Raw genomic sequence first — 67507 nt, 5'->3', positions numbered from 1 at the left:
ACAAAACGTAGTCTCATTATTAGGTCATTTAGCGTGACGACCCCTAAGTGTCATTCGCTCTAGGAACTGACAGATCACGTTATATACCGACCGTGACTCGCGACCTAGGAAGTACGCAGGGCGACCGATGTCCACAGTGGTGAGCGTGACCAGCCCATCACCACACCATGACACCTCGCGATTACTGCAGCTCACTTCAGCTCATACAACTGAAAGACCGGTAAAATAACCATCAACGTATTTCGCTGACTTACTCCCGCGCCGTTGATTGGTCCTGTAGCTTTGCGACTCCTGTTGCAAAGCTCAGAAATCGGTCAGTGAATAACTTCACGAAATTCCTCGCTTTTCCGCCACAGCGACCATTTGCGGCCGCCACCGCCTTGCGACCAACTTGGTCACGCGACGGTGTGAATGCCAATTTATAACGACGGCCAAAACGACGAAAACATCTTACCAAAATTCGCGGTATTCCACATTTGCACCTACCTACCCTAAACGCAATATTTCAATGAAGCTCTTGTATTTCACGTGACGCAGAGCATATGAGGTTCTAGCAATATTTTTTTCCTGTTCCTAAGTGCCATTAAAGAAGTACTACTACACAGCGAAGCAGTTCACAGAATGCTTACCGACGGCTGCTTGGCGAGGCCTGGAAGAAAGCAAAAAAAAAAAAAAAAAAAAAAATCTGGATCAGGATATCGCCCCAATGGGATTTGCTTCCCGACGCTCTCAAACTAATAAATTACTAGTAACGTAATGTGATCCAAAACACGCATTCAAAATTTTGGCACGTACTTTTTATCATTGATTACCAAGGCATCTGCGTTACAAGCATTTCGTAAAAAAATCTGCTGCTTCCGTATAACATGTAATCAGAAATTCAACAGTGCACATGTTCGATAAAAAAAACAAAAAAAAAACAATAGTGCTGTCCTAACCGCTAATTAGGTTGGTAAGTGAGAGAACAATCGTAACAGCAAATTACAATGAAGCTGCGCTCACACTCGATTTTGTCCATCGATGGGTATTTGTCCTCTGAAAGTAAAAAAGAAATGCTGTTATGAATTACGCACTTCGCACGTCAAAAGACCTCACATAATAAGTAGCAGGAGAGAGGTTGTGATGTCAAGGTTAGACTGAACACATAAATCGACACGGAAGCAGATTCTTAATTCGTTTGAATGGAGTTTATTAAAGGCTTGATATGAAAGTGTGGGCCGGTATGCATTAATAGCTCTCATTCTTACAAATTGCGCGAAATTATTTTGCATGCACGCCATGGCTCGGTGACGTTCGAAATTGATCAATAAGAATTGATTTGCCCGAAATCGTTACTCGTGTCAAACATAGCAGAAATCTGGAGACGCGCGCGCCACTTTCGAGAGCAGCGTGCAAGAAAAAAAAAATAGTGTCTGAAAAATAGCGACTATGACGACCTTCGAGCTCCTGCAATCGCTTCCGGCTCTTGCTGCGGACTAAACCATGACCTCGGAGATTCGCATCCGTTAATCCGTGCGAGGCGTCGCTGAGAGTGCCAGTGTGAGTATCCTAATCGAAACTCCGATGACAGCTCCCACGGTGTAAGGGAAACTAATCTCAGAGGCTGCTCTTTTGTCCAAAGCAAGAGCCGAAAGGGATTGCAGGAGCCAGAAGCACGTCTTGTAATCTGTAATGGCGCCAAGTTACTGAATACCTAATCCACCCAGGAGTTGCTTCGTGCTAACCTCCGGCGGATTACAGTCTTTTCTTTCACATGAAAATTGTTCCACCTTCCCGATTTCTAAAGAACTCGTTTGCTCTACTCCTTGTGCCCGTGCTTCGAGTGGTCGATTTGTTCACCCTCGCGCTTCAATCTGCTAGCTTAGCTCTATCTGTAGGCTCATGAGGCAGAGCGATCACCATATATAGAATATTTCGCTTCTTAGTTTTAACCCCAGACCAGAACAATCATTTTAGAGCGCTGCTCTTAGGCGCCCAGGAGAGCACGCCAGGAGGAAAGTGCAAGAGAAGGCTACAATGAAAGCATGAGGCGGGAGCGTAGGAGGAGCGAAGGGGAGCCGGCCTGCGCATGCGCTGAGTTGCCGGCGGCCACGGCATCTTCAGCCGCGTGGGTGATCTCTAGAGGCCGGATCGTTAGGCATTAAAAAAGCGCGTTTTAGGCGCCAAAAATAGGCAGGCAAATCAACGTTTTAGGCCTCCAACGTCGTAAATATAGGCACAATAAATTTTTAAATAATGCAAATAATTTCAAACGAAGACGTGCGCGACCTGTATCTACGACAGGAAAAGAAGAAATGTTATTGTTTATGATGGCACAAAGGCGCCAACAGTTGAACATAGCCATGCAATTGTCCCATAACACTGCTGGACTAATGACGATCATTTGGCGTAGTTCAACAAGCACACTGTTCATATTCATGTTCAATGGCCACTGTACTCGAGCGTTGCATAAAGTGAAACAAGCATGAAAAAGAATACTTGAAAGCTGGGAATACTGATTTAAAAGCGCTACTTTATGTCTGCCTGACGCAATTAAATTAAGACACAACAGAAACAGACAAATAATAAATGCAAGAGACTGCAATTTATTAAGAAATTAACATGTTCTTACGTAAGGACTATTAGATACAACTCTGGCAATTTTCTCATATACAATGACATTATCGGAATTGTACAGGCAAAACGCCCCAACACTGCCAAATACACTTCCGCCCATTTGAAGTGCACGTGTTTGAAGAAATCTGTTTGGAGAGCACGCGGAACGTCGTCTAAGAATCACTGTGAAGATTGTGGAAACAATAGCGAACTACCATCATCTTCAGATTTCTGGATTCAAAATTGTTCCTCTTGTCACTGAGAATGATCTTGTACGCTGAGAAGGAACGCTGGGCGGCAGTGAACACATTAAAAAGTAAATTACAAACAAAAAAAGCCGCGTACACATCACATTTTTCTTTCTTCCTTTGCTTTTTACGCTTCTTTCCCCTGACGGCTCTCCGCGGTTTCGCATTCGCCAACCGCGGCGCGTCCCATTTCACTGCTGCTAGCGATTGTTTTCCGAAAGTTGGTTGAACTAGATGACTAGGTTGAACCCCATAGAGTTCCAAACAGTCAATGTTGCCCGGTAACATGAATAACGGTCTCTAATTGCACTCGAAAGCGAAACTTGAGGCTAAATAGTGTTCATATAGGCGCCGATATTGAAAATAGGCATTTATAGGCATTTATAGGCATTTAGGCACAAACGCCAAAATAGGCATTTATAGGCACTATAAAAACACTATAAAAGCCCTTCTTAACCTCTAATTCATGCTCATATATCAAAGTGGGGCGATAGGAGCGCAAGGAACAAAAAAGGGCATTTGCCTAAAATCCGGTCTCTAGTGATCTCATCTGCGCTTTCGAGTGGGGAGGGTGTGCTGGGTGGCGTGGGGTTGGGAGAGCTACGATCGTGCGCGGCGTCAGCTGCTGAGGTCAGTCCACGGTACCAGGGTTCTTTATTCTATGGTACCAGTGTGTGTGACGGGGATAACTACTCCTGCAAGGGGCGAGGGCGAGCGGCTGCGAGTAAGGCTCGATGTGACGCTCCCTTGAGTGCTGTCGCCGTTGGCACTGGAGGCACGACTTCCCCGCGACGAAGGGCCGCTCTCGTCGTTGGTGGAACGAAAGCGTGCGAAGTAAAGCGCAGTGCCGCGCAAGACGGACTGTGCGGCGACAATGGCTACGATATGGCGCCAGAATGGCACACGTCGTCTGTATGGAAACAAAGCGCTGCGTGAGCTGCATCGCGGCTGCTATGAATGCGCGCTTCCTTCCCGATACCCGCCCTTGCGCGCGCGAGCCGCGATTGCCGGCTCACCTTCGCATACTCTCACTCGCACATACAGCGTACGGCGCGCCGCGACGAATTTATCGCCCATGGACTTTATGCGCAACCTCACGGCGACGGCGACGGTACAAATTCGCCTAGAGGGTCCATATAATTGCTATCGCAATAAAAACCGCGTACCTATATAACCATAATACAAAATGTTGACACGCGAAAGGAAAACTCGTATAGCGCTGCGCTCAAATTTCGCCTCAGGGAGTATCGTAATTGTCGGTGAATTTTTCTTGATTACTTTTATTTATGCTTGCGTAAAGCTGACCATCATAATTTCACACGTTGGCGATATCTCGCTTTGTACTGCCACGTTCAGCCGCGGAAATTCGAGCTGAAGTTAAAGAAGTGTGGCGAATCTCGGAGGCCACGAAACACCACAATGCTTACAACAACGCAGGACAAGTTTCAGCCATGTACATGGAAGAGTCTCGACAAAAGCAATTTTTTTTCATGTTTTTAAGAAAAAAGACGCACGTTTTTGACGGGTGGCATTGTAATTTTAATTGTGTAGCATCTTCGCAAAAAAATTCGAGTAGCCTTTCGACAAAAAACCTTCAGACAGCCAGGGAAACTGTGAGGGCTGTGTAAAGTAGCCTTTAGCTGACGACAACGCTACCGACGGCTCCATTGGCAGTCCGCATCCTACTGCGATAATTCTCCTGAACTTGGGTGGTGGTGGTGGTGAAAAACATTTATTTGCTGTATTTACAAGTGAGAGATAGCGACGGCCTTAAGGGCCGACCCTTTACAAACTCTAGGAATAGAGTCCCTAGTCCGGGACCCCTGTGGCTTCCGCAGCGGCGTGTGCCCTGGCCACGAGGGCTCTCTGGCCCTCCAAGGTCGAGCAGCCGAGCTGAGCAGCCTCCCAGCTCTCTTGGGAGACGCTTAAGCTTTTCCTCTATGAGTAGAACACGATTGCATTAAAGGGTCCCTGACTGAGCCTACATTATGCAACCGTAATCTTTACCGAGCTAAAACATTCGTGAGCAAGCTTGGGGGCTCCTATCTCATGAGATACATGGAACAGGATAAATCGCTTTTCTCGGCAACCACAGCACCATATTTGACGAGGTTCGCTGCATTTCAAAGAAAAAGTTAAATTCTAGTGACTGTTGCTAGCGAACTTCCGATTCGGGCCTTCAACTTTGTTAGAAGAATCGTGGAAAATCGCACATTTTTCAGAAAACGAAACTATGACGTTTACACCTCTGTAACTCGGCAATGCAAAACGATATCGCAATTCTGTCAATTGAATCTAATAGTAAACCTAAAGGGGACAAATTTCATATATTATACACGGATCTCAATTTCACTAGTAACATGTGAGTAACACTTTTTCAATACCTTTGTAAACATTGTAACAAATTACCGTAAGATATAAATTATTATATCAAATTTGGCCGCTTTGGATGCTCTAAGGGATTCAGTTTACAGAACTGCGATATCTGCTCTTGCTGCAAAGCTACGAAATTGTAAACTTCTTGCTTGTATATTTTCCGAGCTTACTACTAATTTTTGAAAATTACTTTAGAAACATTCAGGCGCTAGATCGAAGTTCCGCTTCCAGCCGTCACTAGAATTTAACTTTTTCTCTCAAATGCAACAAATTTCATTAAAATCGGCCCAGTGGTTATTTCAGAAATGCATTTCTGCGTTTCACATGTATTTGGTTAGGCGGCGTCGGAGTTAAGGCCGAGCTAAAGGGAAGCTTGAAGGCGAAGCTTAAACGTTTCCCAAGTTTTTAAGTTTTTTTTTTTCTGAGAAACCCGTAAGTTTTTTTTTTTTTGTAAAATCTTCTTATTCCTGAGCGTATGAGTATTTCATTACTTCATTTTCAATCGTATTCGTAATACAATATTCTTCCCTTCGCTTCACTTCCCCTGAGTGCCTATGCATTCGCTAAACAGGAGCTTGAGAATTTTCTGAAGTTCAGTGACCAACGATGAAGGGCGCTTTTCCTTCTCGCTATACAAGAGGTCAAACGCCCCAAAAGTTATATAAATATTAATACCACTGTAAACCAAGCGAGATTTTCTAAGGAATGGCTACAGTAGCTCGACCTTCAACAGTGGTTCCTGAGAAGCTAGGTGTCAAGTCTATCGAACTGATGCCAGTTAAAGGCAGTCCATCGCACGACGCAGTGCCGATCATCGCGCGATGCAAAATTTATACATTTCGACAACTGCTGATTGCATAAAAAAAACGCCTTGTTATAATTAATTTTCAACGTTAACTGAAGTCTGCACGAAGCACTAGAAAAGGATACATAAGTTGCACGTTACGTAAGTACACAATAAACTCTTAAGCTGACGGTATGTCTTAGAAAAGCTTGACTTCTCTAAGATTTTCGAGAAGTTTTGGTAGCCATGAATAAATGGTTTTCGCGGGTTTTCAAGGGCGCAGTTGCGGGATGATTATTCTTTACCAGGTAACACCATTTTCGCCAATGGCCACGGTCCGGCAAGTTAGTTCCCGATTCACAATTAAGCTGCCAGATGATGATGATGATGATGATGACCTCACACTATGGCTCGTACCCACACTGGGGAATTGGCCAGAATTATGTGCCTGAACTTTTACTTAATGTTTTGAAGCTTTACATGTTCGATTTAATAAACAAAATGTAAAACGAAAGGTAAAGAAAGGAAAAAAGAATACTTCCAAAAACTTATTAGTTTAGTTGATTGTATGAAAGCACAAACAGCATCAAAGACATCCCTGTGGCTGAAGCCCAGAACTGACGCACCGAAAGTTAGTATTATTTCTGATGTTAAGATTAACTATAGTTAGGCAAGCTGCCGGGATATCGTCCACTTCGTCCCTTTTCAAAGAGGGCTGGAATCATTTGCCTTCAGATAAAGAAAACCGCTAATATACCCGAACTATGCTCACCCACAGCGGCGACACAGGTGTAGGAGATCCTTGGTCACTGTTTGCTGCTAAGGAAGGCGACGGACTTCTGGGGCCAGCGCTACTAGACGCGAGAGGTCGATGAGGACGCGTCCGAGGTTCGGTCCTAATTCTTCTTCTTCTGCTCCTCGGGAAAATTCGCACGGGCATGTCCCCTCGTGATCTTCTTTCTTGCATTTCTCTCATCAACCAAACGTGTGTCTAATTCAGAGGAACGACAATAAAGCCTGCTAATGCGGGTAGAAAACATTTGCTTCCCGGAATTTTTGTTTATTCCTTTCACTGTCTCTCTCAAGATCATTCTCAATCAAGCACCGCTGTTTCCACCAGTCAATGATGCAGAACAAACAAAAGCCGAGGGTAAGTAGTTGAAAAGCAGTGACTAGCGTTCACGAACATCACATAAGAAAGTCTTTGTGCTCGTTAAACTTGAGTTTTGTTTCATTGTCACCAAATTCGCCGTATCTAAATGCTCTTGCACCTGATTCCAGCCACACAGCGTATACGCTTGTCACAACGCCTTTCTTTCTTTCTTTCTTTCTTTCTTTCTTTCTTTCTTTCTTTCTTTCTTTCTTTCTTTCTTTCTTTCTTTCTTTCTTTCTTTCTTTCTTTCTTTCTTTCTTTCTTTCTTTCTTTCAGCAGCCATTTAGCCCCACGGGCCTCTGAAGCGCAAAATTCAAGAATTGATGTTCCACCTTCCGATTTTCGTTTGCTTATTAACCTCTCACCGCAAAATTAGCGATAATGCACATTTCAAAATATGGTTTATCAGTCTAACGCAATTTAGTTTTTCTCTTGTGATTCTAAAATTCCAGGCTGCCGCACCATGCAAGTGCTGCCAGTGACTGCACAAACGCCGGGGCGCAAGCGTATCAGTCGGGAGCAACTCGGAAACCAGAGCTCCCTGGCAGAATTCTTCCGCAGGCTTATAGGCAGTAAACTCGGCGCGAATTGAAATTAGTGCAGACGTCACTCGAGCAAGACTGGCACCAACCACCGCTGATGCAATGTCCCCGCACGCATTTACTTTTCCTGATAATCTTGAAACCTACATACAGTTGTATGATGGCGGGGAAAGAATCATATGGATTACATAAATTCTCACCTTTTCGTCTTTGTGACGTACTTACTTACTCTTTGTATGACATAGTACTGCAGGCTGTTGAATTGAACTATGTACATGAACATACTTTAGCCAGACTCAGACACCATCGATCTAACTAGGCTATATTTATTTAGTTGAAATTATTACCTGGTTGTGGTAATCCTTTTTTAACACGAAAGTGTTTTATGCCGGGGTCCACCAAGACTTCACTGACGTCACGGAAATACGTCATAGAACATAATACAAAGAAAGAAACCAGAAGAAAAAGTTCCACAAACATGCAAAATTTCGAAATCGAACCCACGACCTCTCGGTCCGCGACGATAGATCGCCGAGCGTTTAACCCATTGCGCCACAAACGCATTTGCAGAGAGCTACACAGACGCGCCTTATATATCTAACACTCCTCCGTGTACCCGCGCTCTTGCTCGGGGCGGTGCCGCCGCCTACGAGCAGAAAAGAGAAGTACTGCATTATGACACTAACGCGCACCGACAGTGAACGCTTCGGTGGTCTCAGCACTACGACGCCTCGATGCCAGCATTCGAAGGGACGCTGGCATCAAGAAGCACTACCAACGCCAGCTAGGTGGCGTTCACCGTACTCAGCACAGCGGAGCGTGGCCTCCGCAATTAGCTCTGAAAATGTTTCTGAAGTTGATCGCGGAGGCTGCAATTACGACGCGCTGTACGCGCTGATTTGACTCGGTGACGATTCAGTTACGTGCTTTGTCTTGCGCGTTGTATTAGTGTGTCAGTTACGTGCTTCGTCTTTCGCGTTGTGCTAGCGTGTGCAGCGTAGTGCAGCTTCCATATGCACGACGGTTGCTCATGGTCATCGACGTTGGTAGTCGTGATGGAGGAGACGTGCCACCAGGCGTCAGCGTGGGTGCATCAACGCCTAAGGGCGCTTTAGCCACAAAACACCAATAGACATTATATATCAATGTGCAATAAACATTACACTACTTCTGTGAAGACACGTTTCACTTTCGTGTTCTATACCGATTCCTATATAAGAGGGATCAACCACATTTTTTATGCCACAGCGGCTCATTATTTTACTACTTAATTATATTTCATTGAGATAACCTTAGAGCATCACGTTCATTTTTTATTGTTTTGTGCGAAACGGCTGCATTTCTTTTTTCCATCATTGAGTAGGACAACGTCTAAGCACGTACCTGCTCGACGTGACTACAGTGTGGAAATTGGGATGACCTACGATTATGAAGTCTCCTTACACCACTTTTATTGCGATAGCAATTATATGGACACTCAAAAGCAGATTTCTGCCATCGCCGTCGCCGTGAGGTTCCGTATGACGTCAATGGAGATGAAATCGTCGCCGCGCGCCGAACGCTGTATGTGCGAGTGAAAGGGGTCGAGGGGCGCGCGCTTTCACGGGGAGTGAACGCACGGCGGAGAACGAACGCGCGTTCTGCGCCGTGCTCGCTTAAGGGCTGCAGAAGTAGGCGTCTCTTTCCTCCTTTACAATCACCATATATGTAGAGCAAACGCGCCTTCTTCCGACGCGCGAGAGGCCGTGGGGGAGGGGGGGGGGAAGGGAGGTGACGTTTAGCTGCGGCACCAAGTGCCTATTTAAATCAGAGGCTCCGACAACAGTCACCAACGCCGCACGCATTTTGAGCGAACGCGGGCAAAACGCCGACGGCGTCCACAATAGTTCTGCGTGTTGCCGGTGCTGCTGCATGTCCAAGTTTATACAGCTGATAAAGCTAATATCATTACTCCGTATAGCTCTCTACAAATTTGCTATCGCAATTGATGCTTCGCCTTTCAGGTGAAACTGCGACAACTTTTTTTCTGTAAATCAATATTTAGGCCGTAGACAAGAAAAAAATGTCGCAGTTTCGCCCGAAAGGCGAAGCATCCATTGCGATAGCAAATTAGTAGAGAGCTATACGGATTAAGGATAGTAGTTTTATCAGCTGTATATACTTGGACACGTAGCAGCACCAGCAACGCGCAGAAGTGTTGTCGACGCCGTCGGCGTTTCGTCCGTGTTCACACCGAACGCGCGCGGCGTTGGTGACTGTTGCCGATGCCTCTGGCGGCGGCTCGGAGGTTTTCGACGAGATCAGAACGGGACACTCGTCGAGCAGCGTCGGTAGTCTTTACCACCTTCTCGCCTTACAACGTTTTTATACAAATACGCATTTGGTGCCGCAGCTAACCGTCGCCTCCGCTCTCTCCCCCCCCCAGCCTGCGCTCCCCCCCCACGGCCTTTCGCGCGACGGAAGAAGTCGCGTTTGCTCTCCGCCGTACGTTCGCTCCCCGTGAAAGCGCGCGAGGGACGCGCACTTTCACGGGGAGCACATACAGCATACGGCGCGCGGTGACGATTTCATCGCCGTTGGAGTTCACACGGAACCTCACGGCGACGGCGACGTTGATGGCAGAAGTCCGCTTGGAGTGTCCATATAATTGCTACCGCAATATAAAGTTGCTGTGTGAAAACCTTCATGCTTTTAAAGCTCGATAGCTTGTTTTGAAGGTCTCGCCTGGGACCTTCAAATAGACTCCGAGGCGGAACGTTCTCATACAACTGGTGTCGCAAGCGAAAGGATGCAATTCCAGCTACGAGATTTAATGAGGTATTTCCTTTTCTCTGTACGTTTGCAGTTCAACTATAAAAGGACACTTGGCACCTTTGAATACTGTGAGCTACTGTATAAATCATCTGTGGAGCCGCAGTTGGCATTGACGTTGTCGATACTTTCGACATTGTTTTCCCCCAACAACCTTGTTCTCGGCGCATCCTTTATTGCTGTTGTGTTCAACGTTTAAGGCTTATCATCATAATTTCACGTAAGCCTCCAGTGTGCTGTTGACGCTGTTTTCACGAACGTGACAACCAAGAAGTGTACACAAAGACACCGCCATCTTGTAAAGAATTATATCCATGTGGTCTACATAATTCAATGCTCATCCACTGCATTATTGCTCGTTCTGGCCTCCAAAATAGATGCACAAATGGTACTGCTCGCAGGGGCTGTGTGGAGCTCAAAACGTTGCACCGATTGCACTGCTAGTGGTTAACGCGTTCGACTCTCAAATGCACGTTGCTTCAATGGCATGATTTCGAATGCCCACGGAGGCGGTTGCGGAGTTCTTTTTTTTTTTTTTTTTTGATGCTGTGGTAATGATGAAGCTGGCGATGGCGAGGTGGCCTGACGATGAAAAAAGAAATTCATCGATCGTTCTGTGTCGTCGCTGACGACAACGGTCATCGTTTACAGAATGGGCGAACGGACGTGACACACAGGGACAGACGGACGGACAAGGCAAACTGAGTTTCGAGCACCTAATTGGTGTCGCAGTAAAAAAAAAAGTTTTGCGGAACATAGTTTCAAATCAACCTTAATATTTCTTTTGAGAACGCAGTAATGAATGAGTAACATCTTGATTGAATGTCTCGTACCTTGCGTCATACTTTGGTGGTTGGGAGGAGACAGGTGCCCCCAGCCAGTCTCCTTCTCGCTCGTGCAGCTGCAGCCAATCAGCGACAGCCGAAATGGACAGTCCACTAGGTGGACTCTTACAAAATACCCCCCCGAGGAGTGATGACACGGGATGGTACTCCTTTCACGCACCACCACCTTGTTGTATTCCTCGATGCCCGCCTTACCTGGTATCCGTCGTTTTTGTATCTGCACATGTCAATCATCCTCGTGGGCTCGCACGCACTTCGCACTTGTTTCTTGATACGATAAATAAAACTATCTACATTATGTCAGCCTTTACATCCACAAAGCGATACTTCTGGGTCGGTGTACATGTGTGCATCACTCATAAACCATACACTTCCACATTTGGTGGGTATAGTGTAATCAGCCGTTCTCATCGGAGGTGGCTCAGCAACAGCCGTGGGTTATGAGGAAGGTCCTAAACGATCCGGATTCTTGATTAATTCTGGTCAATAAGGGGCACCCAACGCCCAGTACAAGAGCATTTCTGATTTCTTCATTCTGGAAATGCGGCGGCCACAACTGCGAAGTCAACCGACGACATTTTGCCCAGCAGCAAAACGCCATAGCCCCGAGCCACCGCGTTGACTACATTTGCATTTACTTCTTATACATAATCTATTTATTACACTTCTATTGTGCTTGATGCTTTTGTAAGTAAAGCAGCTTGACCAAAAGAGATTGTCACCTTATTTTTGACATTACCTGCGTTTTTTTTTAACAAAAAACAAATGCAGCTGACTTATGCGACCTTGCGGCATCACAATCCCAATTTCCTGCGAGGCTGTTTACTTGGGGCAGCTGCACTAAGAAATTCTGTTGTCTGAAATGTATGCGCATATTTTAAAAGGTTACGCATACATGACGGATGGGTGCGAAACCTTGGCCTCATATATCTATTTCCAGCACTTATGGAGAATTTTTTACAAATTTAAGGCAGTAATTCATCCACACAATTAACTCCACCAGATATCATTGGCCGTAGGTTCCCCACCCCACCTCTTTTTTTTTTTTTTTTGTAAGTGTGGGATTTATTTCGTCAAAGTTCTGCCAGACAGCGGCATAAATTCTGCTTTAGTAAAACACAACTACAACACACCAGGTCCTTGGCATACGTAATATATACTGCTACTGCCATAATTAATATACACATGTTGAACTTCGCTTCCGTATTAGCCATAACGTGCCCCTAACTTTACACAAATATGAACAAAGCATGTTGTTTAGTTAATCGAAGAGACCAGGGAAACCTACTAAACACCTCGTATATATAGCGCACAAAGAAAAGAGAGAAAAAAAAAAACACGAAGTTCAGTAATTACTTACAACTCTTCTATAGTGAGATCTTTCGAACATTTACGATTTTCTTTTTTCCAAGGCCTGCAGTTGATCCACACGCATTAAACTTCGCATAGAAATTTGCCGTGGCGAGCCTCCCGTTCTCCCTAAATTTGAGCTCATTGGCTTTTGTAGTTCTGCCAGGGCACCGAACTACATTCGGCGCTGCTAGTAAAACAGATTGATAACGCTCCGGAGCTGCTTGCATAGGTACGCTGTTGAAAAGGACGCAACATATAGCTCAGCAACTTATAGAGTTACTTGACCAATTGCTGCATGTATACTGAAGTGAAAGCAATTCGTTCGTGAGCAGGTGCCATAAAATACGTTCGATTCTGGGACCCATCCTATGCAAAGAGGTACGCCATGTGGCGTGCTCAAATTAGCGCCACTCGTAAAATACACTCAAATCCCTCCGGCGAACTTGCATGCGTAATTTTTTATCCAAGGCAGCAATTAGCCCACCTACTTTGAACTTGTGCCTACATTACTCATACTGTACCCCTTATTTACGCCAAATGTTAACTAGGCGATTTGAGAAATTCACCGAGAACACCGACATAATCGACAGGTAAACCCTTATGGTGCATTAAAATAGCGAAAAAAGAAGGCTTGAGTCATAGGAGTACCAAAGCAAATGAAGACATTTAAAAAAAGGCACTATACAAGCTCTCTACAACAAAAACACGGCGTGTGCGCAACAAACGCGCGGTCGCTAGCAGACGACGCACTTCACAATGACAGCAAAATTGAAAACTCCGTGCTGCATAATCCCTGCCTCAAATATATATATGTGTGACAAAATGGTGTAAACATAAATTTGCAGTGGAAATAACGCACTATTTTAAGAGCGTACAATGAGCTATCTGCCTCGGCGCCCGCAGCGAAAGTACATTGAATATGCCGCGTAGCACGTCTCCGCCCCAATCTCGGAGAAAGTGTCCCCAATCAACGCCTGTTCGCTCGCAGCGCCCTCGCACAATTTTTCCACACGCGGCGCCTCAGCGGGAGAGCGCCGTCCGGCCCACTCGACCTTATTCTAGTACACTCTAATGCTAGGCTAATTGGAAAACAAAAGCTCGTTGTTTCAAGCTAGAAAGTATTATTTTGGCTAACACTGGTATCAGGATCCCCCATAATATTTGCCAGAGCGTTCAGGTTCCATATCCTAAAACTAGTGACATGAAAACGGATTTGTACGAAAAAAAAAAAAAAAAAAAAAAGCCGATTCAGACACGCAAAACTGCTTGAAGTCACGGAAATAAGCATACCTGATTGGCTGGCGCATATATGCATATTACGTTTAAGTTGGTCAGCGTACATGTAAGCTTTGATTCTTAGGCTGTCACCGACGACTATAGAGCAAGAACTTCAGTAACATTTTCTGGCGCGGTGGCAATTTCGCGCACTGCAGTCATATTTTCATTCGGTTCCAAAATTTGTTCGCTCCTCAGTCGTCCTTCAAGAGGAAGGTATGGCTATAAGGGAGCCCTCTACCATCGACCACCTTTGGAAGTTGCGCTGATTGCATGGACTCAACGCATGGCCTCCGAGAATGGTTACTGGTAGTTTCGGAGGCCATGCTCATTTATTGGCACGGAATGCCGAATGACAATTGTACCAAATGCTCGGTATTTGGGAAACGCATAATTTGAAATCGCCTACCGAATGGCTTTCCCGTTACTCCACTTTGCAGGAGATAGTGTTGCATGTGGGTAGTATGAGAATGAGTTATACTCGTATCGTTAAGGCTCGCCGTATGCTGGAGGCTCACTGTTGCATGAAGTGACGATTAAGGCCCGCTTGAAAAGATGAAATAATAATAATAATAATAATAATAATAATAATAATAATAATAATAATAATAATAATAATAATAATAATAATAATAATAATAATATAAACATGCTGTGTCTAGAACGTACAGGTTGTCGAATACACGTACGCGTGCGTAGCTTTAAGAGTCTCGGAAAGTTCTGTCCGTATGTCTAGTACTTTGTAATTAACAACTGGTAATTAAGACAGTGAAATCAATAAATGCAATCCTATTAGAAAAAAAAATTGTTGCCAGAAAAAAAAAAAACTTTCCGACGCCGGGAATCGAACCCGGGCCTTCTGGGTGAAAGCCAGATATCCTAGCCACTAGACCACGCCGGACTGGGAATGATGTTTTCTTAGGAGCTATTTAACCATAACGCTATCGCTTGTTTGTTTTGCAAGAGACTTTGTTGTTGGGTTATTTTGTATGCAATGCTCATGATCACGTTTTCATATCCTTATTCACGTTACACAGTGACACGCGCACACTCTATGTGTGAGCCCTCGCGTTCCCTCGCATCACGACGCAATTTTTGCATGTTACGGCAGTGCGGGATGTAACCACAAATCGCTGTTTCAATGCGACTCGAGGTGAAATGAGGTTAATGAGTTCAGTCACCACTGCTCATGTGTGCCGACAGTGATCAAAGCGCTGTCAAGTGTGCGGTGTCGTTCGAATTGGAACACTGTTATAGCGGTCATCGTTGCGCGCTTTCAACAAGCGCGAAGGCGCCACTTTCAAAATTCTTGTTGCAGAAGAGCACGTTCAAAGCGAAACGTAATGTTTAATACGGCATCCATCACCCCGTCTTGATTTTCTAATTACCGCGCATGCACCGAACTAAACCAAGTACTAGAGCACGCCTCGGGCGACCCGCCCTTGTGCATACGCCCGAAAGGCGGATCGTGCGCGCAAAATTTGGTGTTGAGGATGAATGGGAAAGGTAAATACAGGGTCCTGTATGTCTTGCTGCGCATGTTCGAAAAAAGGTTTTGCGCTCACCGCTGCACTGTTCTTGTTCAAATTTTGGAGAAATATCGCATTTTGGAGTCTATGTCGCTTAGTATAACACTTGCTACAATTAGTTGCCTGGTTTCTGAGAAAAAAAGTCAAATTTGCGTTCGCTTATGGGGATGCGAGATGCTGCAGCGTACGAGCATAATCTTGTGTCGCCGCCTGCCGCCTGACTTACTGCTTCGTGCAACTGCCAGCAGGCGGCGACACAAGTTTATACTAACGTTGTGGCTGCAGCAGCCCGCATCCCCATAAGCGAACGCAAATTTGCACTTTCTTTTGTGAAAACCAGACAATTAATGGTGGCAAGTGTTTTAATTAATGATGTGGACACAAAAATGACGCATTACCAGAGGCGCACATGTGATCTGGAGGATTGGCCAAGAAGGGGCCCATAAACGGCTAAAATAAAGGGCCTCGTGGCCAACGGAGCGGGGCACATGTGGGTAGTCTAAATAAATTGAGGGAAATCAAGGAAGCCGTTGAATATCATGCGCTATAACTTTAAGAAGTCACCGCACTTTAAAGATACCCGTCAGTCTGCGTTTTATGTACAGGTTGTATGTCGAAATTTATTGTTGGACCTACTCAGCTGGCCCAATAATCGGGCCCGCCAAATATTGAAATTTGAAGAAAATCAAAGACGCCGTTGAATATCACGAGCGCTTCCATGCGCAGGGCGATATGAAGGAAGGTGTTTGATATCTGTGTTTTTCATATTTTTTTTTCTTGTCATGATTTCGCGTGTATGTTGGTGTTCATGAAGCAGCAATCAAATCAGTTGGTAGTAGCGCTGTTTTGTGTTCGTGGTCGTCTCGGTGTTTTGTCGCTTTCGCGCGCAACATGTTTATTTCTGCGGCACATTTTTATTCCTTCGCCGGGACCGGTCAAAGTGCGCCGAACGCCGCCGCCTTTACAAAAGTTTTTGACAGTCCATGAAATTCCCATTCACATTTGTCTGTAAGACTACTAGACCGTCTATAGGCAATATTTATACCTGTAGACTGTGCATAAACAAATTCTATCCTGTAGTCTATACATAAAGTCTAAGAACGTATGGAGTTTACACGCTTTATCGGCTAATATTAAGAATGTCTACAGACAAATCACATAGACTATTCTGTAGACACCGTAAGGGCTTGTGGGCTTACCCATTTTTATGGACTATCATCTAGTAAATCTGGTAGCAACAGCTCAGCTGTGCAGGAAAAATAAATTGTCGCCACAATAGTACCAATCTTTTGTCACAAATAAATAAACGTGGAGAATGAGTTTTGTACTTCAACAAACATGCGTTTTTTTTTTTTCAGCTATATCTGTGATGTTTGAAAAAACGCTGGATGGTTTGGCATGAAACGACCTATCTGTAAAGAGGACAGGGCTCTTGATTGCCCGCTGCATGATCTTTAACGATTTCTTTGAGTTTCTTATATTTGGCTTACATCTTGGGCCGCTAGGTATGTGTTCCAGGGCGCGGAGTCCCTTGCAATAATTACTAGAGGGAACGCTGGCGTTGCTCTTGTTCCACTATGCCGTGGGAATGGCGGTTAGTATATAGATGGATTCGTCTGATCTTCGAGGATGCAGATTCTGACGTTCTTGCGGTATTCTGCCTTCCGCCTCTTGTTTCTTGTCCGCCTTCCAAAAGCACTCGGATTCAGAGCGGATGCGAGCATTAACTGTTAAGCAGACGAGATAAGCAAGAGTCGCTTATATTATTTGTGTAAAAAATGCGTTACCCTTCCCCTGTCGAGGAAATGGGGGCAAGCGAAGCTTGTGGCAAGACGACGCTGTCGCAGGCGTTCCGCTTCAGTTGCCCTAAACTGAGGATAGGCGGCTCTTCGCTTACGTTTGGCCTCAACATCGCGCTCCCACAACTCGGGGTTCGCAACTCGGGGTTTCACCTGGGCTTCGGAAGCCCTCACGCTAGAATCGGCACCTCGACAAAGAGCCCTTTCCCGAGCGAGTTCGCGGCGCCTTTGCTCAAACGCAGCCTGCTCCTCAGCGGAACGCACCACGCGGGGCCTTCCCATCCGTCGCCAAAACTGATGAAGCCAGGCGGAGCACGCGCCACCCCCTTTCCTTCCCTTTCCCTCCGCGCGACACACCAAATGACTGATTAGTCGTGCGCGTCACGTGATGCGGCGCCGGCGCAGCTTTTCCCACACCTGCTCTTTCTTTCTTTCTTTTTTCCCTCCTTCCGTCTTTCTTTATTTCTTCTCCCTTGCTAATACCCGCATATCCCTGGCCATAGCCTCCTCGATATAGCCTCCTCGATACCCGCATATTCAATGCGAGTATACGAGCCATCGTAGTTTTCGCGTTACATCGCTCGCACAGGCTAGCGTATGAAAAAGCAGAGGAGAACTTGGTGGAATTAGAGTCGTTACAGGCATATATAAATGTGCGACATGGGAATAGCGGTTTCAATGACGAGAGAAAAGATCAACGAGGGATAGGCAAATTGATGGACTGCTATGCATGTATATAATACCTCTTTAGTTTAAGCAGGCTATTTGTCGCCGCCCCGTTTCGAAAGTGGGTACCAATAGAAACCATCAATCATCATCGAAGTCAAGCTCGCTGTAAACCACGATACCGGACATTTCAATTTACGTTGTGTGGTGTATCTGTCCGCTCACTCGTGGGTAGGGGGCCATCATTTGAGGAATCAACATCGACAACCAACCAAACCAGCCCGTGGTGTCGCGAGATCGGGCTGGCCGGCGAATTCGTCTTGCGCGTTCCACCATGGAAAAGGGTGCTAGTCAGAAGGCTCAACAGCCGTCCCAGAAGCAGCAGCAGCAACAAACGCTGGCACCGGCGTCCGTCCAATCGTGTGCGTCTTCGGCGAAGCCCATGGCTCCCGTTCAAGTGGCCGATGAACCCGAACAACGGCAGGAGCATGTCGTGTGAGTCGTTGCTAATCCTCGTACCCAAGGGGGTTTACAAAGTTCGTATTATCAGTGCCATAAATTTGGAATAGGCACTCGCGATGGGCTTGGAAATTGGCGCACGCCTCTCTAATTTTAGCAGAATATGAATGTTCGGTTCTGTACACTGGCCTGTCCGAAAAGCAACTGTGTGCAGTGAAAATGGTGGTCCTGTACACTCTAATCTTGGTAGCCTCTAAGGTTACCTATAAACATGAGTAACGAATAAAATAATGCTTACATCGTCCGTCCTTTTGATGTTTTGATTATATTGCTCGTGCTAAGGGTTACAATGACGAAACGTGAGTGCGACGGGAGCTGTTTATTAGTGACTTTGATCTGCTGCCGGCATGTAACCTCTATATTGTAACCTATAGAATTTTAAGTAACCTATTATCGAGACTTTACGGAGGCATCATATAGAGATTGGAAGTTCGCAATTTACACATCAGCAAAGCGCAAGGTAATGTGCCTGCGTGCACAGATGGTTGATCCGCTTGATAAGCATTTGTACGGATGCTCAGACGCAAATTTTGCCTGATGGAAAATTACTCATTGAGCCAGCAGAGCCGCATATCGGAAGTAGCCCGCGGAAAATATGTTCTGCAAGAATAATGACGATTCTTGCCGGAAGTACAATCACCGACAGAACAAATATTATACAATTAGCGCTTTTCACAGGCCCTATATACATGTGACCTGCAGAAATCAACTTCATTGTTCTAGCCCATCATATTCATTTGTTACACGCGATTTTGTTGCATGTAACATTTTATATTACCCGATAAGCCGACACATGCCACCGCAAGTGCTTTTGTTGATGTTTGTTTTGATTAACACATTCACGGATTGGGGACCGCTTTTGACGTATAGGTTTAGTTTACTTCGTGACACAATAATGCTCCTCTGGTACTTCTGGCTTATTCATGAGAAGAGAAAGAAAGCATCATCACTATTTTGGTTTATATGGTAGGAACCTGGAAGGCGCCTTTGCCGTGTTTACTATATAAGTGCTAAACTGGTTGGGTGATGGAGCGAGCTCAATCGCAGACTGATGTACCAACATTTTTATCATATTAAAGCCAACCGGCGCAATGCATGGTTGCCTAGAAAGCGTCCAAAGAACTTAATGAGTGTTGCCCCAACGGAAGATATAATGATTAAGCGTCTTTAGCAAACAATCTATGCAGCCGAGGTGCGAAATTGGAGCAAGCAAAATGCAATCATTATTTCGCTTGGCACGTGTCTCCAATTATTATTTCTGTACTGAACAACGGTACGAGTAAACGTCTGCAACACATATTTCACTATATTGTGCAACAACACGGTTGGTCCAACATGCCAGTCCATGCCAGCACGGAAACCCAGCATGGAAAAGCCGCACACACCCGCTCCACTGCCGCGGAGCCGTATAGACAGATGAAAGACACAATTGTCTGAAGTTCTACTGTGATGACAATAAAGAATGGTTGTGTTCAATGCTAAAACATCGCATCCAAGAGCGTACTCTGTCCATAATTTTTTTTTTTTTTTTTTACCCTCGATGAACCTGTTTTTGTTTGAATATGTGCAGCCGGATCTGAATGTCCGAATCGTGCTTCAGTGCAGAAGCAGCGGTCATGTTTTTATGTCATCTCTTCGCGTCTCCTTATATAGTTGCAGCATTGCATGACGGGACGGAGTTGCAAAGATGGCGTCATGAGCGGTGCAATGTTAAAGTCACTGGAACCCGGAAAGTACCGCAGCCCTTTCCTCTTCGCTGCCGCGCCACCGATTGGTCAGTTACCGTCATGTGATCACTTTCCGCCATAGATGGTCCACGCCGCGCCGGAGCGGACAAGCAAACAAAGGCATCGCTCGCACACGCCGCGCGTAAATGAGCCACTGACGAAGTCAGATTTCGCATTTTGTGTAATTTAGAGCATATGTAACTTTCATAGACTTAAAACGAAAGGAAATGACCGGGTGCTGCGCTTTCGGGTGTAGCAACCACCGCGAAAGCAGTTTTCGCGATACCAAGCAGAAAGAGCGACAATAAGAGCCGTGCTATCTGACTGCACCGGATAAAGCGCGACAAATTCACTCCCGCCAGGTGAATTTGATAATATCGCACTCAAATTTGCGGTACCATCGAACTGCCTAAATGCATATCATGTGATCGAGATGCTTCTTCACGAATTAGATTAGAAGCTTGGGCGGGTTGGTCGTAGTTCCTAACGGCGGTATTGCGTTGCGCGCGAAAGTATGTAGGAAAAAGGACTGAGAAGAGTAAAGAGCACTCTTTACTCTTCTCTGTTCTTTTTCCTACATTTAGCGCGCTACGCAATACCGCCGTTATGAACTTCTTCACGAGTTTTGTTTCTTTGCAGACTGCGGTTTGCCTTGCGCAAGAAAAGCGAGGAACTGCTCAGAAATATAGAACCGAGCAAAATGTGTCCCGAAGAGCGTTGGCTTTCGTAAAAAAATAACATAATAATGTAGTGAGAAAACCACTGCAATAAAGATCCACCGACCTGTAAATTTTCGAATACTAAAATATACGTTTTCTCGTGTGTTGTTTATTACTGCTTAAAACAACGCGAACGTGGCCAGAATAACTGTTTAGCATCCCTTTCCTTGTACTGCATTCAGGGACTGTTTATCTTCGTCGAAGTCGACCTGTATCAATCGTTTCGAGCGTGGGTAAATCAGTAGCCATGTTAGAAAGCGATTACATCCACGCTTATAAACTATGCGTGACAGTGCTTGATACGTAGTTAGCCTGAAAATCATGTATGAGACATGAGCATCGGGTTCGTCTTGCATTTAGAATGGGTGGCGCACAGTTGAAAGCTTCATTTTCCGAGTACATGTAATTTATATTGTATCTAGCTAAGTGAAATACGGTTTTGTTTGTGGATTTCACAGTGCCTGCAGCTGCGACAACCATCGTGCCGTTCTTCGCTATAAAAACTCTAGGAAGAGCTGCTCGCGCTTTTCGCAACGCATCGAATAGCTACGAGTTAGCTACGAAGGTAACACAGTTAATGTAAACAAACCCGAGATTCACGTAGGCCTGCGACGTATAAAATTCTTAAAACACGAGTAATGTTGCTTAATTATGCACGCCGTTAAGCAATTTAGTATACTCCTTGGATAGCTTCCCGACGAGCACAAAACTTATCGGGAAGGAGAACAAACGAAAGGACGGGCGCTCGAGCGCCCGTACTAAATGGTTGAACTTGCCAAAACCACGATCTGATTATGAGGCACACCGTATAGTGGGGGGACTCCGGAATAATTTCGACCACCTGGTGTCTTTTAACGTGCACCTGAATCTAAGTACACGGGTGTTTTCGCATTTCGCCCCCATGGAAATGCGGCCGCCGTGGCCGGGATTCGATCCCGCGGCCTCGTGCTCAGCAGCCCAACACCATAACCACCGAGCAACCACGGCGGGTCGACAGCCCGTATCTGTATCGCTGATTTCGCTTCATGCAATTTGGCGCCTGTAAAAATCTTCCGATCATACTTACCTGTGCTGTTTCGCACGTATAGTAGATGTACCATCTCATCTTCTATCTAAACGACGGTGAAATGTGTCGATTTGGGATAGTATAAACCGCTGAAAGCGAAGCTACATAGCTGAGGTGCTGCCGCTCGAGAGACGCGTTGGCCCAGATCTGGCAACAGCAGCACAGTGCTGCCTGCGCGCGCTCCGGCGGTTGCGGTACTTGCATTGTCCTGGTTTGTCTGTCTTCAGGATAGTTGGGCTTTTGTTTTTTGTTTGTTCTGTACTTCCCGTCGCTTGAATGGGTGGACGCTTGTCAGCGTAGTATAAGTGATGGTATTCGTGCGTGAGTGCAGTAATACGTGGGCTTAGTACAATTATGCACAGCCGCGTGTATGTTCGGACGCGCGCACTGCTTCCCCTTATACATATCCACGTTCAATCACACCCTCGATCACTCGCTCGCCCTCTATCCCACGTCAGCGAAATCAGTGTCGAGCGACTATAGGAGTGAGTGCACTCTGAGTGCGCATGCCAACTATAGTGCTTATATCCTTATCTATAGCGTGTGCACGCGTTCATTCGGTGTCCAATCTGACGTCCCTTGTGCAGCGTGTCCCCGGAGGAGGTGACGGCACTAGCCCCCACCATTACGAGCGCTCTGCTCGCCTTCACCATTGAGCTGCACCAGAAGCTGCGCGAGGTGGGCGGCTCCAAGAACGTCCTCTTCTCGCCGTTTCTCGCCGCGGGCGCCCTGATCGCGCTCTTTCACGGCGCTAGGGGGCGCGCGGCGCGCCACCTTGCGCGCCTGCTGCACCTGCACGAGTCAGACGCGCCTCGTGCCGTCGCGTACTTCGCGCGCTGCCACGACCAGCTGTTCGCCTCGTGGCCCAACCACCACCGGCAGGGCTTCAACGCCACGCACGACCTGGCGCTCATACGGGACCGGAACCTGAACATGCTGGCCGCGTACGTGGCCTCGCTGTCCCCCTGGTGTCGCACGGAGCCGGACTTCTTCGAGGTGAGTGAAGTCACGCAAGCAACAAGGAGTTTTACAGCGAAGCTGGGCCGGTATAACGTAAAACTATTCTAATCTGTTCTTATTCCAAATCGGCCATAAACCCTCCGTGATAGGTCAAAACGTCTCCAGGTCTGCCCATATGGGCGTGACGGCCGCCCGGCCATGTGGGCAGACCTGCACGTTTTGACCTATCACGGAGGGCTAATGGCCGATTTGGAATAAGAACAGATTAGAATAGTTTTACGTTATACCGGCCCAGCTTCGCCTCCATTTGGTTAGGATCTTTTTGTGGCGTGCTCACGCAAGAAATAGCAGCTGAAAACGAAATCGTCACAACGAAATCTTCAATTTAAAAGGAGGCGCCTCTGGTTGTAAAATTCAGGCTACATAGCTAGTCCAGCTATGTTGGGCCCGACTTGGTCTAAGCCCAATGATTGAAAAAAAAAAGTAAGGCCATTTGCATAAAACTACGAATGAAAGAATTTGCAATAGCAAGTTTCAACCTACCTTTTTTAGACACAGGGCTATGTACACTCGGCGTCGAAAGCTTACTGACAACGGTATCTTAGGAAAAGCAAAACCTGAAACAAACCTGAGGCAGGGCATGCAGCCTGGTATTCGGATGTTATGCGGATTCGGATGAACCAGTGAATGTCGTGAGGACGTACCGAGGACGTCGCAAAAACTGTGAGGACGTTTGTACCATTTGAGGACGTCCTCGGGACGTGGAGTGTTGTCGGGGAAATGACACGCAAGAGACTTCACGAACTAGTGCGAACAGAAAGTATAATTTGATTCATGAAGCAATAATAGACCCACCAACTTTACTGCGGTAAGTGCCGCTTCCCAATCTGCCTTCCCTATCCACACAGGCGGACATGGGCAGCGCGGTCATCCGCATGGACCTGTGGATCCGCGCCCTGACGGCGTTCGCCTTCCGCGAGTACGCCGTGTTCGAATTCCCGCCGTCCACGGGCCGCGACCCGGTCCTGCTTGTTTCCATCGCCGTGCTGTTCGTCAAGGGTCGCTGGCGGCAGCGCTTCGAGCCGGGCTTCGGCGACTTCCACGAGACGCCCAGCAAGATGCGCGCCGTGCGCGTCATGCGCCGACGCGGCAAGTTCCGCATAGGTGGGGTCGCGCGCTCGATTACCGGTCGCAGAAGAGGCCGCGTTTCGATGGAGGCCTTCCTACGAGGACTTCGAGATGCGATGGATGACGGAGAATCGCGCAGGCATTAATAACGAAACATTCAGAGTATAAAGGAAATTTCCTTACGCGTAACCCTTGTTGCAGTCAAGTAGGAATGGGCTTTTTTTTTCCCCCACTTTTACTTATGTTTCATTCGAAACAGGAAAGAGGGAACGTGAGTTTGAGGCAGGGCGCCGAATGACATAAAGAACGGCCCAGTACTTATGCATCTAGGTGCCTGTTAATGTACCCCACGTGGTCAGCATTATTCAGGAGCCCTTTCCATTACGTCGTCTCACATAGCTTTGGAATGCTTCTTTTGGAATTTTCAACTCAAGCGCAAGCATTCGATTATAATCAACCAGTAAACACACGAATAGATTAATCACTGTATCTATCGATTCATCAATGAATGAATAAATCATGAATGCGGGAACGAATTAATTACAATGCGCGCAGCGTTTAGCGCCGTTCTCTTCATTGATATATCAAGTGACACGCTGTTCATGAGAAATTGGAAACTGCTACGCTTGAGCCGGGTGAACTTGCAGCAGTGCGCATGCGTGCGTGTCCGGATGTACTGCAGGAGATAGGGGATTGGTACCACGTGATAATAACGTTGCGTGACGCAGCCGTATCAAGAGACTGCAATAGAAGTGCGGGAGCGCAAGAATGTTGGGTCGAAGGGAAACCAACAGTGACGTAATTGTTGTATTTAGAATACAGAGGAATGATGCATCCGATGCCTGAACATCATCTTCTTTATTTAGTGTCCCCGCGCCACCATCCTCATCTTCTTTCCTATACAACATTTTCCCGGTCAAAAAAAAAAAAAAAAAAAAAAAAAAAAAAAAAAAAAAACTATCGCTTGCGTAACGCATAGTCCCTGAACTTCAATGGAGTTCTTTTAACTCGCGCGCTCTTCCGTGGGGGTTGGCCGGTCATTCTGTCCTGCAGTGAAGACGGCTGAGTACTTGAGTCACTGCTGGCTTGTGCTGCTATTTCTTGCCGTGACGTAGATGGACAGTCAGCATGTTGTTCACTCACAGGAAATGCACTACCTTGAAGAGACTCGTCAGGTAGTGGTAGAGTCCATTCTAGAATACCAGGTCGATTGCCTGTGAACTTCTCCGCAGCTTCAGGGTGCATCGCTTGAAATTTGGAAGCGTTCCACACTCGACCGTCATCCAAAAGAAATGAAGCTGGCCCTCGTTGCTCAATAATCTGCTTCGGTTTCGAAAAGCGCGAAGATATTTTCCCGTGAACTGACGACTTTCTCACGCGGACGTAGTCGCCGACGGCAAAGTGTCTTGTCCGGGCTCCGCGACGGCAGTCTGTGTAAAGTTTGGAAGATGCTTGGTTTTGTCTGACACGTTGGCGCAGCCATTTCATCGCTTGTGCTGGATTTTCGTGAAATGAAGAATCCGGTAATCCAACAATGCTTAAGCGTGTTCGTGGCAGTCGTCCGTGCAGCAAAACGGCGGGTGCAACTCCCGTTGTGGCGTGAGGTGTGCAGCGGTAGACCCCCAAATAGTCTGTCACGGCGACACGGATATCACGCCGCTCGTATACTGCCATCTGGACAACAGATTTGAGGACTCTGTTGAACCTTTCTACAAGCCCGTTTGCTTGCGGGTGATAAACAGAAGAAAAGCAATGGCGTATGCCATGTTCCTGAAGGAATTCTTCAAATTCAGCCGAGCTCAACTGCGGTCCGTGGTCGGAAACGAGAAAACACTTGTAGCAGAAAGTTCTTGACTGTCGCCGTAGAAACTTGTCTTGAAAAGAAAACTTCTGGCCATTTGCTGTGATAATCAATAAGCGTCACTGCATAACGGCATTTGATGGGAGCTTGCTCAAATGGGCCAATAATATCAATGGCAATCTTCTCCCAAGGGTTGTCAGGGAAAGCTACTGGTTGCATAGGTGCTACGGTTGGCCGTGCTGATTTGTCACATGACTGGCAAACAACACATGTTTTAACCAGTTGTTCCACGTGGTTATCCATTCGAGGCCACCAGTACAACTCTCGCAAACGGCTTTTCGTACGACTGATCCCCGGGTGTGATTCGTGTGCGACTTCCATCAAACGACGAGTAAGGGTACCTGGAACTACGATCCTGTCACCACGGTAAAGCAAGTCGTGTACAATGGATAGTTCTGCAGGTACATGAAAATATGGCATTAGCTCCGCTTCCAGAGATTTTTTATCCGGCCAAGAGGACAAAACAAAGTCCATGACTTTTGCGATTGTACTGTCAGATGCACTCTCCGCTTGTAATTCTGCAATGGTTAACATCGGAGAAAGAAGGCAAACAAACTCATCTTCGGCAACCTCATTGGTTTCTCCTTGCAAAGGCAGTCGAGAGAGCGCATCAGCCACCACATTATCGCTTCCCTTACGGTACTCTACGGTGTAGTTGTAACAAAGAAGTCGCGCTGACCAACGTGAAATTCGCAATGGCCGATGTCCAACACCTTTGGTTGACAGCAAGGTGACAAGAGCACTGTGGTCAGGTTCGCAAGACAAAGGGGCGACCCCAAAGGTACACGTGCCAATGTTCACAGGCCCAAACACATGCTAAGGCTTCACGTTCGCCTGCAGAGTACTTCCTCTCTTGTGGGCTCAAGGTACGGGAAGGCAAAGGCAACCGTCTGTAGAATTCCCTTGTTATCTTGTTGCAGCACAGCGCCCAGTCCATACCCGGAGGCATCGGTCGTGACGATGGCGGGTAGGTTCGGGTCAAAGAAATGTAGAACCTTGCAAGTTGTCAGCAGTGATTTCAAACGAACGAAACTCTCTTCGGCAGCTGGCGTCCAAGCAAATGGCTCGTTGCCTCGAAGCAATGCCCGTAAAGGTTCCACAACATCCAAAAAATGGGGAACGAACTTGGAATAAAATCCCGCCAGACCAAGCAGGGAACGAAGTTCATTGATGTTTGAAGGCGCCGGAGCTTCTTTCATCGCTTGGATAGATGACGCTAGTGGAAAGAGTCCTTTGCCGTTCACAACATGTCCCAGAAACGTTAGTTCCGTGACGTCGAAAACGCACTTCTGGTTGAGTTTTAGGCCCGCTTTAGAAAGTCGTTGCAAAACGATGCGAAGATTTGAAAGATGGTCTTCTCGAGAACGACCATATACGATAATGTCGTCGATGTAGAAAAGTACACCTTTGCACCCTTTCAGTATGAGATGCATCATCTTTTGAAATGCTGATGGGGCTGAAGCCAAACCGAAACATACTCTCTTAAAACGAAAAAGCCCGTCGTGCGTGATGAAGGTAGTCAGATCACGACTCTCAGGATCGAGCTCTAGTTGATGGTAGGCAGACGCCAAATCCAGTTTCGAGAATCGCTTGGCGCCAGCTAAGCTGTGCAGCAGCTCGTCTGTCTGTGGTAGTGGAAAGCTGTCAACAATTATAGCTTTATTGGGCTCTCGCAGATCAACACACATTCGTATTGAACCATCCTTCTTGCGAACAACCACTATAGGAGAAACCCACTGAGAGGCGTCAACGCGCTCGATTATGTCTTGGGCTTCAAGCTTCTGCAATTCAGCCGACACTTGTTCCCGAAGGGTAAACGGCAGCCGTCGTAGCTTGCTGGCAACGGGTGGCACGGAATCACGAACCTTAACTTTGTGTTTGAATCCTTTGGCAAGTCCGAGCTGTTTGTCAAAGAGGTGTTCATACTCTGAACGTAGCTCAGCTGGTAATGTAGGAGTGCTGGAGGCTAATGCAAGGCACTGAAGCGCTTTACCTTCAATATTCATCTGTAGTGCCGCAATGGCGTCTAAGCCCAGTACAGTGGTGCCTTCAGATACCACATACAGAAGAATACAAGCAGTTCTGTCTTGGAACGCAGCTGAAGCGACAAAACATCCTCGAACTCTTATCTTGGACTTGGAGTAGTCGAAAAGCTGCACTGAGGTAGGTTTCAAAGGGTAAGAGCTTGCAAAAAACTGGTGATAGAGTTCTTCAGTCAGGATAGTGACAGACGATCCCGTATCAACTAGAAACGAGATAGGGTGACCTTCCACAGCGACGGATCCGTAAATGCCATGCTTGTTTCCATTGACAACACAAACTGTTTTTCCGCTACTCTGGGAGCTAGCGTCGTCGTCGTCATCAACTTGTCGAACTTCAGCTGAATATCCAGACGACCTACACATAAAATCTAAGCGGCCAATCTTCTCGCAGCGACGACATCTGCGCTTGCGGGCCTTACATGCAGGACTGTTTGCAAGATGATCAGTCGCTCCACAACGATAGCAAGCTCGAAGGTTCGTGGCACCTTGTACGGGATGCTCAGATGCTTTGGCTTTGCACTTATTACAAGTTGTGCGTTCATTTGGTTGTTCAGAAGACCGAGAAGAGCTTTGCGCGGTTTTAACGTGATGAACTGAAGCCTCGTCGCAAAATTCCTTAGCATGACTCACGGCTTCTTCGTACTGATTAGCAATTGTTATAGCTCGTGAGAGCGTCAGTGATGAGCCCTCAAAAAGTAACCGCTCACGTAAATGATGATTCGTCGTTTTCGAGACAAACTGATCTCGTAGCATCTCATCAGCGAGGCTTCCGAAATTAGTCTGCAATGAGGATTTGTAAAGCAGAGACGTATTCTTCCGCTGTCTCACCTGCATGCTGAGCACGGCGACTGAAACGTTGTCGAGCCACGATGACGTTGACTGAACGCTTGAAATGATCCGAAAGCAGGGCGATTGCAGAGTCATATGCGTCATTCGTCGACCCGGTGTCACCTGTGCTCGAAGGACTAGTAGCGGGAGCAGAGCCAGACTGCAAGTCCGCTGGCTTCAGTGTGGAGAAGATCCGCTGCCCCTCCATACCAAGGCATGTGAGCAGGATAGCTTTTCGGCGTTCGGCTGGAAGCTCTGAAGCTCCAGAAGCCACCATGTACGTCTGAAAGGCCTGCTTCCACTGGTCCCATGGGACAGCCGGATGACCAGGCGAAGGCAGGAAAGGCGGTGGCGGTTGCAATCCCGGAATGCTCATTGTGGTGATGCAGCAGGAATCACCAGGACTGTTGCACTTGCATGGGTTGAAATCTCGTCGCCAATATGTTGTATTTAGAATACAGAGGAATGATGCATCCGATGCCTGAACATCATCTTCTTTATTTAGTGTCCCCGCGCCACCATCCTCATCTTCTTTCCTATACAACAGTAATCAATGCTTTTTTTTTATTCAAAGCAGATGGCGACGCGAATTAAGCTGATATATGAGTAACAACAGCACTCAGCTTTTGTTTGGAAATGACTTACGCTTTTGTTTACTGGCGATCTAATAATTCTTATGCGAATTACAGCCAATTATCGAACAAATGGGTCGCACGGGACGTTCACGAAGCACCGAAACTGCGAAACCACTGCTCAACTAGGTCTGGAATACTACATGTAGTAGTGCTCAATCAGCGCGTCACCTTTGCTTCGTGAATGTCACGTACAGAAGCAGCTGTTTTGAAATCAGGTGCCATTTGGGAAGACATCTGTATCGTTGAAGAAAGGTGCGCCGAGCCCAGTAGGCGTTCCCGAAGACTGACATGAAGCACGCTTAATGACACACCGTGTCCAGGTTGCTATATTACTTTATTGCTAAATACGCGACGATTTGCACATATATCCCCAGAAATGAAGGCGACGGGGGTGCGAGACGCTGCGTGATTCAACGGGCATCTCAGTTGAAAAATTGAATCCTTCAAGAAAATAACCATTTGGGAACATATTCGGAAAGTTTCAGCACTGTGTTGTAATATCACTCTAAATTGAGCAGATGTGTTATTTCCAAGCGAACTGTATACGGATACGGATACGAAGAACTTTATTATAAGTACTCTGAGAAACGCCGCCCCTTAGGGCGATACCGCGGCCCGCTCCCAACGTGGGGATTGTTAGGCCCAACCTAACCGCTGCATCGCAAGCTCTCTGGACAGCCTAAAGCTCTTGATGGCCGAGTTCCACTTCTGTTCAGTGATGTCCTTATCCTCTTTGCTGAAAAAAAAATTATCGCATTGAACCGAGAACGCCGTAGTTTGTGTGCCTCTCTCGTAGGCGACTGCGGTGACTTGGACGCCACGGCGCTGGAAATCCCGTACCAGGACCCTAGCAAGACGATGGTGGTGTTCCTCCCCCGGATGGAGCGCCTCGCAGCGTTTGAGCACAGCTTGACGCCGGCCAAGCTGCTGCGGTGCCTGGCTAACCTCGAGGAGCGAGAGGTCGAAGTGAGCGAATTTCGTTGGACATCGTTTCGTTGGGACTGTGATGGTGCTGTTGGCGTCCTTATTTAAACTTTGGATACTGGCATGCGAACTTGGGTTGATCTTGCATCTTCCACGTCAAGGAATCCAGGCCAGAATCCGTGAAATGAAGGAGAGGAGTGAATTAGATTGGCGGCCGTGAACTCACGTCCGGAGGCTATTCGGGTCAGTATAGGTGATACCAGTCGTCGATAGAAGTACCTTTTAGTGGCGGTGCACTTTGGGCAGTGTATAACATACTTCTTCTTGCTCCTCGGAGTCTTGAGGATGCTGCCGCCAACGTGTCACATAAAGCAAATGACACGGAAGGTGTCACGCACAGCAAATGATGCGACGTTATAGACGGTTTTAGCTTGTCCGTAAACCTGTTAACCTTTGCGGATTACCGGACTATCAGACACGTGGACGGTAGTAGCATAGGCAGCTTGCCTACATGCAAATGACTTACATAAGTGTTTCATTAGAAGTGCTATATGCCTTAACAGTGCAGTAATTCACATTTGCAGGAGAAACGGCATCCCGTAAACTTTTGCGGTTGACTGCATGTGTGGGTGCGTGTCCCCTTCCTCCGTCGGGTACGACGAGATATATAATTGCCGTGGCTAAACGTATTATACTACACCTGCTTGTCTAAAAGTGTCGGCGGCGACATAATCGATGACACCAATGTAACAACCCCTCCGCCCCCCCCCCCCCCCCCGAAAAAAAAAGAAAAAAAAGAAGAAAAGAAAATAAAGAAATTACATGCAGAATCTCCTGTGGGGGTTATCTAAATGATGCGTAAGCATTTGCTACTAATCACCTGATGCTTCGTCGTCGTATGCTGCTGTATTTGGTATAATTGTGAGAAACACTTCGAAAGAATCCTGAAACAGAGACGCGTGGTTACAACACCGAAATTTTAACTGAGACCAGCATCAGATGACGAAGAAGATGCGAGTAGTAGCAATTTTCTCTCGTGTTATATGATGGTGGGTTTGGATGATGCTGCTTCTTCGGGGAAGATGGGCACTGGCCGATGCGTGCTGCAGTACGTGACGTAACTGAACAGTGTTATGTTTGGTAGACCTCGTACGTAGACGTGATTGATGACGCTGCCTCATCTCGATGTGAAACATTATCAACCGTGATCAGCCGTACTCCGGCGGCGGCTGCGTGTTTCCTCGTTGGGTATAGCACGGCAATGCTTACGCATTTAGAATTGACACGTAGCGGTTAAAGGAGTAATTAAAAAATTAGGGGCAGATTCACACTAAGTGGTGCGAAGACTGGGAAAACAGCGTTGCTAGGCGAAGCGCGGTGACGTCATCGCCAGGCGCAGTTTTCTTTGCACTACAGGGCCTAACCAAGAGCTTAAACAGCTCCGTTGTTAAGAAGGCTTTTGTAACACGCAGTGATTACGTACGCGTCGGAACGTGTCTGCACGCGCCACCCCACGTCTGGGCGCGTTCAGCGTCGGGTTCGGAGGCCACATGTATTGCGAATTGACGCGTGGCGGCGTCGAAACCAAGCTCTGCTAGATTTGTATGACCGCGCCGGAACTGCCGCCCGCGTCGCCTGCGTAGCGTGGCCCCACGTGAGCACGGTGAGCCAATGTGACTTCCGGAACGAAGCTGTTTGATAGCTAGCATTGCAATAATAGCTTCTGAAAAAAAAAATACGAATTTAAAGTTAAAATTTATTTGGTTTTATTGCCATCATGAACGCATTACGTGACGTATCCACTTGACTACCTTGAACATGGCAATAACTACCAACACTGTTGCCGCTACAGAAACTCAAAGCGCAAGCGACGCGTAGCAACTCACGGATCGTATCGTCAACAGCAAAAGTTTACGGGACGCAGTATCTGCCAAGAAAGCGAATTCACGCGAAGCGTGATCACACAGCCCCAAACTAAATGTTCAGCATGTAGTAGCTTTCACCACCTACATATAGTGTTTCATTATATTAGAAGTGCTATGCCTTAACAGTGCAGTAATTAATTCACATTTGCAGGGGAAACAGCATCCCGTAAACTTTTGCTGTTGAATGTACGTGTGGGTGCGTGTCCTTTCATTCGTCGGGCGCGATGAGACGGCGTGCGCAGCGCGGCGAGTGGGGACGCGTTCCGACGCGCACGTCTGGTTGGGAACGTAGTACACGGGCGAACTCTAGCACTCTAATGTGAGGCCCGAAACTGTGATGTATGCGGTTCCAATTCGGTGTCTTTTCGCATCCCAATTAAGGTGACGATGCCCGTGCTTCGTCTGAAGCGGCATACCGAGCTGGCGCGCATTGTGTCGATGTTGGGCACGGCAGAGGTGTTCAAGAGCCGCGGCCAGCTGGGCGGGATCAGCGACGACAAGAGCCTGTTCGTGTCCACGCTCACGCATGTCACCGTGTTCCACGCGAACGCCAGGGGAGGAAAGGTGAGCGCGCACACGTGGCGTATCATCATCATCATCATCATTACAATCATCATCATCAGCAGCAGCAGCCGCCGCCTATATTTATGTCCAATGCAGGACGAAGGCCTCTCCCTGCGTTCTCCAATTAGCCATTTCTTGCGCTAGCTGATTCCAACTTGCGCCTGCAAATTTCCTAACTTCATCACCCCACCTAGTTTACAGCCGTCCTCGACTGCGCTTCCCTTCTCTTGTATTGTACGGGACGTATACAGGGTGGTAATTTTTAAAGTTTTACGGAATTTTTAAAAATGGCCTGTTGCAGAAAACACTATTCTAGTTCTTGAGCTGGTTTATTCAGTGAGGCGCGGACATTAGTTGCACGAGAAATCTAAACACCCATTGAGCTAATTAACAAAAATTCACTAATAACCTTCTTAATTAATTACTTTACGGCACATATCGCAATATAAAAATTGCCGGTGATTTTGCAAGGCGTATATAATTAGAATGAATTATGTTCGCAATAAGCAAATAATACATAAAATAGTGCAGTGAGTAAACAAATCCTACTAACCTGCAGGTGTAAAGCGCCTGCAGCGACGGAATCGTTATCATGCAGTCCTTTAAAATGATCTGGAATACCGGTAATATTCTAGATCACTATTACTGGGTTACAGGAGCCGTGGGCACCATTAGCAGAACTGGTAGCGACACCTTGTGAGGCTTTGTCAAACTGCAATGTGCTATGTAACGTAAGAGTTCTCGACGGAGCAAAACCTTAAAAGGGCTGCACGTTAGCAATTCTGTCGCTACCAACGGGTTACAGCAGCGGTTCAGTAGTTTATGATTGATCACTGGAGTATTATCTTTGTGTGATTTCTGGTTAAGCTTTGCGTCATAAGATGCCGCTACCAGCATTTTTGCTGCGGTTATCCTATGCGGTAACCCGGTAAACCAAAAACGGTAAGAAGTTTGATTACAGAATTTTAGAATGTCCCCTATTTCGGTGTACGCAAGCCGATTAAGCGGATTGCCGGGTGATGGAAGAGGCGAACGTGAGTGGCTATATTGGTGGCACTATACATGGTGGCGTAGAGCTCAAGCAGACAGACTCAAGAGTTAATATTCCAGCAACCAAGTGCACTCTATTGCCCTGCTAGGGCAAATTTTCCTAACACTGCGTGCACATTTGATTAATCTACAAAAGCTTCGCTGAACAACGATTCCCACGAGTGCGTGGTATCCGCAGTAATGTTTATTTTAAAGATGGAGTACATTGTATTTTCAGGGTCAACAACTAGCATAACAAGTTTGCCGAACATTTACCATATCACAAAGTCCCCCGCCAAAAAAAAAAAAAAAAAAAACTATGAAATCTATCACCTCACGGAAACGTACCGGCTCTCGAGGTTTTGACGCGAGATTAACAATATAGGCCTTTGACCTTCAGTTTCCGTTCTAGTAGAGACCTCCATACAGCGAAATTGACGAAAATATAGTTTTTAGAGAAGCCTTAATCAGTCTAAGCTGATTTTAAACTGACTAAGTTCCTTTCAATATTCCGAGTAAGATAGCACCTGTGGGTCTCTCGGGACAGAAGTCGCAGATGTGCTCCGCACTTAGAGCCAGTGAAGGAGAAATCCAGGGCCCGTGCATGAGCCTCTTCAATGTGGCTGGCCATGAGTGTTAATAAGGAAATTTGCTCTCTGATTCTAGCAAACGTTAACGATCGAGCTTCTTCGCTTACTGCTGCTGGACCTTCGGTTGCGTCCAATTGAGCTTGATATGTCCACTCCACACGAAGTGTCGCTGACAGGCAACTGTGAATTCATAGTTCTGCTAATGCCCAAGGCATTAGCAGAACTTGTTCTTTGACTTGCCGGTTCATTCTTCAAGCGATAACTGTAGCGTTTACAAGGCGGACGCGAAGTCGTCAGTGTAACGTTCGTCTTGTCACCTTTCTAGTGTCCGTCTGGTAAACGCTACGGTTATTGCTTCTTAGTGGATACCCGGTCCAACAGTAGGCCTGCTCTCTTATTGACGAGTATCGAAACGGAATCGGTCTTAATTCCTAGGGGGCGCCCTCAACCGAGCCCCAGACCACCACCGGATCGTCCCCGACGAGTTCTACGGCAGCACCGGAGCCGGTCAGGTTCACCGTTGACCGGCCTTTCATGTTCCTTGTCATGAACAAGGACCCCGACGCGGTGCTGGTCCTTGGATCCGTCAAGCGGGTCTCCTCCAGGAAGAACAAAGCGCAGTCCGCTAATTGACAGAAGCCGAGCGTCATTGCCATCACTGGCGCTTGGATTGCGCTCCAGCGCCTCGTGTCATCTATCCTAGGTTTGAAGTGAAAGAATAGACACACGAGGCGACGTTGCATTTTTTTTTTTTGCTCGCTCGCTAGTTTTCAAATCTCTTTTGCGACTTTATGTTTATTGCAGGAGTGCACGAATATTCGAAATGTTGCTTTTCGAATATTCGAACTATCTGTTTGGACTCGACGTATACGTTATAGCTAACTCAAGCGCAAACACGCGATGGTGAAAGCTGATAGAACAGGACATTGTCATTTTTTTTAAATATTCGAGGTACTTGCTTTCTATTCTAAACAAGGGAGAGGTTACCAGGAAGACAGAGGCCTGAAGGGAATTCATAACCGTGGTAGAACAAGGAATGTCGCGGAATTCATCGACATTCCTTGTTCTACCACATTTAATCCCGTGCTTCCATTCCAAATATTCGCCATACCTAAAGCGCGAACACTCACCGGCAGAAATTAAAGAACGAGACAACATCGTCCTTTTCGAGTGCTCGAACTACCGGTTTGGATTCGAAATAAGTATTCGTTATATATAACTAAAGTGCTAACGCGCATTCTTTTTGTCACTCTGTCATGGGCATTACGCTTTATGACTTTCAAAATTCACTTTGATAACTCTTGCGAAGCATCTAATTGAAAATTTCGTAATCGTTTTTTTTCTCGAATATTCGGTTATCGGCGAATATATATACGGGCCTTGCCTCAGGATAGGCTTTAGAATACTTTTTAGCATGCCTGTCGTTGAAGAGGGCCCCGCCTGTAGGCGATTGGCCGCTTGAAGTGCCCACTGCCGATCAGCAACTAACATGGTGACCTTTAACGTCTTAATCCTTTGCGAGCTCCTTTTTACTGCGACAACAATCATGTGGACACTCCAGGCGCATTTCTGCCGTCGCCGTGATGTGACGCATAAAGTTCAAGGGCGATAAAATCTTCGCCGCGTGCCGTATGCGGTATGTGCGAGTGAGCGTGTGCGAGGGTGAGCCGACGATGGCGACTCAATTTCGCGCGCGCGAGGAGGGGAAGGACGAGGGAGATTCTACCCCGGCGGCTGCTGCCAATGGCGCGGCCGCGCGGGCGCTATCTTGAAAGTGTTCTGCCATTAGTTCAGTCCAGGTGCGCTGAGGGCTAGCGTTGTTCGAGATGCAGCACGAAGGTCAATTCGCTCGCTGCTGCAGCTGCGCTTTCCTCACTCCAGCGTTTTCACGGCGAGTTGCTGCGGTCATCTATAGTGATCATGTTTCGAGTGATCATCGAGTGATCATGATTAACGTGTTCATATGTGCTTGTGCGTGCGTGACACCATGCTTGTTAATTTAGTTAGTAAGCGAATGTTTACAAGTTTATACGGCCGATAATGCTACTATCCATACTTCCTATAGCTGTCTATTATTTTGCTATCGCAATCGATACTTCGCCTTTCAGGAGAAACTGCGCATTTTTTTTGCTTCATTTTAGCATTGTGTGTATTAAAGGAAATAAATTATTTTTTATACCTTTCCTGTCCACGATTTTTAACCTTAGCTGTAAAAAGGCCCGTTTTTCGAAGCCAGTGCGCCGCAAATTTTCTTATTCTATTCGATAGTTTCACTATTCGAATGCCTCAATCAGGGACGTGATTTGATCCTAAATTTCTATTAGGCCCAATATAGTCTCAATGCTTGATTACGGTCCAGTCTTGCAATGTTATGTATTTATTAAAATACTTTCCGGGCCCCAAGGCACTACAGAAAAATGAAAAGTACGTGCAGCTGGTAATAACAATAAAAATACAACGCATGTTGCAAGGCGATATTAAACTGATCATCAGTTATGGCGGCAGTGGTGACGGGAAGATGATTCCATGCGACGTGCAACGAAAGAAATGTGTGACAAAATCTCGATCGTACCTACGAGATGTTGCATACTTCGGCGTCTTTTTACGCGTCACGTTGAGCGTTTTTATTTTGCATGCCTAAATATTTTACACACAAAGATACCTCATACAGGGTGATAGGAATCTGCATAAACATAAAGCACACCTTGCGAGCGCATGTAAAATTTTGCAATATCGCACGGGTCGGAGGCATATATGACCCACATTTATGTCTGTGTCACAGCTTTTTTGGACTAGCGCAACCACTAATTATTTATAATGCCTTCAGTGTACAATTAAACTGATGGGGGGGGGGGGGTAACAAGACAACATATAAAATTTTAAAAGCGCACAATGATTAACCTACAGAATACAAGAAAATGTGCTTCACTGCATCTTGCTTTCGCAAGCGCCACACATCTCTAAGGCATATACCACACACGAGAGGCTTCAGACAAGGGGCTTCACTAACCAGTATACAAACACCAAGTATAACTTGCTATCACGAGTAAAACAAATGTAGACATGAAAATCATCTTTCACATTCCACTCGCCGAGCTGACGACATGATCACTCCATCCACTTCTGCCACATGTACCACATCTTGGTTCCTCCAATCCTTTCTTCGCATAGCTGCTGTAGGCGCCGCGCCTGGTCTGGCTTGAGGTGACGCTTCCACTCACCCACTTCACCCTTGCGGAAGTGATTCGCTATAAGGTTGTCCAGTGGTTCGCCTCCTTTTAGACGAGGCGTCCCCGCGCTGCGACCGAATGGGGCAGGCGAAAAGGGGCTGGTCTTGAGACTGCTGAAGGACGTCTTGTCGACCACGTACCGTAGGAGTCGCTCGTCTGCGCGAAGCTTCGCTGCTACGGTGGTGTCCAGGAAGTCGGCGATTTCGAGTGTCACGGTGGCTGGCCGTTGCTTGAGCGTCTCGTAATAGAAGAAGAGGACGTTGGAGTCGTCGCGGCGGGCGTACCAGGACAAGACGTGGTCGAAGTACGAACCGAAGGGTACGCGCGCCTCCAGGAACTGCTCGAAGAAGTCATCGAACGTGGTTCCCGGCGGGAGGCCCATGGACGGCTCCGCTCGGCAGTGGTGGTAGAAGGAGACGACGCAGTCGAAAGGGTTGCACACGACGACGACGTACTTGGCTAGCGGGTGGTACGGGGATAGCCAGAACGGGAGGTGGTGCTTGATAATGCGAGGCTCGGGAAGCTCTTCGACCACCTTTCGGCCAACCTGCGCGGTACAGCTTCCATCTAGATTACGTCACACAGATAGATACATTGGGGAATTTTATCTTGTCTGTAAAGTTTTGACATGTTGCGGTTACTCGGAACGTAAACGTTGGGGACCATGTTGGTGATTCAGAGTTTAACCAGAGACGATAGCGGAGCAAGTATTGCATTGACCAACCATGTTCTACTCAGTTATTACTTAGCTGCTTATTGTCTACTTAGCTGCTTAGCTTGCACTCAGCTGCTTATCTGGTGGTGCGAAGTGTCCACAGCGACGTAATCGTTAACACGCAGTCTTCCCAGTTTACTTTTTACTTCACGAGAACACTTATTTTAACACGAGAACGTGCCTTACGCGTTGTGAGTGGATATAGAGTAGGAAGATGTCACTACCAGTATGCCTGCTGCCGTCTAAGTCTCCATTAAACCGATATTTTGTGAAGGTAAGTATATTTGCGAATAAGCTAAAGATCTCGATTACAACGCTTTAACAAGTCCGTACACCTATTACCGTTTGCGTAGTGCTGGAATACTGGTTGTAGACGTCAGCAGATGCTCTGCTTGCGACATTCTACCGCGATGGGCTCAACCACAGCAGACAGAAGCGCTATTGCGATGGCTGACTGGGTTCTATCGGAGAACTGTGATACTTGAGTGTTTAAATACTTACATGACTCTGGCTATACATAACCGCTGTCGTAGACACCTTGGCAACAGGACAATCATTGAGGTATATATAGTGTTGTCACTTAGACCTATCGTCGAGAACATTCATACAGTCTGTTAATGTTTCTAGCGTGCAGTGGTTTAGCAAAGTGTCATGAGCTGTAGCTGCGAGCACTGCTAGCAACAACTTAAATCGCCGGTGTTCTGCTATTCCATAAATGGCAGTTGCTTTGGGGTTACCGCTTTAGACAAAACCGGGACGCAAACGAGAGCAGCAGTTCTGCTGATGACCTCTGGTGATGCATTGGCACTTTAACTATATTTTTCAGTGGAACAGGCTTTTATCTTTGGGGCTCTTTAACCAGAGCCGCCAAATCATTCCAGTCTAGAGATTCACCTAAAAACTATTTGCCGTGCTGCCTCCATTATGGTTAATCTGTGGTCACTATTTAGCTCCTTGTACAGTTGTCTCACTACCTTATTAGTGCGCGGTTACCACTGTTGTCGTCATTTGTCTTACTGCCATGCATATGTTTACTGGAAGTAGGCTATGCAGTTAGTTATAGAACACCGTCTGCCTTTCTCGGTTTTTTTAACGTGCGCTAAAATAAAAGTGAACTGCGGAGCTTCAGAAAATAACTATCATCATCATTATCATCATCATACTTATCATCAGCATATGTTTGTGTTCCCTGCAGGACGAAGGACTCTCTCAGCCATGTCCAATTACCCGTCTTGCGCTATAGCCGATTCCAACTTGCGCCTGCGAATTTCCAAACTTCTTCACCTCACCTAATTTTCTGCCATCCTCGATAGTTACCAAAAGTACTTGCAATAGCGTGTTCATATGCCGTTTGCACACGGTGCTGCATGGGCAAGACGCAGATACGCACGTTCGTGAAATACCTGTGTGCGGAATTGTGGCGCCATCTAACGTGCGCTTGGCGAATGAAGGCTGCTTCTTCAGAGACTTAGGCGTGCACATATGCGCCTTTCTTTCGGATTTTCTAGCTTCTTTTGTTTTTCTGCGTGATTAGACATATGGGACACACAGTAGGCTTCATACGAGATGACACGAATCGGTGCAAACAGTAAGTATACCCTCCTGCGGCTAGCAGCACAATTTTGCGTGTTTATACGAATCTCGGGGGCCCACATGACAAACGAGCGGCTTCAGACTTCACTAACCATGAGTCCGTGCATGCGTTAAGTATGACGTGCGATCGCAAGTAAAACTACGCGCTACGGAACGGGGCTCACGAGCTCCAGGAAGGGCACATGCCGTGTCACAATATCCTTGAAGTACGGCACTCCCTTGTCCAATCGGTCCAAGTTCAGGAGCATCCAGACGATGCACTGTGTCCACGTGACGCCCGTCTTTGGGTAGGCGGCCACGAATACGTCGCTCGGTCGCGCCTGATACCGGAGGGCGTCCCGTACCACTTCAACGTTGAAAGCCTTCGGTGGCACCGGAAGACCATCAACGACGTATACCAGCTCAACCGGGCCGGTCGGACCGGGCAGCGTCGCACCACCAGAAGGAGTAGCCGGCTCCTCGACTTGGTCGTCGGCTTCGTCGACGTTCAGAGTTAGTTTGCAGAGGGATCCGTCGTCGGTTCGGTTTCGGGAACGTATCCCTAGCAGTCGCATTACGTTCGCCATCGTCGTGTAAACGTTCTTCGAACGCACTTTGAAGAACAGTTTGAGCCAGGGCTCTCTATCTCGAGTTACCAAAATGGCGAGAATTTCATTCAATGAATTTGGATGACATGGCGCGCGGTCGCTTCGCTGCTAACTGTTATACGTAGCAGTGCTTTGGGAATGACCACACTATCCTTACGGTCCACACCTCAGCACCCATTTAGAACTATGGGCGCGCCTGTCACAACTGCGATGCTTCCGAACGACAACGCTGTCTCCATCATCGAGGCATCAGTCTTCGCATCCACACGATCGAGAAGCTGGGACCAATCACACTAGCGTGACATCGGTGACGTCATTAACCTGTGTGGTGTGACAGTCCTGGACTGGAGGCACCAGTTGAATTGCTGATTGCGTTGCCGCTGGGAAGGAGAGTCGGCCGAGGCGAATGTCGCTACCGGAACCAGCAAGAGAGCGCTCTAAAGAAGTACAACATTATCGCCAAGGACATCGCGTCGTCTCCGTTGTGGTGTTGGCTAAACGGCCATGTGAGATAGCAAGGCTGGTACGCATGAACGAATTCGTAAAGAAGAACGCTCTCTCACTGTCACTCGCATCTACGATGTGGCCCGGTGAGCGTATACGTTAATGAAGACGGGAGCAACGTCAAGCGTGACACACGCCTCCTCAGCAACGAGGTGGTCTGTGTACGACGACGCAGGAATTCCCCATTCCAAGAAGCGATAAGCAGCTGCTTTGGCGATTTCAGCCGCAGTTGGTCTCGCCAAATACGCCCACAATTCTGTGTTCTGGAGGTAATATGCAGCGCTCTTTAGCTCTGCAACCGCGCGCTTTCCGAGGCAGCCGACAGAATGTACTCCATTCGAACTCTTCCGTCTTGGCGGCGCGGGTGGTTCAAATTGAGGAGCATCATAGGGGTCTTCAGAGGAACTTCTCGACGCCACAAAGTCATACGATTGACACGCAAAAAAAAAAGAGAGAAACGATGATAGACCTGCAGACGAATGCTATACTGATTTAGTTAGACGTCGGGCGCTTTTTCTTGTTTTTGTTTTCTTTTTTTAGAGCCCCTTTAAGATGAAGTTTTAGCTCAGAAACTCCTATCTCAACACACAGGAATGGAGAAAATACTTTTGTCAGCAATCACTGCCGTGAGTTTGATTAGTTTTATTACGTTTAAAATAAGAAAGTTAAAATCTAGTGACTGCGAGAAGCTAGCAGAGACTTTAAGGCAGTCAATACCTCAAATTTCATCTGTTGTTATTAAAAAAAAATTGGAACACTTAGAAAACAACAACTGTGGAGCTCACGACTTTTTAAACTGAGTATTTGACGAAATCATGTATCAAATTTTCCAGTCGAGTACTTATCCGATCCGTATGAAAAGTAAAAGTAAAATATCCGATCCGTATAAACATTCAAGTATTCGGAGAAGCCTAAATTGATTGCTGTCTTCTGAAATGCAATGCTGCTGAAATGCCTCCCCCTGCTTGACTCTTCCCGAAGGTGCAACGGGAGGCTGTCACGGTTCCAGGTAGTTGACCTTGGTCCCGAGCGAAGCTGTTTTGCAGCTCTGGAAGGTCGTTCAAGACAACCCGTCCCCTCTAGTTGAGCGCTTCCAGGCGAGGAGGCAACGCCGGAGGCAAGTCAACCATCGGACAAAGAAGCCCATGGAGCGTCCCCATTAGCCGAATACGACGGCACTTGCACGGGCCCCTACCATTGGAGGAAAAAGATGACACCTGAGCTGGCTCGACGATTGGCTGAAAATGACGTGAACCCGAGAGACCAAATGGATATAAGCGAGAGACAGAGAGAGGAAACCTTCTTGTTGCCACGGGCTGCAGAGTACGATTTGCTGCCGGCAGTCGATCACCTTAAGACTGTTCATTACTTTGTGCTATTACTCTAAATAATGTAAATAAACCTCCATTTCCCTAAGTCCACCTCAACGTCCCCCAACTCCCGCAACCAACGGCTGCAACTCCAATAACGCGCTCTCCGCGCGCATCGAGGCACGGCCGCTAGATAAAAAAAGGCACCTTTATTTTTATCCAGCGGCCGTGATCGAGGTAACCTATCGTGCACGATCGAGGTGCGACACATGCAATGCCGCTGGCGCGCTGGCGCGCACTTCACTTCAGCTCTGAGACACCTTCAGCGCGGCGCTGAGCCTTTCTCACGATTTCGATGCTTCGCCTTCGGGCGAAACACAATCGTAAAGCTGTTTACGTTGGGCGGATGTTTCTTTCGTGTTCTCTTTTTCCGGGGCTGTATAGCAGATTCATGTTATAAAAGGACATTTATTAAAAGCACACGTCCATCCTACGTAAATGTGTCTGTCCATAAGATTACGCCACCTTTCTTTCAGTATACTATAGCACCAAACATTTGAATGATATAGCTTTAAGCGCACAATTATCCTCATATCTTATGTTTAATAAATGGATCATATGAAAGCTTGAAGCTCCTTAACATACCTCTTCTACGTTAGGACTGCCTAGAATAATAATCAGATATCAAGAACAATATAGGCATAATAACCAGATCAACTTTGGAAGCTTTCCAAGATAACTTTTGTGAGGAATGCTTATGTATTCGGTTCCATTAGCAGCTCGAAGCCCTCTTGCGATAGCAGTGCTGTTCTTAGTAGACCCTTCGCCGTCTGTCCGGCGTTACGCAGGTCACGTGACCAGGATAGTATGAGAGCGACCAATCAGAGGGCGCGCGCTGGAGGGTGGAGGCGACCAATGAGAGGCCGCGCTGGGCGCGAGGAGGAGAGGCGATGAGAGAAGGTGTTTCTGTGCGGCGCGCCCTTTCGGATAACGCGTAGAGCTGTTGCCGACGTCGTCCGCGGTTCCCCGCGTTCGTGCCGCACGCGTGCGGTGTCCGTGAGTGCAGCCGATGCCTCTGGCGGTGGCTCGGCAAGCTTCGACCAGAAAACTGGACACTCGTTGAGTAGCGTCGGAAGTCATTGACTATTCTCGCCTGGCAACGTTTCAATATAACTTCGTGTTGTAGATCTGTGTTTACTTGTGTTTACGCAATTGCATCACGTGCAACACATGCACATGTAACACGCGGTGTAACAACACAGCTTCGCTGTTCGACAATCTTTCACTTCGTGAACGCGGCTTACGCGCAAGGGTGTGACGCCGGGAACATCCACAGCGAGCACTGCGGCGTCGAAGCACAAGCGGAAAGGGCGTGAGAGAGAGAGAAGAAACATTTATTCAATGATAAAAAATTTACGTAGAATCTCCTCAGGGCGTTATCTGAATGATGCGTAAGCATTTCGTAGTAACGAAGTGGTGTTGAGTGCTGGTAATCCTAGCACTGCTCAGCGGCTACGGTCGTCTTGGCGCCATTACGGTAAATGCGACAGCGCTAAGGCGACACGAACTGCTGCGGAAGGCGGCGCAACGTGAACAAGCTACTGCAGGTGGCGAAGGTGCGCTGATGGCGTTCCGATTCGAAGCCACGGCTGCTCCACAGTTCTGGCTTACTAAAGGTGTGCCTAGTGCGTGCCTGATTGCACACGTCACGTGGTCACAGAGACGCGTTCGTGCCACTGCTCGCGCCTTCGTCGTATTCTTCTTCCACAGCTGGCTCCGGTGTATAGCTCATCATGCCAGCGTGCCCTTACTGCCCCTCGTGCTCGTGCCACTGCTCGCGCGTTCGTCGTCGTCTTCCACAGCTGGCTTGAAAGTGATTGTCTTACGCAGAGGATGGACGGACGCTCGAACAGTTTTCTCGTTCGGTAACCATAGAAATGCTTACGCATTTAAAATAGATTATTCTCATGGGGGAACCCTAGTCGAGAGCCCCACCTGCCTTAGCCGCCCTTCGGGCCTCGTCGATCAGCGATTGCTGGTCGACCAGGACGGAGCTGGTCAGTCGCGCCTTGCACGGCTCCAACGTGTGTTGCGCTGCCAAATCTGTCTCTCTCAGGTGTGGGGGCTGTTTTGAGCAGCCCCAGGTAACGAACGCGGTCGCGAAAGCTACATTGATATCCATGGTGCGATGCCCGGGGTGCCACAGAGTAAGTGCATATTGCTACACATGCAAAGAAGTGACGCCTCGAAGATGCACGGCGAGCACCGCTGCGCCGAAGCACATATACGGGAAGGGCGAGAACGCGGCGATTCTCTTTTCCACCTCCAAGCGCCTTCCTGCTCCGGCGCTCGCTTCTCTCGCGGCAACAAACGTAATTTCGCCGATCTAACAGACGCACTGTTCTTGCTCCTATATCGCAGAATTACGTGTCTCTTTTTTTGGCGTTTACGTCGTTCATTGTAACATTTGGCACAGATAACTTCCTGGTTTTCATTAAGAAATGCAGTAGCTTTCGTTTTTTCACGCGTATGTGGTCCCGTGCTCTCTTCCTACGCAACATGGCACACGCGACGAGCTAGTTGGCGTTGGCACAATAGGAGGCTGTTCGCCAAGTGAGGTTAAGTATATTTGTGCCAAAATTTGCATTTATTGGTATATGAGATAAGTGTACCTTTCGTGTACCATTTCACAAGCTCATTCCTCGCTCGAATGCCTTTCTGGAGTGTACAGCAAAAAGCTGTATAAGGACTAATGGAATGTGTTTCTTTCCATTTAGCTGCATAGAATGCTGGCCCAGGTCACGACGTCTTAAAAAGAGTAAAAGAAAGAAAAAAGCCTTTTACGGGAGGTGTCAAAAGTTTCTTGTGCAAACTGCGTACTAATACGCTAAAAGTAAAGACACATGGAAGAAACAGGAATGTTCGTACCTTAGGGCAATCAATCACTGTTTTATTTGTAGGAAACCTGAGTCAATTGAACACGATTTTCTAGACTGTTGGGGAGGACTTTTGGAGGGCGGGGGGATATTCTTCAAAGAACTAAAAAAAAAAAAGAAAAGACTTACCCCTAGATAGCTGAGGCATTAAATATTTGGCGTTCGATAACGTCGAGGGCATGCCGTTTGACATAATACTTCTGAGCTTATATAGTATTTGGTCGTCAGGAATGGTCAATCATCAGGCACATCTGGACGTGCGGCCAATAAGGAGTTATCTTCGCGAATCTACAAGTATATAGAATGATTCAAGTGTAAAAAATGCAGAAGCCGGAACTAGACTGGCTTCCTTGGTTAGGAAGGGCCAAATTTTTGATTGTTTCTCTCCTAAGCTCTTGCTGGGATGCTTGTATAATTTATGTGCTTCTCTACACTTCGAAAAACATTCGGGAAAATATTTTGCGCTTGCCGCTTCACTGGTGATTGCTCAAATTTCGCAGAAAGACCGTATTTTGGAGTCTACGTCGTTGAATGTAAAATTTGGCTCAGATAACCTGCGAAGTTGCTTTTGTTTTGGGGATGCAAGCTGCTGCCGATACAGCGCTAGCATAAACTTGTGTCGCCGTGTACCGGAAGCTCTAGAGAGCACCCGTTCAGGGCAGGAGGAAAAAACTTTATTAAAAAATTTCAGACAGTAGATCTGAAGGCCTTGGCCTCTGGGTGGCCTCCGTTGAGGCGACCTGCAGAGCCCAGGTCGTGAGATTTTCTTGGACGGTCTTGTCTTCTGACCTTAAGAGGGCCTCCCAGGCTTCCTCCGAAGGAGCTGGCAGAGCATCCCCATAAGATATGATTTTGGGTGGCCAGCTGGTTCTGGCCATAATTTAGGCAAATTGGGTCCACCTGTCCGCACGTAATATATGCCAATCTGTGTGGGCAGGGGAAATAGTCAGTTGGTATCTGGCGTAAAATCGTGGCCTGTTCCCTGGATAGCTCCTTATCAGGAACTGGATAGATTTTCCTAACCTCTTTGAAAAATCTGGCAAGTTCATTAAATGTGTTCGCAGGCTCGCTGCAGAAGTCCACCGAGTCTGAGGAGCACCCCGCCCGGTTGGTTAAGCCTCGGGCTGCTTGGTGCGCTGCCTCGTTCCCGGCATTTCCCGAGTGAGCAGGGACCCATACTAGTTCTGTGGTGCGGTCGGTTTGGAGAGAGTTGATGATACTATTCGAATGTTTGCCTATGTGTCCCTTAGCGTAATTTGTGACGGCACGCTTGGAATCACTTAGGACTTTTTTCGGTTTGAGAGAGTGCTAGCGCTATGGCCGCCTCCTCTGCTTCTAGGGTGGAGGGTGATTTAACGGATGCTGCAGTTCGGACGGTACCGTCTCTAGTCACCGCACAGATGATGTAATTTTGGGGGCAACCGTTCAGGGCATGTTACCACGTGTTCCAAAGGAATGGCACGGCCGCTGGATGAAAAGGTATCCAGTGGCTGTGGGAGTGCTCTTAAGTGCGTGTACACTTCGAAAATGCCTCTGCACTGGCCAGTGAGCAGAGATGGGGCCTCCCTGCAGATATCCCGCAAATTTCTGGAATCTTATTCTATCTGTACTCAGTACTGTACTGTATTGGCTCAGTGGCCAATTCATGCGCGTAGCCATATACTGACCCCTGCTTGCAACTTGGGCGGTGAAAAGTCGGAGTAAATTGCGCTAGTAGTCGCTATTATAAATAATGATTACATTGAGAGCAAACCCGGATGTACACCCTCGCAATTTTTTTAACAGTATCTCGGGAGCGTCGACCGCACGGCGTTTCAGTGGCCTTGTAGTGTTGAGGGGCACTCCTGAAGCGAGCAGCGCAGCAGAACTAGAATGCGCCTTGCACGACCGCACACTAACGTTGCCAATCCCGCCGTCTCTCGCCGCTACAAGGCCGCTGACATGCCGCCCAGGTCGACGCTACGCATGATATTGTTAAAGAATTGCAAGGGTCCTGGATCCGTGCCTGATGTGCAGTGACATTTCGACCACGTTGGTTGGTTCGGCGCGCGCTTTTTTTTTTTACCTCTCCTATTGTGTACTGTCAAAAAGCTATAGACGACCACATTGCTTTGGAGCAATCGCAGCGTGCCCAACCGCACGCGGTCACTTGGCATATTCAAATTGCTCTATTTTCGTCTCCACAAAGCCAAGAGCCGCACAAGTGGCGCCTTGCTGAAAACGTTTACTGTCGGCGTGGTGGGGAATGTGCTTGCGTGGTAATGCGTGTGGGGGTTATGCTGATGCATGCTCGAACTCCTCACGTATACGAGTATATAAATGTAGACAGATGGACACAACTATACACTGCCAAACATAGCTTGTACTCGGTTTAACGCATCCTCGCCGTTGAGAGTCCCCTTTAGTAACCTTCAATTTTCACTGGTCGGGTGATTTACCAGAGCGTCCCATACTGCATGCTATCCCCCCCCCCCCCCCCTTTTTTTTTTTTTTAAGCATAGGCTTATGCATTTCCGGCCTATGTTTAACGCCTCCTTTCTATACGTATAACAACGGCGCACACAATGGGCTTAAACTTCATGTTCTTGCACGGTACCGGGAAAGGGGTTTTCTGGTTTCACATGGAATTTTACGGTCGACTATCCTTATATTGCTACGCATGAAAAGTTCAAGCGGGAGTTGCGATCAAAGAATATCGTCCCCGACGAGTTAGGGTTGATAATGGGGCGAAGTCACTGCGCACGGCTCTATGGCGTCACTCCTCCAAAGAGCAGCACTTAAGTCTTTTTTTCTTTTTTTTTTTTCTGCAGAAACAGACTGCACTGCCTTTGGAAATGGCCAACATTTTTAGACTACCAACTCCGGGACCAACGCCTGAAAGAGGCTAGAAATACATACCCAATACGATAAAGTAGGCATAACTCGTTGAGACAGTGCATTTAAAGTGTCTGCAAGCTTTTGAAGTACAACAGAGCTTCACGCCTTATAGTGCTCGTGCCATCTAACAAGAGCCGGCGGCTTGTTCAAGAGAAGGAAGGGCTGGCCCATTGAGGGCTACCTACCGGTCTGAAGCTCCCATTCAGTCGGCGTAGGGCGATCAGTTGCAGACAGTGGATGTGCCCTCGAGATTGGCTGACACGACAGTCTTTGAACTACATGGAGTGAGTGAGACAATCAACAGGAAGACGTTTTTATTGTTCCGACAGGAGATTTGTAAGGTGTAGTTTAATGCAACGCATGCTCAGTACAATCAGCGCCACACAATGCACGTGACCAATTCTCCCGTGCTGCTGACGGCAGTCTGCAGTGCATTTAATATGCATAGAATGAGCATACAAATTTACGCATTTATATACAAATACATATCAAATACATAGCGAGATATACATAGCACACAATTTCTCAGCTTCTAGATACTTTGGTGTAAGTAAAAAAGTACAGAAGTAAAAACGAAACAGCATAAGCAAGGCGCAAGGAATAGTGGACTTCGTACGGGTTTATTTGCATGAAAGAAAGGTTTTGCAGCTTGAAGCTATTTGAACTATCTGACAGGAGTAAGCGTTGTACATCACCTTCGCAAGTAGATCGAAAAGACGTCTCTCAGATTTGAAGGGACAAAAACATTTCTACACGACGATTTTATGTACCATGTCACATTTTCAATATCACAGGCCTCTCGAGCTGCAGTTATTTCGTGCATCGCTGTCGTATTGTTAAACTACTGAGTGTTGTGTGCGTGTGCCTTGCTCTACGTCCGTGTACCAGTTGGGTTACACAGAAGGAAAACCTTCAAGATGACGCGTACTAGCAAGTCCAAATCTCCACACTGGTCGTATTGTGAAATTACCGAGTATTGTGTGGCGTAACTGCAAGACTGTCTTAACTGAAGATGAAAACGAAAGATACTTCCTACAGAAAGGCTCCATAGCACCGTGTGCACGTGCGGAGCCAAGAAAAATGCGTTCAATTTTTTTTTTTTAGCATCATCGCGCATGCGTAGCTGCTTGACTTATCCATCACAGCCGATGAAAGCAGCTACACAGGCAGAGTGATGTGGTACAGGTAACCATTTACCAAGGATAGTGCTCACCTTAGTTTTCAAGCAACGTGGGGACAGGTTATTAGAAGGTATGGAGAACATTAAAAGTAATTGGCAATAATAAAAACTAAAGCGGACATTTACGATTTCATTGTGCGCACTCGTGCACTTGACTACGTGTTTACACATGATTCGGCATAAGGGGGAATAAATGTAGCCCCTTTGAAGCAGCCGTTTTACAATGGCTTAAGCGGTATACTTGAAGCACGAATGACAAAACTGATCTCGTTGGCTGCTGACTAGCGATTACGCACAGACGCGTCAAGGCGGTTCACCATCCCTACTGACCTTGCACAGTACGTGATAATGTTACGTGTAGCTGATGTACAAGCCTATTTACAATATATTTACACGTAGGCTAACAGTGGCCAAGATGGTGACTGTAGCCACACTGATGATGATGTGTAGAATTTTTTTGGCGCAAGGTACCAGGGATGGCTAAAGAGCGCCAAGAAATCGTATGGGGAAGTCAATGCTGCGATGAATGAAAGGTAAAATGTAACGATGCTGTATAGAGGCCTAAAATATTTACTGTAAGGTGTATAAAATATACAAGTGTTAAAAGAATGGTAATGACGAGTGATTAGAGCGATGGCCATAAAATGTACGTTAAAAAATGCGTCGCTTCCATTAGCACTCCCACCTCACTGAGACCCTTGGGCACAAGGGCCTGGAGGGACGTGCTCTACAAAAATAGTATGCCTGCAGCAATACCCTCTAGATAGAGGGAGTAGCCACATTGTGGCGGCTGTTCCGTATCAATAATTATGCGCACAGAAATCCAGATCAAAGCAAGGCGCTAATGATGCAACAGTGGGTAGCAATGTCCGATGAACAAATGACAGGCAATACAAATGTTAAACCATGTAGAGAAATGCTACTCTGCCTCGTCGAGAGCCGTACGCTGCTCAGACGCCCGTGTCTACGATGGCAACACATTTCTGCGAGGTTGCACGGTCCACAGACATTACGAACCAGTTTTACGGGCCAATAAGTAACGCAGACAATGTATGGCCTCGGCACCACCATAGTTCAAAGAGAACCCTCGTATCCATAAAATCACTCATCCAGAAAAGCATTTAATAATGCAGGCACATAGAACTAGAAGCAGCGAGCATGGTTACATTTACCACCAAGCAGTTTTTATATAAACGTCATTACCGTCGTGAGCTAATCAGGGAATCTGTTAGCAAGAGTAACTACCCTCCCCTCTCCCATTCATTGACATTGTGCACTTTTGTAGTGGCATGTTGATCTTGAGTAGGTGACGAGCGTCGTGGAAGAACCGAGAACGTGTATGAAGCCCTAGTTTCCGATACGAGAAAGATACCTCAACAAATCCGCTGAATGCCGAAACGAGCACCAAGATCAACCCAAGGACCAAAGCAACGAGTGGCTCAACCAATCCAAAAGCGGATGTGCATAGACGATAGTAAAGCATCAAACGAAGCACTGTTCAACCGGAACGAACCAGGAAAAATGAACTATCAACGGGTTTTGTGGATACAACGGTGCCACTAGAAATGCTACCGAAATAGAACGAATTCGAACCTTTGTCATACGATAATGCTCGACCGAACAGAAGGAAACACACACACACACACACACACACACACACACACACACACACACACACACACACACACACACCAATATCAACGTACTACTACGAAAGTGCACAATGTGAATTAATGCCCATTACTCTCGCCACTAAAGATTTACAGATCAGCTCACGACGACATCAATGTTTATGAAAAACTTCGTGATGTCCACGTAACCAGACCTCTACTGTTCTGCTTTGTATTATATGCAATTGCTAGAAGCGCCATTAATTCGCTGAGCAACGTACCAATCTTTCAGAGAATGAAAGCTGGCTATAATAAACTTATTAAATGTGCCTGCATAAAAAAAAAGGTAACAGGAGATCGGTAGGTGTGCATCCGATGGACGGTCGCGGGACGTCGACGACACGCAGTCCTTCAGAACATTAACAGGCCGCCAACACAGGGCAGTACACAGCCAAGACGGAAGCGTACGACGCTTTCACAGGTCAGAGGACGCGGGCTATAGAGTCTGCGGCAGGATGATCGGGATGAAAAGTCGCTCTTGAGGTAAGGCCACGAGTGTTATTGTCGTAAATGAGTACTGGAACACTTCTCTTGCGTCACAAGCGATAACAATGGTAACCTAAAATGACACAAGGCCTGTTTGTTGGTCATTCGAAGACAGTCGTAGTACAGTCGTGTGTAGGCGATTCACACGCATTAAGCACAAGGTTGCCAGGCCAAGTCCAGTCTGCCAGCAGGACGCCATCGGCGAGAGAATGTAGAAGTCGTAGCAGTCGCTCATGGGAAGGGTGGTGCTCGTGCTTATCTCCGCTGGAGCGTAGACCGGAGAGAATGCAGGAGCGGGCTGGGTGTCCTTGTGGACGACAATCGAAAACAGGAGTTCAGAACCTGGAACGACACAGTGCTTATTTGTTAACCACTGGAGAACATAGCCGTAGAATTATACGAGCCGTCCGTACACGGCACTTACCAGCAGCAGTGTAGGGCGAGAAGGAAAGTCGAGTCCGCCAGCAGGACGCCATCGCCGAGAGAATGTAGAAGTCGTAGCAGTCGCTCATGGGAAGGGTGGTGCTCGTGCTCATCTCCGCTGGAGCGTAGACCGGAGAGAATGCAGGAGCGGGCTGGGTGTCCTTGTAGGCCACAGGAGTTCAGAACCTAGAACGACACAGTGCTTATTTGTTAACCACTGGAGAACATAGCCGTAGAATTATATGAGCCGTCCGTACACGGCACTTACCAGCAGCAGTGTAGGGCGAGAGGGAAAGTCCAGTCTGCCAGCAGGACGCCATCCGCGAGAGAATGTAGAAGTAACAGTCGCTCATTGGAAGGGTGGTGCTCATCTCCGCTGGAGCGTAGACCGGAGAGAATGCAGGAGCGGGCTGGGTGTCCTTGTAGGCCACAGGAGTTCAGAACCTAGAACGACACAGTGCTTATTTGTTAACCACTGGAGGACATAGCCGTAGAATTATATGAGCCGTCCGTACACGGCACTTACCAGCAGCAGTGTAGGGCGAGAAGGAAAGTCCAGTCTGCCAGCAGGACGCCATCGGCGAGAGAATGTAGAAGTCATAACAGTCGCTCATGGGAAGGGTGGTGCTCGTGTTCATCTCCGCTGGAGCGTAGACCGGAGAGAATGCAGGAGCGGGCTGGGTGTCCTTGTAGGCCACAGGAGTTCAGAACCTAGAACGACACAGTGCTTATTTGTTAACCACTGGAGAACATAGCCGTAGAATTATACGAGCCGTCCGTACACGGCACTTACCAGCAGCAGTGTAGGGCGAGAAGGAAAGTCGAGTCCGCCAGCAGGACGCCATCGCCGAGAGAATGTAGAAGTCGTAGCAGTCGCTCATGGGAAGGGTGGTGCTCGTGCTCATCTCCGCTGGAGCGTAGACCGGAGAGAATGCAGGAGCGGGCTGGGTGTCCTTGTGGGCCACAATCGAAAACAGGAGCTCAGAACCTGGACTCGACCCTCGTCGCCAAGAACAACAGTGAAGGAAAACGAGACAGCTGACATGCGATTGGCAATCGGGAATGGAGGCCGTGGAGCCAAGAGCAACCGCAAAAGAGAAACTAGAAGCCGTTGCTACGTCGTGAATGTAAGCCTGTATTTTGAACATGAATAGAAAGTATCGAAAAATGAACCAAGGATGGAGACAGTGAACCTTAAGAGGCAGAAAGTAAAATGAGCTACGGAGAAGACAGTTTCTGTAACCACGAGACTAAGTCAAATCAAGGGCTTAACAGTTGCCGAGCCAAAAATGCACAGATGGAGACGTTTGTCATCAAGGGAACGGAGTCGGACCAAATTAGAAAGTAGCGGAATGTGACGTGAAGGTAATTACAACAAATTAAAGGATAGCCCAGGATCAATAAAATGACTAACGACGAACGATTGCGATAACGCATCAATAGAAAGTGCGCAGTCAGCGTCAGTTAATCGGTCTTTGGATCATGGCAGTTACGTCAAGCTGCCGAAACTAGAGATTTTAATGTTTGACGGCAGCAATCTGACGCGGCAAAGACATCGCAGACAGCTTCAAAGCTCAATTCATCTTCGACAGAATTTACCAGAAGTTGCACTACTTTGTGATGTGAAGGAAGCTGCACATGGACATGAAGCAGAAGCTTCGATACGAAAATAAATGCTGCCGGCACGCGAGACCAAAATGTAATGCAAAATCTTGCAAGGCAACCGTCGTTTGCAAGCGTTGCGAAGCAACATGAAATGTGCTTAACGATAATGAACGAGAGCAAGTCAAATGACGCAAAAGGAACACCCGATGTGGCTGATGACAACTATAGCATCTCCTAAACCGCACGAAGATCGTTCAGCTCTACTATACACGACCGTCGCTATAGGACAGTTGCAGAATGTTAAAATTGAGCAGACGATGCGAGAATTTCGTGTGGAAGCCAACGAATATACATGGGCCTGTGTGGCACGAAAACTAGTTTCTAAATTCGACCGCACAGACACTCACGCTGGGAGCATTCGGACTAAGAGAAAGCGAGAGGACTAGTTGAAACTGCTTTATCGAAACAAAATCCAGATGAATTAGTAACTAATCAATATCATTGAAGTAGACGTAATAGCAAAAGGACGACTTCGTTGACTCAACGACAAGCGAGTTATATATGAACAGGATGGGAATAAAGATTGCGGATGACAAAGGTGAAAAATGCTAGAGACGCTTAGATACGATTTTTACTGCGGACGAACAACAAAACGAGTAAAATGGCTAACGTATAATGGAAAGCACTCGCAAATGGATTGTCCATGGCCCATGGGGTGTAGAATTAGAAGTACTAAAAGTGAAACCCGTCACGGTTCTTCACACCGCAGAAACTGACGAAATTTACGAAATCGGAAAGTTGTGGAAAATGGAAAATATTGCCATAACTCTTCAGAAAAACACTGCATCAATTGGACCATGTAGTTACATAATTCACAAGGACTGTTCAGAAGGATGGAGAGAGAAAACTCCCATGCAAAGAGCAACAAATTCAGTACTGGGAGGAAAGTACAACTGCGCAATGCAAAGTATTGCACGCCTGGAATGGCACAACGAGCGCGGTCGGAAAAATCCGAGAACGTTAAATACCATATGCTGCATCAAGCAATTCGAGAAGACCGACTAGCAAAGAAAGCATAGTATTTAACAACTTCTGACGACGCTTAATTCAAAAGCAGACGTTGGGAATCAAATGCCGCAGGGCTGATGAACCACACGAGAACACATCTGTAGCGAGATTGAAATGTACATGGTTTTTGCCAGAACCAGCACAGGTAGCCGAGCAACACTCCGTCTCCCAGCAGGAAGCCACCGGCGAGAAGAGGCAGATGTAACACGGCCGCGGCCATATAGGACGAGTAGAGTTAAATGCGTCTCTAGCGTAGGCCGGACACTAGACTGCGCAGAAGCGCGCCGGATATCCTTGTGAATAGCCGCAATCGAAAGCAGACGGTCGGAACCTGAAAACACGCGGGGCTTATTAAACACTCGAGAACACAGGTATAGTACGATTCGAGTGTTCAAGGTACTTGCCAGGAGTAGTGCCGGGCGAGGAACAAAGTATCGTTCACCAGCAAGGCCACCGGCGAGGGAATGCGAAGCCAACACGGTCGGCGACGGTATTCGAGTGGCTTTCAAGGTCATCTTCTGCAACGAAGGGAGGAGCGTAAACGCCAAAAAACGAACAGCTGCAATTACAACGAAATGGACCACTTACATTATCAGCTGCAGGCCCGAGATGCGCTGGAGACCCAAGGCGACGTGCGATGCCACGGCAGCTAAAGCTGGCGAGGCGATTCCGGATGTCGTTTGCTTCCACGAATCCACATTTCGCTCGATAGCACTGACGCGCCCGGGCTATCTTGTCACGAAATAGTGGTCGGGTCGCAAGGACATGCAGAACGGGTTAATGTCCCTGGCACAATCGAAAGAGGACGGCTGTCAGCTATAGCCTGCCGGGTGCGCCAGCTAAGCCTACCCGCAATTCGCTAAGCCTGAAGCTACACCCGCCGCCACCGCGGGTGTGGACCCGTCCTCTTCGATTCCATCAGGGAGAAGACCCGATGTGGCCGCATGCAGTGCCCACTAAACTTCGGGCTTAAAATTAATCACCTAAACTAAACTTACGCAATTTTCGAATACAGCTACACTCAACTGACGACTTCTCAAAAGCACGCGCCACCCTCGCCAGCTTGGAGAACATCTGGCATCTATCTTACTTGATGAGCATTTAAGCTCGTCGCGAAGAAAGAAGCTCGCTGTGACGAGCGGTTGCTCCGCAGGTCCTGGGTTTGTGGCCACGCTCAGACTTCGATGTCCACAGTTGTTGGCCGATATGCTCAGGTGGACAGCCATAGGACGATTGCTGCTCAATGTTATATCTGGAACGTAGGCAAGAAAATACTTTTCTAGGTTAGTGCTGGAACCAGCGCAGCGAAATTGTCACGTATAATGCTGCCACCTTCGCCGGGCGAAATTTCCCGTTGCTTTACCACATGAACACATTTATTCAGAAAAAAAAGTAAGCAGCGAGAAAGTCACTTTTGGGGCATCTGCAACTATAATCAATTCCTTCCACACTGACGTGAAAGAAATACCCATTCGACAAGCAAATTTCGAACAAGCTTGATTGAGTGCCAGATATATGTTCCTGTGTGACCGGCCATTTAAAACGAGTTGCGAAACCATGTGCAGTGCCTTGATGAAAATGTCGCAGTTTCGCCCGACAGGCGAAGCATCAATTGCGATAGCAAATTGGAAGAGAGCTATTCGGAGTAGGGATAGTTTTATCGGCTGCGTAAACTTGGACACATTCACTTAGTAACTCAATTAACAAGCGTGATGTCAGCGCGCACAAGCAAACATGAATAGATCACACTCGATGACCGCGGACAACCATTGTCAAAACGCTGGCAGCAAGCGCAGCCGCCGCAGCGAGCGAAGGTTCGTGTGGTCTATCGCTTCAACGGAAACTGAGCGCCGAATGCACGGTGCATACAAAGGTCAGAGCAGTGTGGAGATCGCTTGCAAGATACGGTGCGCGCGACAACACTGGCAGCCCGTACCGGCGCAAAGTACACCCGTGAGCAAAAGTATACGGACCAGGGGTTGCGCGATAAAGCCGAGTTTTGTCCCTGTCGGTGAGCACAACTTGAAATTGAGGACTGCAGTCTAAACTTGGCATTGCGAAGTTTTCAGTGTACTCGTCAATTTAAGTTTGTTAATTAAGAGAAATTTCGTTTTTTCCGGTGACCCTGTGGTCCGTATATTTTTGCTCACGGGCATAGGTCGGCAGTGTGGGAAAAAAGTTACTCACTCACCAAAATTTTTCCAGGCCGCGCGCTGGCGCACTGGCGCACACTCACACCGGCGCACTGGCACACACTCACACCGGCGCACTGGCACACACTCACACCGGCGCACTGGCACACACTCACACCGGCGCACTGGCACACACTCACACCGGCGCAATGGCACACACTCACACCGGCGCACTGGCACACACTCACACCGGCGCCACTGGCACACACTCACACCGGCGCACTGGCACACACTCACACGGCGCACTGGCACACGCCTGGCACACACTCACTCACACCGGCGCACTGGCACACACTCACACCGGCGCACTGGCACACACTCACACCGGCGCACTGGCACACACTCACAGCGCACTGGCACACACTCACACCGGCGCACTGGCACACACTCACACCGGCGCACTGGCACACACTCACACACTGGCACACACTCACACAGCACTGGCACACACTCACACCGGCGCACTGGCACACACTCACACTGGCGCACTGGCACACACTCACACTGGCGCACTGGCACACACTCACACTGGCGCACTGGCACACACTCACAGCGCACTGGCACACACTCACACACTGGCACACACTCACACCGGCGCACTGGCACACACTCACACCGGCGCACTGGCACACACTCACACCGGCGCACTGGCACACACTCACACCGGCGCACTGGCACACACTCACACCGGCGCACTGGCACACACTCACACCGGCGCACTGGCACACACTCACACTGGCGCACTGGCACACACTCACACTGGCGCACTGGCACACACTCACACTAGCGCACTGGCACACACTCACACTGGCGCACTGGCACACACTCACACTGGCGCACTGGCACACACTCACACTGGCGCACTCGCGCCTTTGAAATGAGTGCGAGTGAGTGCACTCATGAGTGCGCCGACCTATGAGTCAGGGGTGTTGGCAGAGTAGAAGCCCCCTCCCTCCCGCGCATACTTTCGGTTTTCCTCCTTTCGTGTGGGAGATTGCGTCGCCAGTTCCCCTTGCGCACGGTTGCAAGATACGCATTTGGTGCCGCAGCACAGCGTCGCCCCCCACTTCCTGCCATACCCGGCCCCACGGCCAAATGATGGCACAAAACGCATGAAGCTAGTAGTCGTCACCATAAACTGAAGCCGCTCCACCCTTTAACAAAGGATCCTTCAAGCAGCGTAGCTGACAGTTCTTCCAACATTTGGTGTTACGTGAGCCTTATGCAATGTCTGCATTTGCAACTTCTGTGAGCTATCGAGAGTGTAACGAAAGTTGGCCACACGTACGATGCTCACATTTAGAAAATATGCAAAGCAGCGTCTGTAACGGTTAGGGCATGTCGCATTGACTGAAATTCGATTGGCTACTAAGAAAAGCTGCACCACAAAAAAATGGACAAAAATTTCTGACGTCAACAAACAATGTCCCACCTTTTGGAAACACTGTCTGGAATGTCCTGGTGCACCGCCATCGAAAACGAACACCTGGAAAAACGAAACGACAGAAGGCTTATTAACCACTCGAGGACAGAGCCGATGTACGAGTCGCCTGTGCGTGATACTCACCAGTAGTAGGAGCAAGTCCCGTCTGCCTGCAGGACGCCATCGGTGAGGGAACGCAATGTAACAAACACGGTCTGCCACGGTGCGAGTGGTGCTCAAAGCCATCCCCTGTGGGACGTTGGGAGGATGGCAAGGAGCGGCACACTGATGTCTCTACTCGTAGGCCGTAATCGAAAGCAGACGTTGGGATCCTGAAACAACAATAATAATACTCTGCATTTCCACTAATATATCTGAACGTGCACTGCACGAAATATTCCTCGGTTTTTTTAAGCATAAATTTCGCCATCGCAGCTCGGTTGTCGACAGGATCGACAGGATAAATGAACTGAGCTAGTCCTACTGCAAACAAAGGAGCTTGCAAATATCGAACAAAGGTTGTGCAGTGGCAACACTTCAGGACCTAAGAAAGCCCTTCCATTCAGTCAGTACTTTTCAGTAAGCCGTCTTACGGAATTGGAGGGTGCGTGCTAAACCCGATTAGAAGCTATCTCCAAAATGGTAAGCAATATGCTACACTGGATGATTACGAACCCAGTGTAATCCGAGTGACTAGAGGTGGACCACAAGGCTCATTAGGGTAGCTTTTTGGTTTTCCGTTATACAGGGTGTCCCAGCTAAAAGTTGCCAATATTTTTTTTTAAACGACGGAGTGTGCTAGAAGGTTCACACCAACTGGGTGTTGAGGATCGCTTGTCCTAGTCTGCGGTATTTTTTTCGTTTTGCAAGGTCAATTAGCATAAACCAATTGCCTAACTTTTCGAATATTGGCTGCACCAAAAAAGCGCCAATACGAAAGTTGTAGACCGCATTTAAAAATGGCTGACTGAAGTGTTCAATTAAGCACCATTGATGGGGGTGATAGCACCACCAAAATAGGGCAGCCAGATTCATACCTGGCAACTGCGACTATCATTCAAGCATTACCCGAATAAAACGACCTTGCATTTGTCATTAGAAGATCGCCGTGTCATTGCTCTTTTGTCTTTCCCAGGCACTTCATTTATAGTAAAAAATTTAACTGTTTGCCGCTTCATGCTCCTATGCGCACATCTCGACGCATTCACAATGCACTTAGTTTCATACGCATTCAGGGTCAAACGCAGGCATTTAACTCATCACCACTACCTAGAGCTATTGCACATTGGAACGGTCTTCCGGATCACATTGCATCCATCTCCAATTGTGAAACATTCCGTGATTACGAATGCGTTACGTGTTAATATTGTATAAAGATGTTGCACGTTGCATTTGGCTGAGTATCTTTTCTTGGAATTACTGGGCCTGTAAGGTATTCCGAATGAATAGATTAAATAGGCGCTTTAGGAAGGCCGAGACGCGAAATACCAGCTAGGTGAGGCCGTCGTTTTTTTTTTTTTTTTGATAAGCACAGACGCTGCTATTAACATCAAAAGGCTAGCCAAGTTGCAAAAAAAGTCAAGCCGTGCGCTTTTAAGTTTGGGAAACGCGGACACTAAGGGATTTTCATGATCGGTACAAACTGCACTCGTAAGCAAACTACACGTACGAGCAAGCACAGCCCCCCCAATACATTTCAAAAAGCTACTTTAGAGAGATCTGTCAAGGCACCAATCTTCCTCTTGATACTTCTTTCCCGAGGGCTTAGCTATTAAAAGTTATGCAATTTTCTTTTTTGGATGCCAAGATACTTTTGCTAGTGTATTTGAACTTGCCGGTTTTCCTTGCCTAATTGATTACAGAATGTTAAGTTGTTGAAGTATGCGATGCCTTGACACACTACCGCACGATAAAAGCATTTTCTGTATATGTATTTCGTGATATTGCTAGAGTGCATCAAAATATTGATTCCATTTACTTTTATTATAGTGACAATGCTATGTTACCGTTGTCGCTCGAGTGTACAAAATATCGAGGACAGGGGCCCAGTCAGGTACAGACAAGCATGTTTAGTACCTCGGTTTTCCTCGGTTGCTTTTCCCCTTTGTCGTACATCTGCTTTCCTAAATGAGTATAAAACGAATATTTGTAACTAGAAGCGAAGATTACACTGAAAAACTGGAAATGAAACCACGAGGCGTATTTTTAACCACTCGAGGACAGCCGTAGTACAAGTCATGGTTACGGCAGTACTTACACGTAGTGGGGCAGGGCGATGAGCAGTCTTCGTTTGCCAGCAAGACCGCACACCGACGATAAAGCGCGGTCGGCCACGGTACAAGTGGTGCTCAGGGCCATCTCCTGTATGGGGACGTTGGGAGGATGGCAAACGTGGAGCAGCACACTGGATATCCTACTCGTGGGCCGCAACCGAAAGCAGAGGTCAAGATTCTGAAACAAATAAGACATGGACGCAGTAACGTTAAGTACTAGGCGAGTTGGTACATATTGAACAAGGGATTAAACTATAGTTAACTAGACGCATACGCACAACAAATAGCACAGGACGATGCTGGTTTTACCATGAACTGAATCAACTATGATCTTCCTGTGCGCTGCCTTGCTCTGCATGCGTCTTCGCTGGTTTAATTCCTTGTTCAATGAGGCATGGGCATCCGCAGCGCTACCAGCAATTAGGTCGCAATTGAACCGTTCAACGACATTCTGCAGCTACTGTTCGCGCCGGTTCTGCCTGCACGCGTGGGCCAAGCGGAGCGGTTCGATTCGACTTGGGCTGCGCAAGAGCACGACGTCACAAGCTGTTTCTGGCCACACAATTGCATTGGCTTACATGGTGCAACTATGAACAGCTACACCTGTGCAACACTGTACAGGTACCCACAAAATAACTCGGAACGCCGGACCAGTGGCCTTTCGCCGGCGTAGCACGCCGGTGAAGTACTCTTAAAAAAAAAAAAGGTCATTTTCGCTAAGTAAATACTAACAGGTTACTAGTCCCAAAAAGCACTACCTTCTTAGTAAGTGCAGATAGTAAACTGATGGTTAGTACTGTTCACGAGCTGCTGAAGCTAGAAAAAAAAAGCATTAACTTAGTACTAACTAAATACTACCCCGATAGTGCAGTTACTAGCGCAACTGAAATATAATTACCAACATTACAATGTGGCCTACTCGACTTATAAGTGTCGTTTGCATTGTCATATGAAGTCGATGGTATTGTGAGAGCATAAGAAAATAATATGCATGAACAAGAGCCGCATTCCTTTCGCTATAATTAAGGCATTAATTGATGGTATATACATATACGTAACGTTTACCGAGGACATGAAGGCGCACTGACTCCGGGTAAGAATGTACTACGTATCAGCTCCAACAAGCAACGACAAGCAAGGACACAGAACGACCAAGGTGCTACGCAACACTTACTCGAAGAGAAACTTAACGAGTATTTATAGGCCTAGTTAGAGGGAGCACATGTGGCACCGGAGAGCGCCTATGTATTTGGTTGAATAATTAAAGTTTCGTGCACAAATGTCTAAAGCCTAGTACATATGTGTGCTACGACGTCACACAACTGTTAGTCCAGCATAATGAACACTACGGTTTCCGTTTCGCAAAAGACTCACAATCGCAGCATAATAGGCCAAGGTCAGACAAGGTAGTAGCGGCTTAGTAGTAAAAAACTACTAAGCCTTTCTGGATGGTAAAGGCAGCACTTACTAGCTTTACTAGCCGCTGGCTAATACAGAACTAGTCAGAACAAAGTAAAATGCATAGTAATCTAGTAAAGGCGTGCATTTACTAGCTATTTACGAAGACCATGCATGCGCAGACCCCCTAGCAAGCTCAACTCACTCGCCAGTGCATCTAAATTGCCTTGCTCCAAAAGAGCAGCGTTGGCTGCCTTTTAGCGTTGTCTCAGGGGAGCTGTGCGAATGCGGTCTCTAAAACGCTGTGAGTACGCGTGTGCACGCGATGGAGCGTAAGCGCTCGTGCGTGCGCGTTAACGGGCATCGGCGCCTTTTAAAGCGAAAGGCTTAACTGCCTCATTAGTCACGGAATGGGGCCATCGTCGACAACACTTGCTGTGGCAAAAATCAGAAAGCGGCTTGCTACACCTCTACCGTTCAATAAAGTATGTAAAAGTGAATTAAGCACCAAGTAGCTAAAACAATTGAGTAATTCAAGAGTCCCAAGAATGAAGTAATTAGGGTAATTAACAAGACCAATACACAAGCATCATACGACACATTTATTAAAGCGTGCTAAAGAATTAATTAAAAGTAATTAAGGGTTGCGAACAGTAATAGAGAGTACTTATCAATTCGAGACTCCGTGTTAGACTGGTCACGCCAAATTAAGAGAGTTCCAAAGAGCAGTACATGCTAATAAGAATAAAAGACTCCGTAACGGCAACCTAGCAAGAAAATTGAACCGAATTACGACCAATTAATAGTTGAATTAACCAACATAAGCAAACAATCGCAAATGAAATGACGTTAACGCATTAAAGTTTCGCCGTCAAAGCCGTCATGGGACCCTACTGAAAGTTTTGCATACGCATTTAACTGTCAGCTGAACACAAAGTTCACTGTCAGCACAAAGTTAACTGGAACGCCCATGGATTTCGCCGGACACTGAAAAATATCTCGAAACCGGTTTAGTCCTGCTATCCTCCCAATCCATAGCGGCAGTATTGTAAATAATTATAATAATAAGAGGGCATAGGGGGAGTGCGAATCGTGTGTAAGCGATATTTACCAGTAGTAGCAGGGCTCCAAACCAAGTCCCGTCTGCCGGCAGGACACCATGGGTGGTAGAATGCAATGGAGCCAACGCGGCCAGCCATGGTACGAGTGGTGCTCAGGGCCATCTCCTGTGGGAGGACGTTGGGAGGATGGCAAACGTGGAGCAGCACACTGGATATCCTTCCTACTCGTGGCCCGCAATCGAAAGCAAAAGTTGGGATCCTGGAACGACAACGAGGCATGTTTGTTAACAACTCCAGGACATAGCTGTATACAACTATTCGTCTAGAAGGGGTACTTACCCGTAGTAGTGCAGGGCGATGACCATGGTCTCGCCTGCCAGCAAGACCACACCGACGAGGGAACACGGTAGGCCGCACTACTAGTGATGCTCTGGAAGACAGCGAGGACAGTAAGTACACACCGAGAAAACGAGCATGCAACAACGGCAACGAAACGGCCCGCTTACTGTCGCTGCTGCCCGGCCGAGCTCCGATGAGGACCGCAGGCGACGTCCGGCGTCGAGGGCTGCGTTAAGCAGGATTAGTAGCTAAAAGCTGGCGAGGTAATTCCGAGTGCTCCCCCGATTCCACATTTCGCTCGATAGCACTGACGCGCCCGGGCTACCTCGTCACGAAATAGTGGTCGGGTCGCAGTGCAATTCGGAACGGGTCCATGTCCTTGCCGCAGTCGAAAAGAGGACGCTATCAGCTAGCCTGCCTAGTGTGAGCTAAGCTGTGTGTCAGCTAAGCCTGAAGCTACACACGCCGCCACCCCGAACACGGTGGCCCGTCCTCTTCGATTCCGGCACGGGGGAGACCCACGTGGTCGCAGCCATGCCCATGAAACTCTCGGGCTTACAGTTAAGCAACAAAACTAATTTTACCTAATTTTCAAACGTAACTATACAATCCTAGCGAGCGCCAACTGATGAAACGTAACAGTTAACTTAGCTAAGGCGTGCGCCACCCTCGCCAGCTTGGGGACCATCTGGCATCTCACTTGTTGAGCATTTAAGCTCGTCGCGAAGAAAGAAGCTCGCTGTGATGAGGGGTTGCTCCGCAGGTCGTCGGTTTGTGGCCACGCTCAGACTTCGATGTCCACAGTTGTCGGCCGATGTGCTCAGGTGGGCCGCCATGGGACGATTGCTGCTCAATGAGATCTGGAACGTAGACAAGAAAATGCAATTCTAGTTTAGTGCTGGAACAAGCGCAGCAAAATTGTCACGTATAATGCTGCCACCTCGCCGGGCGAAATTTCCCGTTGCTTTACCACATGAGCACATTTATTCAGAAAAAATTATAAGCAGCGGGAAAGTCACTTTTGGAGCCATCTGCAGTTATGAATTCCTTCCACACTGACGCGACAGAAATCAATACCCATTCGACAAGCACATTTCGAACAACCTTGATCGAGTCCCACATATATGCTCCTGTGTGACCTGCCATTTAAAATGAGTTGCGAAAACATGTGCAGTGCCTTGATAAAATGTCTTTCAAACATCAGAAATCAAGCGTTATTGTCAGAAGTTCACACAAGCATTTTATTATCTTAATCAAGCAATCCGTAAATTCAGTTGTACTTCCCGCTTCACATAAGCATGTTTCAAGCATCATACTTGCCCGAGAAAATGAAATAGATATCACTCAATGTTCTCTTTGATTCATGGGTAGGTTTTTGCTGAACACCCAATGATGGAACAAAACGCATGAAGCTAGTAGTCATCACTTAACTGAAGCAACTGCACCCTTTGTCAAAGGATCCTTAAAGCAGCGTCTCTGACGCTTCTTCCAACATTTGGTCTCACCTGCACTGCAACCCAAACAAAACTCACTAAAGTCGCCTACGTGAGCCTTATGCAATGTCTGTCTTTGGAACTTCTGTCAGCTGTGGAACGCTTAACCAAAGCTGGCCACAGGTACGATGTTCACATTTAGAAACTATGCAAAACAGCCCCTGCAACGGTCAGGGCATGCCGCATTGACTTGAATTCGATTGGCTACTAACAAAAGCAGTTACAATTTCCACTGTTGGTACCCTGCACCACAAATAAATGGACAAGACATCTGACATCAACGAACAATTTCCCACCTTTTGGAAGCACTGCCTGGATTGTCCTGGTGCACCGCTATCGAAAACGAACACCTGGAAACAGGAAACGACAGAGGGCTCATTAACCACTCGAGGACAGAGCCGATGTACGAGTCGCCTGTACGCGATACTCACCAGTAGTAGGAGCAAGTCCCGTCTGCCTGCAGGACGCCATCGGTGAGGGAACGCAATGTAACAAACACGGTCTGCCACGGTGCCAGTTGTGCTCAAAGCCATCTCCTGTGGGAAGTTGGGAGGATGGCAAGAAGCGGCACACTGATGTCTCTACTCGTAGGCCGTAATCGAAAGCAGACTTTGGGATCCTGTAACAACAATATTCATACTCGGCATTTCCACTAATAGATCTGAGCGCGTACTGCACGAAAGATTTCTCGAGTTTCTGAAAAAGCATAAATTTCGCCACCGCTGCTTGGTTCTCTAGAGGATAAATCAACCGAGCTAGCACTACCGCAAACAAAGGGGCTTATAATATAGAACAAAGGTTGTGCGCAGTGGCAACATTTTTGGACCTAATAAAGCCTTCGATTCAGTCCGAGTACTTTTCAGTAAGCCGTCTTACGGAATTGGAAGGTGCGGGCTAAACCTGATTCATAGCCTCCTCGTGGAGGCTATGCCTGATTAGAAGGTATCTGAAAAATGGTAAGCATTATGCTACACTGGACGATTATGAACCCAGTGTAATCTCGGTGACTACAGGTGCACCACAAGGCTCGTTAGGGCATTTTTTGGTTTTCCGTTATATGCGCGTGATATCACTTGTATATTACTAACCGAAAAGGGAGCTTTTAAATTAAATTATGGGGTTTTACGTGCCAAAACCACGATCTGACAAGGCACGCCGTAGTTGGGGACTCCGGAAATTTGGACCACCTGGGGTTCTTTAACGTGCACCTAAATCTAAGAACACGGGCGTTTTCGCATTTCGCCCCCATAGAAATGCAGCCGCCGTGGCCGGGATTCGATCCCATGACCTCTTGCTTAGCAGCCTAACACGAAAAGGGGCTTTTGTACGTGGATTACATGAATGTTTTCTTTTCTGGTGATGAATTAACAGAGATAAAAGCAAATAGGTAGTTAAGAAAGTTGTCAATGTTGCTAGTTGTGAACGAGCTTCCACTGAATGTCAGTAAAACAAAGTACGAATTTAAGCCTCGAAGCACGGCAGTAAGTTGTCTTTACATCTGTTTTGATATCAGAGCGTACAAACAGAATCTTTCTGCATTCTGTTTTTCATGAATTGATTTCAGAACGAGCATGTTAAAAATTTAAACGAAGCTGCCACGCATAATGAATGCATCTTTCCAGTCGATTTCTGTGTATTCTATTTAACCAGTCTATCAGGTGAGCTTCCTAAGGATTGGAAAATTGGTAACGTATTTCGCTTATTTAAATCTGGCTACAGGCACTCGCCCCGTAATTATCGACCAGTTTCACTAACATAGCTTTTCATATCTACAGTCACCTTGAATCAATTAAGTATTTTTTCTAATCAGCATGACTTCAGAAAAAGGCTACTTATGTGACTCAGTTATTCAAATTCACGACTGACCTTCACTTCAACATGAATACTAACGATCAAACTAATTGCCTTTTCCTCGATTTCGCTAAGGCGTTCGACACTGTACCTCATTGCTGTTTGATTTTCAAGTTGTCTGCCCTTTGTATAGATTCATTAACACTGTCTTGGCTTCGTAACTTGTCTTCGCGTCACCAATTTGCAGTGGTCAACAACATTTACACCCGTGCCACACGGGCAAAGTAAAGTGCACTTTGAGCGAGTGCACTTCGCGGCTAGTGTCACTCGCAGGCTGCTACACGGGAACGCTCAGCGACACTCACTGCAGAGTGCACTCGCCGGCGAGTGTGTTCGGCGAACACACTTCGCGGCGGCGAAGTGTGTAGCCTCGTGACCAATGAGGAAAGAATAAGTAAAGTAGTATTGAAAGAAGAGTCGCGAGTAATTTTTAATAACATTGTTTTAAACTGCTAACGTTACAAGATAACATGTGCCACGCCGAAAAAAAAAAGCAAGTACTCTCGCTCTCGGGCTGTTCACGACCACGCCGGGTAATGACTGCGCAGCTGTTTGGCGGATAGAGTCGTTTTGACTGTGGCTGGTCAAGTTGCCGTCGTTGCCGGCCCTTGTAAAGGTGGATTGGAAATGATTGTAACAATAATGAACTGTTTTCGTGCACACATTTTTATATTAACAAATAAATGCTTTCCCGTCTGACTCCCGATGGCCATCAATTTGAAAGAACACTTCTTTCTCGTGTAGCAGCGTGCCGCCAAAGTGACACTCAGCGCGCTGAAGTGCACTCGCTCAAAGTGCAC

General features: G+C 47.3%; 2 protein-coding genes, 1 long non-coding RNA gene and 1 other non-coding gene across 7 annotated transcripts in view; 1 reads left to right on the top strand and 3 right to left on the bottom strand.

Moving 5' to 3' along the window:
- Positions 1-14811: 14811 nt before the first annotated feature.
- On the bottom strand, positions 14812-14883 carry Trnae-uuc (transfer RNA glutamic acid (anticodon UUC)). The gene has a single exon. It is a non-coding gene; the product is annotated as a tRNA-Glu (tRNA).
- A 3427-nt stretch (positions 14884-18310) lies between these two features.
- On the top strand, positions 18311-35236 carry LOC119458456 (leukocyte elastase inhibitor A-like). Its single transcript, XM_037720296.2, has 6 exons — positions 18311-18471; positions 22595-23003; positions 23876-24131; positions 30258-30427; positions 32692-32874; positions 34929-35236. The coding sequence occupies exons 1-6, from the start codon at positions 18311-18313 to the stop codon at positions 35124-35126; spliced, it is 1377 nt and encodes a 458-aa protein (XP_037576224.1). The 3' UTR covers positions 35127-35236.
- Positions 35237-37601: 2365 nt separating this feature from the next.
- On the bottom strand, positions 37602-40597 carry LOC119459411 (sulfotransferase 1C2). The gene is made up of 2 exons (XM_037721199.2): positions 40196-40597; positions 37602-38270 (listed from the first exon to the last, which is right to left on the bottom strand). The coding sequence occupies exons 1-2, from the start codon at positions 40595-40597 to the stop codon at positions 37602-37604; spliced, it is 1071 nt and encodes a 356-aa protein (XP_037577127.1).
- A 7953-nt stretch (positions 40598-48550) lies between these two features.
- LOC119457526 (uncharacterized) overlaps positions 48551-67507 on the bottom strand; it is a 25701-nt gene continuing 6744 nt past the window's right edge. Inside the window, exons 5-17 of one of the 4 annotated variants that reach the window (XR_005193328.2) lie at positions 65288-65475; positions 65153-65206; positions 63531-64223; positions 63364-63454; positions 63075-63283; positions 60550-60743; positions 58437-58624; positions 58302-58355; positions 52798-55929; positions 52531-52715; positions 52273-52448; positions 52006-52190; positions 48551-51923 (exon numbers count right to left, since the gene is read on the bottom strand). This is a non-coding gene — a long non-coding RNA (uncharacterized LOC119457526). The remainder of the gene's footprint in view (positions 51924-52005; positions 52191-52272; positions 52449-52530; positions 52716-52797; positions 55930-58301; positions 58356-58436; positions 58625-60549; positions 60744-63074; positions 63284-63363; positions 63455-63530; positions 64224-65152; positions 65207-65287; positions 65476-67507) is intronic. The other 3 variants (XR_007467710.1, XR_007467711.1, XR_007467712.1) reach the window with 3 other exon arrangements.

This window comes from Dermacentor silvarum, chromosome 7 (genome assembly GCF_013339745.2).
Source record: "Dermacentor silvarum isolate Dsil-2018 chromosome 7, BIME_Dsil_1.4, whole genome shotgun sequence".
Lineage (NCBI taxonomy): Eukaryota > Metazoa > Arthropoda > Arachnida > Ixodida > Ixodidae > Dermacentor > Dermacentor silvarum.
The sequence above is the reverse complement of the archived record's forward strand: the minus strand, read 5'-3'. Positions and strand labels throughout refer to the sequence as shown.

Excerpts from the sequence above, each read along its gene's own strand:
- LOC119459411 (XM_037721199.2), bottom strand. The coding sequence starts at position 40,597 with ATGGCGAACGTAATGCGACTGCTAGGGATACGTTCCCGAAACCGAACC. Across the intron at positions 38,271-40,195 it reads ATGTGCCCTTCCTGGAGCTC|GTTGGCCGAAAGGTGGTCGA; the intron begins GTGAGCCCCGTT and ends TGTACCGCGCAG.
- LOC119458456 (XM_037720296.2), top strand. The coding sequence starts at position 18,311 with ATGGAAAAGGGTGCTAGTCAGAAGGCTCAACAGCCGTCCCAGAAGCAG. Across the intron at positions 23,004-23,875 it reads CGGAGCCGGACTTCTTCGAG|GCGGACATGGGCAGCGCGGT; the intron begins GTGAGTGAAGTC and ends CTATCCACACAG. Across the intron at positions 24,132-30,257 it reads ACGCGGCAAGTTCCGCATAG|GCGACTGCGGTGACTTGGAC; the intron begins GTGGGGTCGCGC and ends CCTCTCTCGTAG.